At 38.9% G+C, this 72,089-nt stretch overlaps 1 protein-coding gene and 2 pseudogenes across 1 annotated transcript; 1 reads left to right on the forward strand and 2 right to left on the reverse strand.

Annotated features, from left to right (window-relative positions):
* Nucleotides 1-1,074: 1,074 nt before the first annotated feature.
* On the reverse strand, nucleotides 1,075-14,323 carry LOC148162078 (hsc70-interacting protein pseudogene; annotated as a pseudogene).
* Nucleotides 14,324-20,211: 5,888 nt separating this feature from the next.
* On the reverse strand, nucleotides 20,212-21,849 carry LOC148162079 (heat shock transcription factor, Y-linked-like). The gene is made up of 2 exons (XM_088020323.1): nucleotides 21,337-21,849; nucleotides 20,212-20,901 (listed from the first exon to the last, which is right to left on the reverse strand). Exons 1-2 carry the CDS (start codon nucleotides 21,847-21,849, stop codon nucleotides 20,212-20,214), a joined length of 1,203 nt encoding a protein of 400 aa, XP_087876449.1.
* A 44,304-nt stretch (nucleotides 21,850-66,153) lies between these two features.
* LOC148162080 (myosin regulatory light chain 12B pseudogene) lies at nucleotides 66,154-66,985 on the forward strand (annotated as a pseudogene).
* Nucleotides 66,986-72,089: the final 5,104 nt, after the last annotated feature.

Here is a 72,089-nt window from a genome sequence, read left to right on the forward strand (position 1 = left end):
GCTCAAAAAGAGTATGGGGGGGTGGTGCGGGGGGAGGTGAAAACAAGTAGAAAGTGCACCAGGAGATGGATCTTTTCTGACCAGGAAAGGTCACTCTAAACACAGAAATATCAAAAGAAAAGTATTCCCTTATTTCCCCTATGTGGAAATAATGCAAAACATTTATTTTCTAAATCAGAGAAGAACACACCTAAGTAATCCAATTCTACTGCAGCATTATAAAAATCATCCCTTTACCACAGTGTAAGATTTAAATGCATCTGCACAAGCGTGCACCCTATATAAAAGGAATAAGGTTGCTGCTGCCCTGCCAGGCACTTCCAGTCCCTACCTAGGTCCTACTGCAATACTGGTGGCCCTAATGGTTTTATCCAAATAAATTCTGTTTAAAAAAATAAAGCATTTCTGGGGCACCTGGGTGAGTCAGTCAGTTAAGTTCTCCCTTCGGCTCAGGTCATGATCTCAGGGTCCTGGATGGAGCCCCCACCGGTCTCCCTGCTCCGCGGGAAGCCTGCTTCTCCCTCTCCCACTCCCCCTGCTAGTGCTCCTGCTCTCACTCTCTCTGTCAAATAAATAAATAAAATCCTAAAAAAATAAAAAATCAAGGATTTAAAAAGACAAGTCAAAATGTCTCAGAAACTGTATCTCCAGGTCAAAGTTCATCTATTTAAATGTTATATTTGCTTCTTCCCACTAATAAACCTTTATTTCACTCAAACTGAGCAATAAATCTTCCACACTGAAGTATCTTCCTTGCCCAGTTAATCCAAAGGAAAAAAAATGAAATGATTAGTAAAGGACAATGTAGAGACTAATACACCCTTTTAATATGTTTTTAAAAAGTGTTTAAAGTTTGTAATTCCTAGTAGGAAAACAGTATCTGAATGAATACCCTAATGGCAAACCACTGTAGAGTGTTGCAGTTGCAGGTGGGGCAGAGGGGTAGGGATTCTCTTCTCAGCACCCCAGCTTTCTTCATGAGAAGGTCAGAGGTACACTGCTTTGTATCATTGCGACATCCTTTGGGTGATCGTTGCTTTTCCTTCAGCAAGGGCTTTATTTGTCTGAAGGGCATTATGCTTGACCTCCCAATCTGACTGACAATTTATTGATGAGATTCATAACCTTTGGATTGCTCTATTTTGACATACTCGCTGGGGTCTGGGCCACATCCTGGAAGGCCACCATAACTTCTGGATCCTGCAGAGAGAACCTCTGGATCACTAAGAATTTCACTGAGCCCAGGCATTCCTGACATTCCAGGCATTCCCCCCTGCCATTCCAGGCATTCTCCAGGAAAACTACCAGGCATTCCCCCAGGAAAGCCACCTGGGAAAGAGCCATAGGAGCTCCTGATTGTCATCTGGCTTCTTCCTCCCTCTGGGCTCTCTCATGTTCTTCCCGAGCCTTCTTAAACCTTTCTATTCTTTCTTTGATCTCTTGTTCTTCACGTTTTCGCTCATACTTTCTCCGATGTTCAGCAATTTTCTGGGCCCTCGGTTGAACTTCTTTCAGCACTGCACTAGCATCTTCGTCGTAATCCAGTTCACAAGCAAGGGCAAGGTCATGTGCTGCTTCTTCCCAATGGCCCAGAAGTCTGTGTGCTTTCCCTCGTCACTTATAAGGCTGAGCTGAATCAGGATTTATTTCAATAGCCCTGTCACAGTCTCGAAGGGCAGCATTTCGCTTCTGTCATTTGATGAAGACACTGGCTCTCCTGGCATACAGAATGGCCAAGCGAGGAGGATTCAGTTTGATGGCATCTGTGAACAAGTCAATGGTTTTCCGTAGTTCACCATCATTTAGGGCATCAATGGCAGCCACTTTTTTATCATTTGCCTGATCCATTAGTTCCTCGGTTCATCTCCCATTTCTTGAGGGGCGTCAGTATCTGGTTCAATCACACCTTCATTGTCGATTTCTAGATCACTTTCCTCACTTGATGGTTCATCTCTCTTTATGTTTTTCCTCCGCCTTCTTACTATTTGTTTTTTCTTCCTTGATATTGTCTTCTGATTCAGTTTTACGAGTTGCAGGTGGTATTTTACCCCCCACGCTCTCCACACTCTCCCGCAGGAAGCGCCATTCCTCGGTGTGCAGAACGCTCGAATCCAGCCTCCACATTTTCAGGAAGGCCCTAAGCTCGCTCACTTTGAGGGGGTCCGTGGTCCGGAGGCGGTGGCAGGCGGCAGGCGTGATTGTGTGGAAGGGGGCGGCTGCCAAGAGGCAGAACAGACTAGAACCTTCCCGGCCGCTGGCTCCTCTTACCCCACTTGTTAAACTTTTAATTTAAAAGTCCAAGCTTATATTCAGAAAACTACACAAAAAATGTTTAAACAATAAGGAAGATTTAAATAAATGGAAAAATATCTCTAGTGGACTTAACTGTGGTTCTCTTCATGTTCATATGATGAAGCTCTAACCCTCAACCTAGCTGTATTTGGACAAGATGCTTTTAAAAAGTAATTAAGGGGGCGTCTGGGTGGCCCAGTCAGCTAAGCATCTGACCCTTGCCTTTGGCGCATGTCATGATCTCAGGGTCTCAAAATTAAGCCCAATGTTGGGCTCCATGCTAGGTGTGGATCCTGCTTAATATTTTCTCTTCCTCTCCTGCTGCCCCTCCCCCCAGCTCACTCCCTTTCTTAAAAAAAAAAAAAAGGAATTAGGTAATTAAATGAGTTCCATAAGTGTGGAGCCATAATCTGATTGGATTTTATCCAATGATAAAAGGAAGATTTTTCTCTCTTTCTCTCTCTCTCTCTCCTGCTCTCCTTCTCTTCTCCACTCCCCATCACTGTCTCTCTCTCTCCCCAAGTATACAATTTTCACTGTTTATATAACATAGTCTGTGATATTTTGTTATGGTAGCCTGAGCATACTAGTATAATATCTCATCGAGAAAGTGAGAAGAAAAATCTGTAATAAAAGAAAATATTTACAAATCATATATCTGAAAAAAGACTTGTATGTAGAATATATAAAGAACTCTTACAAATTAATGATAAGAACAAATTTTTCTTCTTAGGACCCAATTTTTTAAAAGCAGAGACTGAATAGATATTTCTCAAAAAAAGATCTATGTGTTCAATAAGCCCATGAAAACATGCTCAACATCATTAGCCATCAGAATGAAATAGAAATTAAAACTACTTCACATCCACTAAAAACAATCTAATGTTTTTTAAAAAGGAGAAACACAGTATTGGCAAAGATATGGAGGAATTGATTCTCTCACATACTGTTAGGAGTTTAAGATTGGAAGAGTCTGACAGTCCACAAAAGATTAAACATAGCATTACTATGTGACCCCACAATTCTACTCCGACGTACATACCCAAAAGTTGTTGAAAACATATGTCTACACAACTTGTCCATGAATGTTCATAGCCACATTATTTATCATTGCGAAAAAGTGGACATTATTCACTGGATGAATTCATAAAGAAAAGTGGCACTATCCATACAAAACATACACATTGTTTGAAAAGGAGGATCCAAGAAGTCAATGAAGGAAGACCCTGAACTCCTCTCTTCTGGGAGCATACCAGGTCTACATCTACTTATAGAACAATTCCTCCTGAAGAAGAACTTTAGGACTTCTTGAACAGCTTCTGCACAACAACATTTGGACTACTTAGAGATCAGCAAGAGTGATGGAGACACAGACACAATAATGAAGACACATCTGACACAGCAAATTGGAATGCAGACAGAGAGTAACATGAACACATATGTCTGCCCCGGGACACAGACAAAACTCTGGGTTTAAAACAGCAAGTAGGATATAAAAGGAACCAGCCCAAGAATCCCACCAAACTCCGGAACTGTCTCTGGGTGGGAGGGGCTGGAAAGCGCCACAGTTTATGCTGCTCCTTCATCTTGATAGCATCAATAAAAGCAAGGTCCAGATGCTAAAGCCAGCCTGCCACTTCAGAGAATAGCCCATAGAAGCCACATATAATCCACCAAGGTGACCCCAATGCAGTAGACACCAAGACATCCCTGGTCAGTGATCATGACACCTCCACCCATCTCAGGGGACACAGGGGCAAAGCACTCCAGAACACTGTACACTTGCACCACCTTGGCTCCGGATGACTTGCCAGGACATCCCATGCACAGAAATGTCTGGTCTCCAGTCACTCCACCAGGGCTTTCCCCTCACCACAAGCATGCCTTGGCTCTAGCAACTTAGCAGGGTGCCCTTTGTGTGGAGCATCACAAGACACCTTAATCCATCCAACCTCGGCTCCAGACACCCTGGTTGGGTGCTCCCTCTGTGGAGGACTCTGGGACACCCTGACTTGCCCCCACATCAGATTCAGCTGACCTCCCAGGTCACAGGGGGAGACCTGGAACTGCTTATCCCATGCCAGCCACAGCCACCGCCAGCCCACACCAGGAATAGCCATATGAAAGAACATTCTTTCAAGTCTAGGAGAAGTAACTGTTCTGCCTAATTCATATAAATAAACACCAAAAATTAAGCAAAATAGAAAAGTATGCTAAAAAAGAAAAAAACAAAGCAAAACATCAGAAAAAGAACTAAATGAATAAAGATAAGCGATTTATGTGATTATGAATTTAAAATAATGGTTAAAAAGATGCTTACCAGATAGGAGAGGAGAATAGTTGAACTCAGTGTGAATTTCAACAGAGATAGAAAATAACAATTCAGAGTTGAAGAATGCAATAATGGAAGTGAAAATTACACTTGAGAGAAGCTACAGTAGGGTAGAGAATGAATACAGAAGAAAGAAGAGTGAAGTAGAAGGCAGTATAATAAAAAACACCATAGCTGCATAGAAAAAAAGAAAAAATGGGGATAGGTTAAGGGATCTTTTGAACGAATCAAACAAAATTCACACAATAGAGGTCACAGATAGAGAACAGAGAGAGAAAGAGTTAGAAAATATATTTTAACAAGTAAGAGCTGAGAGCTATCCTAACCCAAGGAAGGAAACAAATATCCAAGTTCAAGAAGCACAGAGAGTTCTAAACAAGATGAACATAAGGGGGTCCGCTACACAACAACAGTATTTAAAATGTCAAAGATTAAAGATTAGAGCGAGTTTTAAAAACAGTTGAAACAAGTAACTAGTTACATAGGAAATCGCATTAGGCTATCAGCTAATTTTTCAGCAGAACTATGTAGATCAGAAAGGAGTCACATGATGTATTTAAAGTGATGAAATGAAAAAGTCTACAAATAAGAATACACTGCCTGGCAAGGTTGCAGTTCAGAACTGAAGGAGAGTTAAAGAGTTTCCCAAACAGACAAAAACTAGAGTTCATCACCGCTAGGTGGCCATACAAGAAATGTTAAAGTGACTTCCTAAAGCGGAAAAGAAAGGACCATAATTAAAAGTAAGAAAATTATTAACAAAAACAAATACAATATGATGACATATAACATGAAGGGGAGAATACAAAGGTTCTTTTAGAATGTTTTAGAACTTAAGTGACTATAACTTAATTGAGACTACTATAGGACATGGATGAATAACAAAAAACCCGTAACAGATGCCAAATCCTATAATAGGTACACCCAAATTAAAGAGAAAGAAAGCCCAACCATAATATTACAGAAAATCAACAATCACAAGGAAAGAGAGCAAGAAAAAAAGAAAGGAACAGAGAAGTACTACAAAATCAACTACAAAACAATTAACAAAATGGAAATAAGTCCGTCCTTATCAATAATTACTTTAAATGTAAATAATCTAAATACACCAATAAAAACATGTAAGTTGGCCAAATGGATACAAAAACCATTCCCATCTCTCAACTTCCTACAAAGTGACTCACTTCATACCTAAGGACACATAAAGGCTGAAAAATAAGGGACAGAAAATACATATTTTGCAAATAGAAAAGAAAAAAAGCTGGGGTAGCAAAACTACATCAAACAAAATAAACATTAAAACAAAGAGTATAACAAAAGGCAAAGAAAATCAATACATAATGATAAAGAGATGAGGGGGAAGAAGACATCAGTGAAGTAGGAGGACCCCGGCTCCTCTCATTCCATGAACACAACTAGGTAATTAGCAAATCACCGTAAATACCCCAGGAATCAATCTGGAGACTGTCAGAACAAACTCCACAAGTAAAAGGAGAGAAGAGGCCACATCGAGGAAGGTAGGAAGTATGGAAATGTGCTTTAAGAGAGAAACAGATCATGGGTGTTGTGGGAGGAAGGAGTCCTGGTCACAGAGAAGGGTGAAAAAGAGAGAAACACAAGGGAACACACAGGAGAATACTTCCCTGAAGCCATTGGCTGGGGAAATGATAGGGGCTGAATTTTGGGAGTTCTTGCAACTACAGGGGCTTGCAGACTGAAGCCTTAAAGGTCAGTGGTCTTGGCTGTGATAGAGCACGGAGGGCACTATACTGCTGCAAGAGAAAAGGCAGGCAAGCAACTCGGGGGCACATGGTATGGAAGCACTGATCAGGAGAAAGCCTAGGACACCAAGTAAGGAGATTATTTGCTCTTCTTTTGAGTACATCCCTGAGAGGCAGTGTTCACAGAGATACCTCTACATGAGCAAAGGAACTGTCTGATCCCATTTTCCTCCCCCCATCCCTCAGCATAAACACAGAGCCACGTGCAGGAAGTAGTGCAGCAGCAACACTGGCTACATAATTTGCTTATAACAGGTCCCACTCCTCCCTGACAGGACTGCACTTTTCATTAAAGCTTGCTCAATCCCAGCACAATAGGCCCCTTCCCCAGAAAATGAGCAGAAACCACTTCCTACACCACATCTCCCAACCAGAGTTCTTAAGAGCCTCAGATCTCCTGGAAATGGTGTCAGTTCTCAAATCACAAGCAGACCAGAGCACACCTAGTTAAAACTTACCACACTCTGGCCAAGGATGAAACCCTGCCACAGAATTATTAAAGGGGACACAATACAAATGAGAGCAACAATGACAAAGGCAAGGCATCAGAGAAAATCGGCAGAAACCACCACAAAACAAATAATAAAATGACACTAATACATATCTGTCAATAATTATCTTGAATGTAAATGGATTAAATACTCCAATCAAAAGACACAGGGTGTCAGAATGGACAAACAAACAAGACCCATCTATATGTTACTTACCAGAGACTCATTTTAGACCTAAAGACACTTGCAGATTGAGAGTAGAGAAACTTTTGTCATGTAAATGGACATGAGGAGAAAGCCAAAGTAGCAATAATTGTACTGGAAACTAGAATTCAAGCCAAAGACAGTAAGAAGAAACAAAGAAGGACATTATAAAATAATGAAAAGAAAAATCCAACAAGAAGATCAAATAATTATAAATACTTATTTCTCCACTTCAGAGAAACCAAATATATTAATTATTCACAAACATAAATGAACTCATTGATACTAATACAATAATAATAGGAAACTTTAACATCCCACTCACGGTAATGGGCAGATCATCTAAACAGAAAATCAACAAGGAAATAATGGCCCTGAATGACACGCTGGATCAGATGGACTCGAAAGATATACACAGAACATTTCACCCTAAAGTAGCAGAATACACATTCTTTTTGAGTGCACATAGAACATTCTCCTGAGGAGATTACATACTGGATCACAAATCATGCATATTTTCTGAACACAGTGCTATGAAACTTGAAGGCAACCACAGGAAAAAAACTGGAAAGGCCACAAATACATGGATGTTAAACAACATTCTACTGAAAAATGAATGGGTCAACCAGGAAATCAAAGAAGAAAATAAAAAAAACACACAAATGAAAATGAAGAGACAATAGTCCAAAATGTTTGGGATGCAGTAAAAGTGGTCTTGAAAGGGAATTATATAGCAATAAAGGCCTACTTAAGAAGCATGAAACATCTCAAAGAAAAAGCCTAACTTTATACATAAAGGAGCTAGAAAAAGAACAACAAATGAAGCCTAAAGGTTATAAATGGAAATATTGACATAGAACCTAAAAAAGAAATATAACAGATCAATGAAAGCAGGAGGTGGTTCTTTGAAAATTTTAATAAAATTGATAAACCCCTACCAGACTTATAAAAAAGAAAAGATCCAAATAAATAAAATTTAAAAATGAGAGAGAAGATGTAACAACCAACAATGCAAAATACAAATAAGCATAAGAGAATATTATGAAAAATTCTATGGCAACAAATGGGACAACCCGGAAGAAACTGATGAAATCCCAGAAATATATAACCTACCAAAACTGGAAGAAACAGGACAAAATAGAGAACTTGAGTAGACTGATAACCAGCAAAGAAATTGAATGAGTAATCAAAAAATCTCTGAACAAACAAAAGTCTAGGACCAATTGCCTTCACAGGCAAATTCTACCAAACACTTTAAAAGACTCTATGCCTATTCTTCTCATAATATTCCAAAAAAGGGAAAGAAAGGTTCTAATTCATTCTATGAAGCTAGCATTATCCTGATACCAAAACCAAAGTCTCCACTAACAAAGAGAAGTACAGGCCAATATCTGTGATGAATATGGATGCAAAAATTCTCAATAAAATATTAGCAAACTGAATCCAATAATACATTTAAAAAATCACAAATTTACCACAATCAAGTGGTATTTTTCCTGGGTTGCCAAGGTGGTTTACAAATCAACACCACATCAATCAAAGAAAGGATAAGAACCATATGATCCTTTCAACAGATGCAGAAATTGCCTTTGATCAAGTACAACATCCATTCTTGGTGAAAAGCCTCAAAAAAGTAGGTTTAGAGAGAACATACATCAACATAAGAAAGATCATATATGAAAACCCAGCTAATGTCATCCTCAATGGGGAAAAACTGAGAGCTTTTCCTCTGTCAGGAACAAGAAAGGATGTCCACTCTCACCACTGTTATTTGATATAGTGTTGGAAGTCCTAGCCACAGCAATTAGGAAACAGAAAAAAGGCATCCAAATTGCCAAGGAAGAATTTAAACTTTCAGTATTTGCAGATATCATGATACACTATATAGAAAATCCAAAACACTCCACCAAAAGACTGCTTGAACTGATGTGTGAACTCAGTAAAGTCACAGGATACAAAATCAATGTGCAAAAATCTATTAGATTTCTATATACCAATAATGAAGCAGCAGAAAGAAAAATTAAGAAAACAACCCCATTTACAGCTGCACCAAAACCGGTAAGATATCTAGCAATAAACCTAACCAAAGAGGTAAAAGACCTGTAATCTTAAAACTATAAAAGATGAATGCAAAAAATGAAGACAACACAAACAAATGGAAAGACATTCCATACTCAGGGAGCAGAAGATATTGTTAAAATTGTTAAAATGTTTATACTACCAAAAGGAATCTGCACATTTAATGCAATCCCTACCAAAATACCAACAACATTTTTCATGGAGCTAGAACAAATAATCCTGAAATTTGTATGGGACCACAAAAGACCTCAAATAGCCAAAGAGACCTTGAAAAAGAAAAGCAAAGCTGGAGGTATCACAATTCCAGACTTCAAGTTGTATTACAAGGCTAATACAAGTGATAAAACAGTATGGTATTAGCATAAAAACAGATACGTAGATCAATAGAACAGAGTAGAACCCCCCGAAATGATCCAACAACAAATGTTCAATTAATCTTTGGCAAAGCAGGAAAGAATATCCCATCTGAAAATGATAGTCTCTTCAACAAAGTGTGTTCAGAAAAGGTGCAAAAGAATGAAACTGGACCACTTTCTCACATCACACAGAGGGACAGACTTGTGGTTCTGAAGCCAACTCTAGTGACACTAATCACAAATGGAAGGTACAGCACAAGCACAGGATCAGATCCCAAACGAGGCATCCCAAGGACAGTGGATGATAATTTCTCATAATATTTAGACCTGAAAACCAGCAAGCCTTACCTGTGGGTACTTTAAAAACCAGAGGACTTAGCTCTGAGAGAGCTGGAGGGTATGAATTCTTCTTTAAATCTTTGGTAGACTAACACAACATAATAATAAAAAAAATTAAAAAAAAAAGAATAACAGATAGTGTTTTGTTAGAAATAGTAGTGTTTAATACATAATAATAAATTGTGATTATGACTAAAAAAAATAAATCTTTGGTAGAATTTACCTGAGAAGCCATCTGATCCTGAACTTTTGTTTGCTGGCAGTTTTTTGAGTACTAATACAATGTCATTGCTGGTAAATGGCCTGTTCAAATTTTCTATTTCTTCCTGATTCAGTTTTGGGATTCTGTATGTTTCTAGGAATTTATCAATTTTTTCTTATATTGTCCAGTTTCCCCCGGCATATATATTTTTATAATATTGTCACAATTCTTCGTATTTTAGTGGTGTTTGTGATTCTTTCTCCTCTTCTGATTCTTATTTTTAATTATCTGAGTCTCACACCAGTCTCTGTCTCTGTCTGTCTCTCTGTTTTTCTCTCTCTCTTTAATGACTCTGGCTAAAGTTTGATCAGTTTTGTTCATCTTTTCAAAGAATCAGCTCTAGTTTTATTTATCTGTTGTGCTTTTCTTTAGTCTCAATTTCATTTATTTGTTTTCTAATCTTTATTATTTCCTTCTTCCTGCTGTTTTGGGGCTTTGACTAGTTTCTTTAGGTGTAAGATTAGATTCTGTATTTGAGATTTTTCTTGCTTCTTTAGGCAGGCCTGTCTTGCTATATACTTCCCTTTTAGAAAAGATTTTGCAGCATCCCAAATATTTTGGATGGTTCTGTTTTCTTTTTTATTTGTCTCTATGTATTTTTTAATTTCCTCTTTGATTTCCTGATTGACCCATTTATTCTTTAGTAGCATGTTGCTTAACCTCCACACATTTGTGGTCTTTCTGGATCTTTCCTTATGGCTGATTTCTAGTTTCATAGCATTGTGGTCAGAAAAGATGCATGATATGATTTCAGGCATTTTAAATTTGTTGAGTCTTGTTTTGTGGTCCAACATGTGATCTATTCGGGAGAATGTTCCATGTGTACTAGAAAAGAACATGTATTCTGCTGTTTTTGGATGGCATGTTCTGAATGTATCTGTTAGATCAATCTGACCCAATTAAAAGCCATTGTTTCCTTGTTGGTTTTCTGTTTGGATGATCTATCCATTAATGTAAGAGGGGTATTAAATTCCCTTACTGTTAATGTATTACTATTGATTTCTTCCTTTAGGCTTATTAATATTTGCTTTATGTATTTTGTGGTTCCCATGTTGTGTGAATAAATATTTATGATTGTTTTATCTTCTTAATTGGATTGCACCCTTTATGATGATGTAGTGTACTTCTTTGTCTCTAGTTATAGTTTTTGTCTTAAAGTCTATTTTGTCCAATATAAGTGTTGCTAAACCAGCTTTTTTTTTTTTTTTTGCTTCCATTTGCATGATGAATGTTTTTCCATCCCTTCACTTTCAATCTGCAGGTGAATTTAGGTGTGAAGTGAATCTCTTGCAGGCAGCATATAGATGGGTCTTGCTTTTTTATCCATTCACTAATTCCATTTCTTTTGATTAGAGTATTTGCTTTATTTACATTCAAACTAATTATTGATATGTATGTACTTACTGATATTTTACAACTTGTTTTATAACTGTTTTTATTGTTCTTCTCTGTTCCTTTCTTCTCTTGCTTTCTTTTCTTGTGATTTAATGGTTTTATTTAGTGACATGCTTAGAAACCTTTCCTTCCTTCCTTCCTTTTTTTCTTCTTCTCCTTCTAGTTTTTCTTTCTTTCTTTTTTCTTTCTTTCTTTCTTTTTTCTCTCTTTTTCTTCTTTCTTTCTTTTCTCTCTTTCTTTCTTCTTTCTTCTTTCTTTCTTCCTTCCTTCCTTCCTTTCTTTCTTCTTCTTTCTTTCTTTCTTCTTCTTTCTTTCTTTCTTTCTTTTTCTTTCTTTCTTTCTTTCTTTCTTTCTTTCTTTCTTTCTTTCTTTCTTTCTTTCTTTCTTTCTTTCTTTCTTTCTTTCTTTCTTTCTTTCTTCTTTCTTTTCTTTCTTTTTTCTTTCTTTCTTCCTTCCTTCCTTCCTTCCTTCCTTCCTTCCTTCCTTCCTTCCTTCCTTCTCTTTCTTTCTTTCTTTCTTTCTTTCTTTCTTTCTTTCTTTCTTTCTTTCTTTCTTTCTTTCTTTTTCTTTCTTTCCTTTCTTTTTCTTTTTTGTATCTATTTTTTTTATATCTATTACAGGAATTCAGTTTATGGTTACCAAAGGCCATATATAATATTCAATGCATATAGCAGTCTAAATTAGGTTAATGGATACTTATGTTTGAACACATTCCTAAAGCACTAAATTTTTATATCCTCCTTCCCCACAGTTTATGTATATAGTGCCATATTTTATACCTTTTTGCTTTGTGAGTTTCTTCACTGATTTTTATAGATATAATTGATTTTACTGCTTTTGTGCTTTAACCTTCATACTGGTTTATAAATGATTAATCTACTATTTTTATTTATTTTTTTGGATGAAAAGTTCAATTTTATATTTTATTATTATTTTTTTAAGTTTGTGTTTAAATTCCAGTTAGTTAACATTAGTTTTTGATGTAGTGTTCCATGATTTGTTGTTTGCATATAACACCCAGTGCTCCACTCAGTACGTGCCCTCCTTATTACCCATCACCAGGCTAACGCATCCCCTCCCCTCTAGAGCCGTCAGTTTGTTTCTCAGAGTCCATAGTCTCTCATGGTTTGTCTCCTCCTCTGATTTCCCCGCTTCATTCTTCCCTTCCTGCTACCTTCTTCTTCTTCTTTTTTAACATATAATGTATTATTTGTTTCAGAAGTACAGGTCTATGATTGAACAGTCTTACACAATTCACAGCACTCACCATAGCACATATCTTGCCCAATGTCTACCACCCAGCCACCCCACCTCTCCCACCCCCCACCACTCCAGCAACCCTGTTTCCTGAGATTAAGAATTCCGCATATCAGTGAGGTCATATGGTACATGTCTTTCTCTGATTGACAGCACTATCAACAATAGCCAAATTATCAAAAGGGCCCAAATGTCATTGACTGATGAATGGATAAGGATGTGGCATGTATATACAATTGAATATTACTTACCATCAAAAAGAATGAAATCTTGCCATTTGTGAAGACCTGGATTGAACGGGAGTATTATTTTTTTTAAAGATTTTATTCATTTATTTGACAGAGAGAGACAAAGCGAGAGAGGGAACACAAGCAGGGGGAGTGGGAGAAGGAGAGGCAGGGTTCTCGCCGAGCAGGGAACCCGATGTGGGGCTCGATCCCAGGACCCTGGGATCATGACCTGAGCCAGAGGCAGATGCTTACAAATCAAAACTACAAGGAGCCATCCAGGCGCCCCTGAACTAGAGTGTATTATGCTAAGGAAAATAAGGCAGTCAGAGAAAGTCAAATACCATGTGACTTCATTCAGTTGTGGAATTTAAGGTACAAAACAAATGAGCAAAGGGGAAAGATGAGAGAGAGGCAAACCAGGAAGTAGACTTAAGTCTAGAGAACACACTGATGGGCACCAGAGAGGAGCTGGGTGGGGCATGGATGAAACAGGTGATGGGGATTAAAGAGAACACATGCTTTGATGAGCACTGGATATTGTATGGAAGTGTTGAATCACTATATCGTACATCTGAAACCAATATTACTCTGTATGTTAACTAACTGGAATTTAAATAAAAACATTTTTAAGATTATAGAAGCTGTCAGTTTTTAATCAAGTACCGGTCCTTTGGGGGTGATTATTGCAGGTGTAACTGGTTTCTGGGCTGGATGGTAGATATAATGGGCTGAGTTCTAAACAGTAGGCTGGATCTAGGCTGTTTACTGCACATTGTTGGTCTGGGCTCTATTTTTCATTTGATTTTTACATATAAAAAGAACAAAGTAAGCAACAAATATCCTATGAAGCTCAGGAAGGCAAAGATTTAGGTGACTGGAGCACCGGATTAAAAATAACGGAACAGCACACATCAGCAGAATCGCTGGCCATGGAGAGCAGGCAGCCAGGTGGGCGAAACCCCGAGAAAGCTCTACAACGTGAACCGCTAATGTCAGGGCAGCAGCGCCCCAGTGTCTCTGCAAAAGAAGCTTCCACCGCCTTTTCTCATTCGCGCACGTCAGTTCCTGTGTCTCCACAAGAAGGCTCCGCCACTGCGGGAAAGGAATTGTTGGCAAGTTGGGTCCTGCGGGATGCAAAGGCTGTAGGAGCCCTGTAGTCCATTGCTGGTGGCTGGCGGACAGAAGACCGTCCCTATACCGTTGCCATGATTCCCGTGTCACTGATTGTGGCGATGATAGATATCTGGACTGGAGTCTACTTAATGGATTTGGTGTTGAAGGTGAGATCATTACCCTGACGCCCATGAAGGCCAGGGCCCAAGGCCCTAAAGCCTTTTTTTTTTTTTTTTTTTTTTAAACCTCTGCCTCGCTTCTTGGTGGGTATGTGTCACAATACTGGCCAGTGATGGCATTGTAAAGTTCGGGTCCTGCAGAAGAGGCAATTGGGGGTGGAAGTGAAGCAACTGAAATTAAAGGATCACGGTGAAATGTATTGTTTCCCCTGATCTTTACCGTCAGAACTCTCTAGAGATGCTGGTACTGGAATGAATGAAATTTAATTGTTAATTTATTGCACTGGTCTCAAACTTTAACGTACATAAGAGCATTTGGGTTTCCACTTAAAATGCACGTTTATGAGAGACCGTGGACCGGAAACAAACAGTTACAGAAAGGAACGGCGTGGAGAGATGGGGTACCTGGTGATGGGCATTGAGGAGGGCAGGTGTGGTGATGAGCACTGGGTGTTATAAGCAACTGATGAATCGTCGAACACTATGTCAGAAACTAATCATGTACTATATGCTGTCTAACAAACATAATACAAAAAATACAAAAGGGAAAAATGCAGATGCCAATATAGTGGGTCTGGGGCATTTTCTAAGATGTGAATTTCTGATAACTTCCCAGTTGCTTGTGATGTTTTAACACTAAGTATCAGGTAGACAACTTTTTTTTTAAATACCTTTATTGACATATAATTAAACAGCATTTAACTATACAACTTTTAAAAATGTACACATATTTAGTATGTGCAATTAGAAAAATTCTTACATTTGTATACATCCATAAACCCATCACTATTTCTGTCATCCCTACACATTTCCTCCTGCCTTTCAGTAATACCTTCTCCGAGACTTTTTCAGCCTTTGTCCCAAGGCAACTTTTGCTTTTCTATCTCTCTAGTACACATTTTCCAAGCTTTAGTATAAATGGGCTCATATATCTTATGTGTGCTTAGGAGGACTGTAGAGGATTCTTTCACTTAAATTATGTGGATTCAATACATCCTTCCATTTTGTTTCTGAGTGGTATCCTATATTGTATAGATATACCAATTTATTGTATCCTTTCATCTGGTCAACTGACCTAAGTTGATATTAAATTAGACTAAATTTTTATATTCAAGATAATATATGTAATCCTTATTATATCTACTAAAAATAACTTTAATATGCACAGAAGAGGAAATGAGAAAACAATCCATGAGATACAAAGGAGGGTAGTAATAGATATATTAATAAAGAAAAAATATACAACATATGGAAAAGAAATAGCAAATGGTAGTAGAAAATTCCTTATCATCAATCACTTTAAATGTACATGATGAGACTATCTAAGTAAAAGACACTATTTGTGATAATGGAAAAACCATCATCCAACTTTATGCTTTCTATAAAAGATTCACTCTAGGGCTTGAACTTGGGATCCTGAGATCAAGACCTGAGTTGAGATCAAGAGTCAGCGCTTGATAGGAGAGGAAAGATGGCAGAGGAGTAGGGGACCCTGTTTCAACTGGTACCCGGAATTGAGCTGGGTATCTACCTGACCACCCTGAGCACCCACGAAACCAGCCTGAGATGTAAGAAGATCTGGATCTCTACAAACAGAATATCGCAGGCGGTTGGTTTTGAGGTACTAAGAGGGGAGCCCTGATTCTGCGGGCAGATATCGGAGGATAAATGGCAGCGGGAAGGTGGCTGGCCGTGGGGATCCTACACCTCCGGTGAGTGACAGCCTCATGTCCTGGGGATGGGGCACAGACTCACAGACCAGTAGCGGCAGGGAAAGGACTTTAGGGCGGCCCCGGGCGGAAACCTGGAGCCGCGGGGTTGCACGTGGGAACCGGGAGCTGTTGGCGGTTTTAGAAGCACAAAGGGCAGAGACATGCTCCGACCTGGAGGCAGGACTGGGGGCGCTGCAGAGGGGCACACAAACCAGGACCCTGCAGTTTATAGCAGCATGGACAGAAACGCAGACGGTGTGGCCTGGAGAGCTCACTGAAGAACAGACTGCGGTCTCTCTGCTCTGAGGCAGAGGGTTGGAAACGGTCTCCTCTGCTCTGACTTGTGGAAGAGATGTGGAAAGCCACCAGAGAACAAAAGCCCCCCAAAACCAGTTCCCACTGAGCCCATCCCCCGCCACAGGGGGGTAGGGCAACTCTGCCCAAACAGGGTTGCCTGAGTAACAGCACACCAGGCCCCTCGACCGGAAGACAGGCTGGGAAAACAAGAGGCCAGCAACCCTAAGGTCTCTAACAAACAGGTGCATCTTGCTTGGGTATTGGTCAATAATTTGGACTCTGTACATTCCCTCAAACGTCCGTCAACAGAATGACTAGGAGGAGGAACCCCTAAAATAGAAAAGACTCAGAGATTATGACTTATGGTGCAGATTTACAAATGGATGCAGATATAACCAAGATGTCGGAGAGGAATTCAGGGTAGTAGTCGGAGAGGAATTCAGGGTAGCAATTGTGAAGACAATGGCTAGAATGGAGAAATCAATCAATGGCAACATAGAGTGTCTAAGGGCAGAAATGAAAACTGAATTGGCAGAACTGAAAAATGCTATCAATGAGATCCAATCCAATCTAGATAATCTAACACCAAGGCAAGTGAGGCAGAAGAACGAATAAGCAACCTGGAAGACAATATACTAGATAAAAGGGGAAAAGAGGAGGCCAGGGAAAAACAACTCAGAATCCATGAAAATAGAATCAGAGAAATAAGTGACACCATGAAGCGTTCCAATGTCAGAATAATTGGAATTCCGGAAGGAGTGGAGAGAGAGAGAGGACTAGAAGATGTATTTGAGCAAATTGCAGCTGAGAATTTCCCTAATCTGGGGAATGAAACAAACATTCGCGTCCTAGAGGCAGAGAGGACCCCTAGAGGAGAACATAGGCAATAACCTCTTTGACATCACCCACAGCAACTTCTTTCAAGGTACATCTCCAAAAGCTAGTGAAACAAAAGCAAAAATGAACTTTTGGGAGTTCATCAAGATAAAAAGCTTCTGCATAGCAAAGGAAACAGTCAACAAAACAAAGAGGCAACCCACAGAATGGGAGAAGATATTTGCAAAAGACACTCCAGGTGAAGGGCTGGTATCCAAGATCTATAAAGAACTTCTCAAACTCAACACCCAAAAAACAAATAATCAAGTCAAAGAGTGGGCAGAAGATATGAAAAGACACTTCTCTGAAGAAGACATACAAATGGCTAACAGACACATGAAAAAGTGTTCATCATCATTAGCCATCAGGGAAATTCAAATCAAAACCATGTTGAGATACCACCTTACACCAGTTAGAATGGCAAAAATGGACGAGGAAAGAAAGAACAAATGTTGGAGAAGTTGTGGAGAAAGGGGAACCCTCTTACACTGTTGGTGGGAATGCAAGTTGGTACAGCCACTTTGGAAAACGGTGTGGAGGTTCCTCAAAAATTCAAAAAGAGAGCTACCCTATGACCCAGCAATTGCGCTCCTGGGTATTTACCCCAAAGACACAGATGTAGTGAAAAGAAGGGCCACATGCACCCCAATGTTCATAGCAGCAATGTTCGCAATAGCCAAACTGTGGAAGGAGCCGAGATGCCCTTCAACAGACGAATGGATAAAGAAGATGTGGTCCGTATATACAATGGAATATTACTCAGCCATCAGAAAGGATTTTGCTAAGTGAAATAAGTCAAGCAGAGAAAGTCAATTATCATATGGTTTCACTTATTTGTGGAACATAAGGAACAGCATGGAGGACATTAGGAGAAGGAAGGGAAAAATGAAGGGGGCAGAAATCGGAGGAAGAGACGAACCACGAGAGACTGTGGACTCTGAGAAACAAACAGGGTTTTAGAGGGGAGGGGGGATTGGTTAGCACGGTGACGGGCATTAAGGAGGGCACATACTGCATGGAGCACTGGGTGTTATACGAAAACAATGGATCGTGAATCACCACGTCAAAAACTAGTGATGTGTTGTATGGTGACTAACATAACATAAGAAAATTAAAAAACAAATACTGAGAAAAAAAAATTTGTGTATAACATTTAACCATGTTGTTAAACTATATCCTCTATAATTACACATCTGAGAACTAAATAATGGTGATTAACGGCATATGGGCATAGATGACCATGGTATTCTCATGAAACTCCAGGAAGAAACCGGGATTCCTTATACAGAGTAATGATTGCAAACTCTTCCGGTGTAGACACAGTTTGAAAATATGTGTTGATGAAGTAGGATGACAAGAATGGATTGTTCAGGTCTGGATTTCATCTCAATTCCAGCTATCTCAGAGGCCAAGGGAATGAATTTTGTCATTGTACTGCACACTAGTTGGGATACTGCCGTAGACACAGAGCTGGTAAGTATGCAGCAAATTCTCTCAGGGAATGACTTGTGAAAGCAGAAGATGGAGAAGATACTGTGACAGGCAGAGAAATAATCCTATATTTCAATGAAACAGGACACAAAAAAGCCTTTATAGTGGCATTAACCAGAACAGCCAAGTTTGCATAATGGCCAAAAAACTGGAAACTAAAAATTAGTGCATGCACTGATAACTAGTGATGCTAGTTTCCTTAAGTCAAACTCATTATCTGGAGTGTACATAACTGTGAACTACTCTTGAAGAAAATTTCCAGTGAAGAGTAAGACCAATTATGATAATAGTAAAAGACATGGGTTCAGTCACAAAAAGTAGATTTTGACTGGCTTAAACCAACGTCCATGTATTGTTCATTCAATACATACATAGAAAAATACTGTCAAATATGACAGTAATGGTGCTCAATCTGTGCTGATGTCCAAGACAAAGTAAAGGGGTTCACCCTAAGAGTTGTATGATGGGAATTGGCATGGCTAAAAAGAGTGTGAATGTAATAGAAACTTATGAACGTGCTCAGGTAAACAGTTGTCTCTAAAGTCTTATTAACTATGCTGAATTTCAAGGCTCAGAATTTAAAAGGCATCAAAAACAGCATAAGGACTTAAGCCTGAAATAGGCTGTGGATGGAATCAGAAAGCAACATAAATGTATCCATTGAAAAATATAAAAGGTGGGCTAATGAGGGGAGGAAATGAAGGCACAAAATGGAATGTTTTGAGATCACTAGGGCAAAACAGGCCTTTGATAATACCACCTGTAAAATTACACAACATTCTGAGACATGCAGCCCATGACTGCAGCATGTGATCACATAATGGTTGCTGAACTGGTGAGAGTGTTATACTTTCCACTATGAATGTATTTTTTAATGAAGACAACCTTTGCCAACTAAAATCCAAGGACTCTTCTAAATAACTGGGAGAATATAATGTAATTGAGAAAATACTGAAGTGAATACTATGTATTTGTCTTTTCTGGATTTCATTGACATGTATCTCTTCCACATCAATTTTTTAAAGATTTTATTTATTGCAGAGCACATACAAGTGGGCGGAGCGGCAAAGGGAGGAGGAGTCTGCTTCAGGACACAAGTCTGCAATGGACGCAAGGCTCGATCCCAGGACCCTGGGATCATAACCTGAGCCGAAAGCAGACGTTTAACAGCTGAACCACCCAGGCGCCCCCTTCCACTTCATTGTAATTTATGCCCTCATTTTATTCATCCTGGACTATTTCAGAAATTACTTAACTCCAAATGCTTCTTTTCCTTGGCTCCCGTTCTTTTTTAAATATATATAATTTATTTAGGATGTATGTCACCTGTCCTTGCCAAATGACAAAAAAATACAATAAATAAAATAAAGATTTTTACTCTGAACTATTTCAAAAAATAAACGTAATGAAACCATACAGATGAACGTGTAATTTTATTGTTCAAGTAAGAGAATTGCCAATATGCGGTCAATTGCCAACAAATGATAATCTTTGTTATCTTGCATAATGATAGTCCTTTGACAGATCAGTTGTAATTAGGATGATGTGCATACGATGGAGAGGGTTGACGAGTTGTCCTTGAAAGTGAGGCAGCAGAAGTATCACCTATCATTGGCATTGTGCACCATGGGTTGCCGGCCGGTTGCAGGTTAGAAAAACGAGCCTCACTGGCTGACAAATCCGCATATCTAGTTGGAAAAGTGGAAGGCTCCACCCTCATACCAAAATAACTGCTCTGTAAGGGAGATATGATACGGTACTGAGATGTAGAAGTTGTAGTTGTAACGAAGTTCACAATGTGGCCATTTGCTTGAGTGTAGCTGCTATGTGAGTACATGTGGAAAGTGGTCAACTGGTTTAAAGTAGCATGTGGCTCCATTCCAATTTGTCCCGGTGGTCTAACCGACATTGCTGATGCAGGAGAAAAATCACTTCTCATAGGGGCCGTTGTAGTAGCAATTCTCTGGCTGGGAGAAAGCTTCCTTATTCGAGGCACATTTACGTTGGTGGAGTTTGAACATACCCTTTCTCCGCTAGTTTCAGCAACAAAACCAGAATTAGGTCTCTCCACATTATCCACTGCTCTGCAGGGTTTCTTGTTGAAACCTTGAACTAATGAAACTGTAGAAGCATTTTTAATCCCGACTCTTCTTTTCATTCTTACTAAAAGATGGGGGCAGCCTCGTTTAAAATATGGATTATGATAGTACTGTAACTGAAACCAAAGGAGAACGTTACTAAGTGACATTTCCAACTAAGATAGAAGATAACCTATAAAATCTGACTGTAGTTTCATCACAAAAAGTCATCAAATAACATATTTAGTATGTTAGTATTTTTAAGAATTTACTTACTGGAAACAAACGTTTAATTACGGTTCATGAAAATGTGTTATATATTTACAGATAACAGTGAATAGCACTTTAAGTGGCTTCAGGACCTTATTTAAATTGAAGTTCATTGGTAACGATCAAAGATACTACCAAGATTTCTTATAACCCTGAATGTTTCATGCCTAAGCTGGCCTCAATTTTTAAAAAATGTTAAAAATTTAAAAATCTGACTTTAGCCTATACACACGAACATATTTACTGCTATACAAGGTGAAATCTTATATATTCTTTATATAAGTAATAACATTTTTGCATACCTTGCTTAAAACAGAAACTTCTTTTTCCTCTGCTAGAAAGTCAGCCAGAGAAGCAGATCTTTGAAAACTCTGTCGCATTTTACTAAATCCATAAAGATTAAGCTGGCGAACTAAACTCCTCATACTTCCAGTTTCAAATATCCTGAAGGGAACCTTTCCCTCCAACACTTCTTTCTTGAAGAGTTCCTCATCAATCACTATAGAAGTTCCCTTCTCATCCCACCAAATTGACTTGAATTGATCACTTTCAACTATTTTCCAGAGTTTCCTGGGAAAGGTCAGAGAAAGAAAATCATTATCTTCATCTGGTTCAGAGACACAGAATGTGTAACGTGGTCTTTTTATCAAGGATCCTCCTGACAAGGCCTGCAAAGCATTTTCTTCAATCATAGACCTCAGGTCCACATCTCCAGTGAATGTGTGATCACACAAAGGAGCGCTAATGGAGGCTGCGGAACCAGTCGATCCATCTTTAGGAGAATCATCTTGAATTTCTGAAGAAACATGTGCCATCTCAAATAAGTTTTCCTCCAGCTACGTTTCTCATCTGCATGGTTTTGAACACTGCAGCTTCAAATGCCGCTTTGGCTGGCCTACGCAGATAGACTACCCAGACCGTCACAATGCTCCACCACCTGAGTAGTTGTGACATCACAAGATGCCTGTTTCCTAGCAATTAAAGCCAGACTGTTTACTTGTGAAATTCATTTCAGTTAAAATAAAGTACTTAAAATAAAAGTTATGTAGACAGCGACCAAAAAACTAAAATGTACAAAATCTCATTTTCACAAAATTTTTTAAAGAAATAAATACATAATTATATTTAGCCCCTGATATAAAATTATTTCCTTCTTCTAAACACACTCTTACTAGGTTGGTGCCAATAACATAAAACCTGGTAAGTGAAACCTGCAAAAAAATGAGTAAAACAAAAGATTTAAAAAGCCCTGACGATTTGGAACTTAAATCTGTGTAACCTGTACATAAAGAAAGTCATTGAGACCACAAGTTAGTGGTTGCCCTGGGCCAGGTGAGAGGGGAAGGGAAAGTTCTGTTTAAAGGATTTTTTCTTAAGGTGTTGAAAATATTTAAGAATTAGGTAATATGATACAACATTACAAAGATACAATTGCCCTTGAATTTTATATTTTGAAATGGTTATTTTTACATAATGTGTATTTTGCCTCAATTTTTTTTGCCTCAATTTTTTTTTAATTTTTTTATTGTTATGTTAATCACCATATATTACATCATTAGTTTTTGGTGCAGTGTTCCATGAGTCATTCTTTGTTCATAACACCCAGTGCTCCATGCAGAACGTGCCCTCCTCAATACCCATCACCAGGCTAACCCATCCCCCTACCCCCCTCCCCTCTAGAACCCTCAGTTTGTTTTTCAGAGTCCATCATCTCTCATGGTTCGTCTCCCCCTCTGACATACTCCCCTTTTCTTCCTCTCCTGTTATCTTCTTCTTTTTCTTTTTTCTTAAAATATGTTGCGTTATTTGTTTCAGAAGTACAGAACTGTGATTCAACAGTCTTGCACAATTCACAGCGCTCACCGTAGCACATACCCTCCCCAATGTCCATCACCCAGCCACCCCATCCCTCCCACCCCCAACCACTCCAGTAACACTCAGTTTGTTTCCTGAGATTAAGAATTCCTCATATCAGTGAGGTCATGTGATACATGTCTTTCTCTGATTGACTTATTTCACTCAGCATAACACCCTCCAGTTCCATCCACGTCGTTGCAAATGGCAAGATCTCATTCCTTTTGATGGCTGCATAATATTCCATTGTGTATATATACCACATCTTCTTTATCCATTCATCTGTTGATGGGCATCTTGGCTCTTTCCACAGTTTGGCTATGGTGGACATTGCCGCTATAAACGTTGGGGTACACGTACCCTTTCGGGTCCCTACATTTGTGTCTTTGTGGTAAATACCCACTAGTGCAATTGCTGGATCAAACGGTAGCTCTAATTTCAACTGTTTGAGGAACCTCCATACTGTTTTCCAGAGGGGTTGCACCAGCTTGCATTCCCACCAACAGTGTAGGAGGGTTCCCCTTTCTCCACATCCCCGCCAACATCTGTCGTTCCCTGACTTGTTAATTTGAGCCATTCTAACGGGTGTGAGGTGGTATCTCATTGAGGTTTTGATTTGGATTTCCCTGATGCCGAGCGATGTTGAGCACTTTTTCATGTGCCTGTTGGCCATTTGGATGTCTTCTTTGGAGAAATGTCTGTTCATGTCTTCTGCCCATTTCTTGATTGGATTATTTGTTCTTTGGGTGTTGAGTTTGATAAGTTCTTTATAGATTTTGGATACTAGCCCTTTATCTGATATGTCATTTGCAAATATTTTCTCCCATTCTGTCGGTTGTCTTTTGGTTTTGTGGACTGTTTCTTTGGCTGTGCAAAAGCTTTTTATCTTGATGAAATCCCAATAGTTCATTTTTGCCCTGGCTTCCCGTGCTTTTGGCGATGTTTCTAGGAAGAAGTTGCTGCGGCTAAGGTCGAAAAGGTTGCTACCTGTGTTCTCCTTTAGGATTTGGATGGACTCCTGTCTCACGTTTAGGTCTTTCAACCATTTGGAGTCTATTTTTGTGTGTGGTGTAAGGAAATGGTCCAGTTTCATTCTTCGGCGTGTGGCTGTCCAATTTTCCCAACACCATTTGTTGAAGAGACTGTCTTTTTGCCATTGGACATTCTTTCCTGCTTTGTCAAAGATAAGTTGACCATAGAGTTGAGGGTCCATTTCTGGGCTCTCGATTCTGTTCCATTGATCTATGTGTCTGTTTTTGTGCCAGTACCATACTGTCTTGATGATGACAGCTTTGTAATAGAGCTGGAAGTCCGGAATTGTGATGCCACCAGCTTTGCTTTTCCTTTTCAGTATTCCTCTGGCTATTCTGGGTCTCTTCTGGTTCCATACAAATTTTAGGATTATTTGTTCCATTTCTTTGAAAAAAGTGGATGGCATTTTGATGGGGATTGCATTGAATGTGTAGATTGCTCTAGGTAGCATTGACATCTTCACAATGTTGATTCTCCCAATCCATGAGCATGGAACGTTTTTCCATTTCTTTGTGTCTTCTTCAATTTCTTTCATGAGTATTTTATAGTTTTCTGAGTACAGATTCTTTGCCTCTTTGGTTAGATTTATTCCTAGGTATCTAATGGTTTTGGGTGCAATTGTAAATGGGATCGACTCCTTGATTTGTCTCTCTTCTGTCTTGTTGTTGGTGTATAGGAATGCCACTGATTTCTGTGCATTGATTTTATATCCTGCTACTTTACTGAATTCCTGTATGAGTTCTAGCAGTTTTGGGGTGGAGTCTTTTGGGTTTTCCACATACAGTATCATATCATCTGCAAAGAGTGAGAGTTTGACTTCCTCTTTGCCGATTTGGATGCCTTGGATTTCTTTTTGTTGTCTGATTGCTGTGGCTAGGACTTCTAATACTATGTTGAATAGCAGTGGTGATAGTGGACATCCCTGCCGCGTTCCTGACCTTAGGGGAAAAGCTCTCAGCCTTTCCCCATTGAGAATGATATTCGCTGTAGGTTTTTCATAGATGGCTTTTATGATATTGAGGTATGTACCCTCTATCCCTATACTCTGAAGAGTTTTGATCAAGAAAGGATGTTGTACTTTGTCAAATGCTTTTTCTGCATCTATTGAGAGGATCATATGATTCTTGCTCTTTCTTTTGTTAATGTATTGTATCACATTGATTGATTTGCGGATGTTGAACCAGCCTTGCAGCTCAGGAATAAATCCCACTTGGTCCTGGTGAATAATCCTTTTAATGTACTGTTGGATCCTATTGGCTAGTATTTTGGTGAGAATTTTTGCATCCATGTTCATCAAGGATATTGGTCTGTAATTCTCTTTTTTGATGGGGTCTTTGTCTGGTTTTGGGATCACGGTAATGCTGGCCTCATAAAATGAGTTTGGAAGTTTCCCTTCCATTTCTAGTTTTTGGAACAGTTTCAGGAGAATAGGTATTAATTCTTCTTGAAATGTCTGATAGAATTCCCCTGGGAAGCCATCTGGCCCTGGGCTTTTGTTTCTTGGGAGATTTTTGATGACTGTTTCAATTTCCTTAGTGGTTATAGGTCTGTTCAGGTTTTCTATTTCTTCCTGGTTCAATTTTGGTAGTTGATACATCTCTAGGAATGCACCCATTTCTTCCAGGTTATCTAATTTGTTGGCATAGAGTTGCTCATAATACGTTCTTATAATTGTTTGTATTTCTTTGGTGTTGGTTGTGATCTCTCCTCTTTCATTCATGATTTTGTGGATTTGGGTCATTTCTCTTTTCTTTTTGATCAGTCTGGCCAGGGGTTTATCAATCTTGTTAATTCTTTCAAAGAACCAGCTCCTAGTTTCGTTGATCTGTTCTACTGTTCTTTTGGTTTCTAGTTCATTGATTTCTGCTCTGATCTTTATGATTTCTCTTCTCCTGCTGGGTTTAGGCTTTATTTGCTGTTCTTTCTCCAGCTCCTTTAGGTGTAGGGTTAGGTTGTGTATTTGAGACCTTTCTTGTTTCTTGAGAAAGGCTTGTATTGCTATATACTTTCCTCTCAGGACTGCCTTTGCTGTATCCCAAAGATTTTGAACAGTTGTGTTTTCATTTTCATTGGTTTCCAGGAATTTTTTTAATTCTTCTTTGATTTCTTGGTTGACCCATTCATTCTTTAGTAGGATGCTCTTTAGCCTCCATGTATTTGAGTTCTTTCCGACTTTCCTCTTGTGGTTGAGTTCTAGTTTCAAAGCATTGTGGTCTGAAAATATGCAGGGAATGATCCCAATCTTTTGGTACCGATTGAGACCTGATTTGTGACCTAGGATGTGATCAATTCTGGAGAATGTTCCATGGGCACTAGAGAAGAATGTGTATTCCTTTGTTTTGGGATGGAATGTTCTGAATATGTCTGTGAAGTCCATTTGGTCCAGTGTGTCATTTAAAGTCTTTATTTCCTTGTTGATCTTTTGCTTAGATGATCTGTCCGTTTCAGTCAGGGGGGTGTTAAAGTCCCCCACTATTATTGTATTGTTGTCAATGTGTTTCTTTGCTTGTGTTATTAATTGCCTTATATAATTAGCTGCTCCCATGTTCAGGGCATAGATATTTACAATTGTTAGATCTTCTTGTTGGATAGACCCTTTAAGTAGGATATAGTGTCCTTCCTCATCTCTTATTACAGTCTTTGTTTTAAAATCTAGTTTGTCTGATATAAGGATTGCCACCCCAGCTTTCTTTTGGTGTCCATTAGCATGGTAAATGGTTTTCCACCCCCTCACTTTCAATCTGGGGGTGTCTTTGGGTCTAAAATGAGTCTCTTGCAGACAGCATATTGATGGGTCTTGTTTTTTAATCCAATCTGATAGCCTGTGTCTTTTGATTGGGGCATTTAGCCCATTTACATTCAGGGTAACTATTGAAAGGTATGAATTTAGTGTCATTGTATTACCTGTAAGGTGACTGTTAACTGTCTGTTGTCTGTGTTCGTTTCTGCTCTTTGCTGCTTTTAGGTTCTCTCTTTGCTTAGAGGACCCCTCTCAATATTTCTTGGAGGGCTGGTTTCGTGTTTGCAAATTCCTTTAGTTTTTGTTTGTTCTGGAAGCTTTTTATCTCTCCTTCTATTTTCAATGATAGCCTAGCTGGATATAGTATTCTTGGCTGCATATTTTTCTCGTTTAGTGCTCTGAAGATATCTTGCCAGTCCTTTCTGGCCTGCCAGGTCTCTGCGGATAGGTCTGTTGCCAATCTAATGTTTCTACCATTGTAGGTTACATATGCCTCCTGGATTTTAATGCCTGTTTCCTTCCTCACATTAGGGAAGTTTTCTGCTATAATTTGCTCCAATATACCTTCTGCCCCTCTCTCTCTCTCTTCTTCTTCTGGGATCCCAATTATTCTAATGTTGTTTCGTCTTATCATATCACTTATCTCTCGAATTCTGCCCTCGTGATCCTGTAGTTGTTTCTCTCTCTTTTTCTCAGCCTCTTTATTTTCCATCATTTGGTCTTCTATATCGCTGATTCTCTCTTCTGCCTCATTTATCCTAGCATTTAGTGCCCCCATTTTTGATTGCACCTCATCAATAGCCTTTTTGATTTCGATTTGGTTAGATTTTAGTTCTTTTATTTCTCCAGAAAGGGTTTCTCTAATAACTTCCACGCTTTTTTCAAGCCCAGCTAGTATCTTTAAAGTCATGATTCTGAACTCTAGGTCCGACATCGTACTAATGTCCGTGTTGAGTAGGTCCCTGGCTGACGGTACTACCTCTTGTTCTTTTTGCTGAGGTGATTTCTTTCGTCTTGTCATTTTGTCCAGAGGAGAATAGATGAATGAGAGAACAAAATGTTAACAGGTTTACAACGTCCCCAGCAAATATACTGTATACAAATCAGAAAAGACCTGACACCAGGGGAAAAGAAAGGGAAAGAAAGAAAAAAGAAAGAGAAAAAGAAAAAAAAAAGAAAAAAAAAGATAGAAACAAAAACAAAACAATACAAAAAAGGCAGAATATGATCAAATATGATCAGGCTAGTGCATAGATCAGTGCCACACACTAGATTTTGGGCGTATTTTGGTCTGTTAGAAAAAAGTGCCTCCTAAAATTTTAAAGGAAGAAAGACATATATGTACAAAATAAGGGTTGATACAATGAAGGGATGGAAGATGACTGTAAAGATGAAAATTATAAAAGATTTTATAAAAGGACTTGGTAAGATAAGTGTTTGAAAAAAGAAAGAAGATTTAAGAAAAAAAAAGAAAAAAAAAGGAAAAAGGGAGAGAATGTGATCAGGCAGGAGACTAGAACAAAGCCATACACTAGTGATTTAGGGTATATTTTGATCTGTTAGAAGAAACTGTACCTCAAAATTTTAAAGAGAGAACAACTTATATATATATGCCAAAAATAAGGGTAACTACTATGAAGGGATAAAATATGACTCTAAAAATGAAAAATAAAAAATGTTTTTTTTTTAAAAAAAGGGATTTATAAGATGTTGGTTGAAAAAGGGAAAAAGAAAAATAAAAAAAAAACAGTCAACAAAAATTAACTTTGATGAAATAATGAATCATGGTAAAAAAAAAAAAAAAAAAAAAAGCCATGAATCTATGTGCAGTATTCCCCTAGCGCTGGAGTTCTCCTATTCTCCTTGATCGATCAACTTGGTCTTGGCTTGCTGGCTGTTTGTGCTGATCTTCTGGGGGAGGGGCCTGTTGCTGTGGTTTCCAAATGTCTTTGCCGGAGGCAGAATTGCCCCGCCCTTGTCGGTCCGGGCTAAGGAAGCTGCTCGGGTTTGCTCTCAGGAGCTTTTGTTCCCTGCAAGCTCTCGGTACAGCTTTGGAGGCCCAGGGCAGAAATGGTGGCCTCCCAATCTCCACTTGGAGGAGCTGAGAACTCGGGGCCCCGCTCCTCAGTGTGCCCCCAGAGAAAAGCAGTCACTTCCATGTCCCCGGTCTCTGGCCGCACTCTGTGCTCACCCGGCCTGTGATCGAGCGCTGCTATCTCTGGCACCCGACCCCGCGCGGAGTCTCCAAACCCAGCAGATCCCTGCAGTGCGTTCCCGCACCGCTCCTCCCCGGGAAGGAAGGGGAGTCTCCCCGGATCTGCTGCTTGTTGGGTCCCTGCTGGGGGAGCCGTGCCCCGACTGGGCCGCAGATCACAGTTTATGGCAACCCCGAGCTGAGAGCCCGCGATTCTGCTCCGTATCTGCAGCCGGCTTCCCTGCTCTGATACCTGGGAGCTCTGCTGCACTCAGGCACCCCGGTCTCTCTGTGACCCCAAGGGTCCTGAGACCACACTGTCCCGGGAGGATTCCACCCCCCGCTTAGCCACTGCAGCGACTTCCCTCCGCGGAGCCAACTTCTAAAAGGTCCGATTTTGTGCTCCGCGGCTCTAGCACTTGCCAGAAGCGGCCTGCGGAGGCCCCTCCCCCGCCGTCTATCCTCCCGAATATCACCTCGGATTCACTTCTCCGCAAGCCCTACCTTCCAGAAAGTGGTCGCTTCTCTGTTCAGAGAGTTGTTGCTACTCTCCTGTTCGATCTCCTGTTGAGTTCGTAGGTGTTCAGAATGGTTTGATCCCTATTCAGCTGAATTCCTGAGACCAGACGAAATCTAGGTCTCCTACTCCTCCGCCATCTTGCCAAAAATTGCCTCAATTTTTTAACAGTAGCCTGAATCTGTTGTTATTACTGACTAAAATAAAATGTAATTAAGTTTCTGAATATAAAGTTAACTTATCTGTTTCTCTTATGTAAGTATTCTGTGTTAAATAGTATCAAATACATTTCATAGTCATATTAGTGGAATAAATATGATTTTGTTTGGTATGTCTGTAAATACCTGTTAGATAGGAAGTAAAAGATTTTAAGAGATGTCAGGAGATCTACCATGAATGAGATCCTAAAGAGTCGGAGATAAAAAAAATAACAGGACAGTGTTATAAATAAAATCTATTTCTATGTGTCTCTTGGGAAAATTGCTTTTATTGCAACAGCCAATGTATTTATACAAAAAGATTATGTGGGATAATCTTTGTGCCCAACAAACAGAATGTACATTTGTAAGGCAATCTCAATTCTGAGTAAAAAGTTCCTTTTCTGTCTAGCAATAACCACACTCCACCTACAGTAAGAATTTCTGTAGGTTCATGGTATGATATTGTGACTCCTTTGTCTTTTTAATACGTGTAGAAGAAATTAATTATTTTTACAATTGCCGTATTTTATCATACCTCAGAAAGAGATACCAACATTAGGCGGATGTCTTAGTTTAATGTACTTTTTAAATCCAGAATTTTATGTATTAACAGTAAGTAATAAACATTTTCACATCAGTAAATATTTCATGAAGATAAAAGGATACTCCCTCCAGGGTGGCTTTGTTGGTTAAGCATCTAACTCTTGGTTTTAGCTCAGGTCACGACCTCAGGATCATGAAATCAAGTCTCAACTCACGCTCCGCACCCAGCTGTGAGTCTGCTTCAGATCCTGTCCCTACCCGCCTTCCCCGCTCCACCACTTGTGCAAACTCTCTCTCTCAAATAGATAAATAAAATAAATCTTAAAAAAAAAAAAAAAAAGATACTCCCTCCAGATGCAGGTTCATGGATTTTGACAATTATTTCATTCAAACTTTTTTTTTTTTGCAAAATTGTAAAGATGTGTATTTATATTCTGGGGCATTTCCTTAATTTTCCACATGCAATTTTTGGGGGGGCCTAGTGATTATCTATGGCTACAAACAATGGTGTGTATATGTAGAGAAAACAGTGAGTTAATGGGAGGAACAGAAAGCAGAAATCACATTAGATGTAGAAAAGTTTCATCAAGTAGGGAGAAAGAAGAGTTTGGGGATTTTAGGGAAAGATGGCCTAATTCAAATTTCATCTGACTTTAAATTTTAAACCTTACCTCCATGAAGATAAAAGACATGAGCTATTTTATCTGGAAAACATGAATAGAATAGGTTGTATCTTCTTAGCTATATAGAAGAATAAGATTTCTGTCTTTGCGATCTTTTTATCACTTAAGATGTGATGCACCTTACATTCTCTCTGGTTGGTGCACACTCTATCACAAAACTGTTTTCTTTCTCTTCTGTCTTTGTGAAGAGGTTTTATAGACTGGGTGCAGATTTTGTTTTTAATTATATTCCTCCAGTCTGTGTTATATTTAACCTGGAGGCTACATGAAAAGGAACAGGCAGATGAGAGAAGGTTAAGGTTGCAAAATGAACTAGGAGACAGGAACGGTCATGTTAGGTGAGTAAAGCCCCTCATTTCAGTAGGAGTCCTAAGAGATTTCAGGTTGAAAATAAAATGCCTTATGGCTGGAACGTGCTCCAAAACTATAGGACCGCAAATAAGGAGCAGCTCCAACATCTCTTTTTCAGCTGCTCCTACCTATCCCTTTCTCTGCCTAAACCCAGATATTTTGCAATACTTGTATCTGTCATAAATCTGGTGACTTTAGGTTTTTGTTTTTTTTTTTCCTGGAGGCTTGAAGGTAGAGACTCTGTCAACTGATTCTATGTGAGAAAAGAGAACATGCTGATGAGCACTCTCAGGTTGGACAATGGTTAATGGATTATAAATTTTGTAGTTAATAATTAGTAGAAGGATGAACTGTTTAATTTTTTAAGCTAAACCTCAACCGTATGGGGACATAACATAATAAAGAAATTAAAAATAAATAAAATAAATAAATCTCAACCAAGTGGCAGAAAGGCAGTGTATTTTGAGTTAGTCGGATGTTTTGCAGCACAGGCTATGTGAAATTTAAAAAGTGCACCCAGGTACACCTGAATTCCCTCACTCTGTGACTGTTCTCTTTAACTTTACACTTTAAATTTGTACACTGCCAATGACCTACTTTTAAACTCTGAGGCTTTACCGTATGTAGATGTTTTCACAGGTATTTTCTAAAAATAAACTTTACAAGTCAGCTTACATGTTCTGAGGAGAGAGGAGTGGGCTGGGCTGGGCTGGGAGAAAGGTATAATCTTTAATATCTATACATTTGACTTATGGATTGCTGGGGGAGATAATGGATTTCATTTCTTACAATATTGATTTCCTTCTTCCCTTAAGCTCAGTTGTCTCTGGTTATTTAGTCATGTCTTGCTTTAGGCTTCTCGTCTCCTTTCGTAATATCTTAGATCTCCCTCTTTTCACCTACTCTTCTGTATTTCATTCTCTCCTTCCCTTTTTTTCTTATTCACGCAGTCACTCTGGATTTAAAAATCATTTAAAATAACATCTTTCTTTTGCTAACATTGTATCTTTAGCTTACATTATTTCAAAAGAACATGTTTATGACATCTTTGGGTGAGTGGTGAAATCATCTGCAAATGACTATTTCATATTTCCATATTTACACGTACTTCACAGGTAGATATGAATGTTCCATTCTCTTCTCTCCTCTGTAGTTGTAAGTGCTACAGGATACTTTCTATCTCGTCCTTTTAAGAAACACACTGTCTCTCTTTTGAGAAATTACGTATTTCGTATGTTATCCTTTTGATCCATTCATTATGAAAATATCTTCCTTTCATATTTCTTATAGATCACGTCTGCTAATAAGAAATGTAGTCCGTTTTGGAGGCGCCTGGGTGGCTCATTCGTTGAGCATCTGCCTTCAGCTCAGGTCATGGTCCCAGGGTCCTGGGATCCAGGCCCGCATCGGGCTCCCTGCTCCGCGGGAAGCCTGCTTCTCCCTCTCCCGCTCCCCCTGCTTGTGTTCCCTCTCTCGCTGTGTCTCTCTCTGTGAAATAAATCTTTTTTTAAATGAAGGGGAAAGGACGCCTGGGTGGCGCATTCGTTAAGCGTCTGCCTTCAGCTCAGGTCATGGTCCCAGGGTCCCAGGGTCCCGGGACCGAGCCCAAATCGTGCTCTCTCCTCGGCGGGAAGTCTGCTCCTCCCTCTTCCCCTCCCCCTGCTTGTGTTCCCTCTCTCCCTGTGTCTCTCTCTGTCAAATAACCAAAATCTTGAAAAAAAGAAAGGAAGGAAGGAAGAAAGAAAGAGAAAGAAATAGGAGAAATTTAGTCCATTTTTTATTTGGGTATATCTATCTGACCACTCCCAGAGGTCACTCACAATTACTAAATTTCTCCTCAGAATTTCATCCACTGGTTTTAGCCGCATTTCTAACCTAGAAAGTCTGATTTCAGAACTCGCTTTGGAACATCAGCTGATCATTTATCATTAGGAAGTGATCTATGTTATCCCCAGGTTTTGCTCTGAAATCTACTTTGATATTAATCTGACCACCAAGCTCTTTTATGACAGTACTTTTACGACTTTTTCCCATCCCTTTACCTGTGTTTTATTAATTCATCTTTACTTACTATTTTTTTTCTTATTTATTTTTATTTTTTAAAGATTTCCATTCATTTATTTGAGAGAGGCAGAGAGCACAAGGTGGGGGAGACAGAGGCAGAGGGAGAAGCAGGCTCCTCGCGGAGCAGGGAGCCTGATGTGGGGCTCGATTCCAGTACCCTGAGATCGTGACCTGAGCGGAAGGCAGACGCTTAACCCACTGAGCCACCCAGGTGCCTCCTTTGTTTTCTTATTTAGTGTGCATTTCTTGCAGGCAGCACTTAGAGTTTTTTAAAATCCAGCCCAACAAGCTGTGCCTCCTTATTAGGGCATATAAGTCATTTACAGTTAATATACTGATTAAAGTTTTCTACGTACCCTATCAAATATGTTTTATTCTACTTAATCTCTTTTGCTGGCTTTTTAGCTATAACTGTCTTATTGTTAGTTGTTGTTTTGAGTTAATAATACACATCCTCAACTTATTCTAATCTACCTTCAAGGAATATTATATCTCTTCATGTACAGTAAAAGCATCTGAAAATTGTATATTTCCCTTCTTCTCTTACAAGCCTCTTTGGCAATGTAATGCATTTTACTTTTCCTTATATACCCATAGTACATTGTCATTATTTTTGTGTCAATAGTCAACACTCAGATTTAGACTGAAGGAAAACAATTTTACAAATTTATTCAGGTACTTAGCATTTTCAGCCTTTGTCCTTTTGTGCAGCTCCACTACGTATCTGTACCACCTTATTAGTCAATTAATAAAGTAGTTTGTAGGTAGAGCAAAAATACCAAAATTTTATTAAAATTTTAATGTTTTAACTTTTAAATCTCTTTTGATTTTTCAGCAATAAAAAATGAAAACAAATAGTAGAGTCACTGTCTTAAAACTAAACTCATCTTTTTTTTCCCTAAGATTTTATTTATTTATTTATTTGAGAGAGAGAGAAGGAGCAGAGGGAGAAGCAGACTCCATGCTGAGTGTGGAGCCCGGTGTGGGATTCCGTCCCAGGACCCTGAGATCGTGACCTAAGCTGAAACCAAGTCAGGTGCTCAACTGACTGAGCCACCCAGGCATCCCGAAACTCTCTTATCTTATTAAAATATTTAACTACACACAAGCTGGTGCATATTTTATTTGACATACAAAATAAACATCTTAAAGTTTAAGAAGTTACAACTTTTAATGCTTTTTTTTATAGAAAAATGAGCCCTAGGTTTTCTACATATGTGCTACCTGAGTCAGAACTCAGTCTCTCAGTGATTATTCTTATTAGGGGAACTTTTGAATTCTAAATTCTGAGGGAGAACGTGTCAGTGAAATTCCCTCCCGCTGTCTCTTGCATCATTCACCTCTATTACAGAGAAAAATGGGATAAAAGTATGTGCTGTGTTTACTTCTCACCTACTAAATCTTAACTATTACTCATAACCAAGTATCGAAAAAATTCTTGATTCTTTGTATCACTTTATTGTCAATATATCTGGCGAGCAAATACATTTCGTTTATTAATTTGCTCCTATTTTACTTTACTAAATAAATTACGAAATTAGTCAATACCAATAATATAACTTTTAGGCTCAGATTGTTTGAGATACTTTACATATTACAGTACTCTTCAAATAATGTTAGCATTGTTTTAAATATTCTTTATGTTGATAGTTTTTTTTAAGGATTTTTTAAACTGGGTGTTATATACAACTAATGAATCGTTGAACACTACAACAAAAACGATGTACTGTATGTTGGCTAGCTGAACATAATAAAAATAATAACATAAATAAAATAAAAGATTTTTTAATTTTAAGTAATCTCTACACCTAGGGTGGTGCTCAAGGTTACAACCCCAAGATCAAGATCGCATGCTCTTCCAACTATGTCAGCCAGGTGCACCATTATTGATAATTTTCTTAAATTTAGCTGGGCTTTTGTAACGGGAACTTTCTAGAATGGAAGGGCGCAAAGTTGTTTAACATCTCCTCCCATCCCCCAGATTAAGCCAGTGATACTATAGAGAATATATTAGTTGCTAGTGTTGGTGTATGGTGATTTGGGGTTGAAAGAGTAATCTTTAAGTGACCACTAAAACATGTTGATAGCACTTTGTTATGTTCGTCTTGAACTCTAAAAGTTTATATAATACTTACATTTTTTTCAAATCTACTTTTTATTGATTTGTTTTGGTATAATTATTTTACTTTATTTTTTATTTGATTTATTTATTTATTCAATCATTCATTCATTCATTTATTTATTTTGATGTAGTGATCCATGGTTCACTGTTTACATATAACACCCAGTGCTCCATTCAATACATGCCCTCCTTAATACCAGGCTAACCGATCCCCCCAAACCCCTCCCCTCTAAAACCCTCAGTTTGTTTCTCAGTGTCCACAGTCTCTCATGGTTCGTCTCGCCCTCCAACTCGCCCCCCTCCATTTTTCCCTTCTTCTTCTTCTTTTTTTTTTCTTTAACATATAATGTATTATTTCTTTCAGAGGTACAGGTCTGTGATTCATCAGTCTTTAGCAATTCACAGCGCTCACCATAGCACATACCCTCCCCCATGTCCATCACCCAACCACCCCATCCCTCCCACCCCCCACCACTCCAGCAACCCTCAGTTTGTTTCCTAAGATTAAGAGTTCCTCATATCAGGGGGGACTGAGTGGCTCAGTCATTAAGCATCTGCCTTCAGCTCAGGTCATGGGATCGAGCCCCGCATGGGGCTCCCTGCTCGGCGGGAAGCCTGCTTCTCCCTCTCCCACTCCCCCTGCTTGTGTTTCCTCTCTTGCTGTGTCTCTCTCTGTCAAATAAATAAATAAAATCTTAAAAAAAAAAAAGAATTCCTCATATCAGTGAGATCATATGATGCTTGTCTTTCTCTGACTGACTTACATCACTTTGCATAATACCCTCTAGTTCCATCCACGTCGTTGCAAATGGCAAGATTTTGGGTTTTTTGATGGCTGCATAATATTCCATTGTGTATATATACCACATCTTCTTGATCCATTCATCTGTTGTTGGACATCTTGGCTCTTTCCATACTTTGGCTATTGTGGACATTGCTGCTATAAACATTGGGGTGCACGTACCCCTTCGGATCCCTACATTTGTATCTCCGGGGTAAATCCCCAGTAGTGGAATTCCTGGGTCATAGGATAGCTCTATTTTCAACTTTTGGAGGAACCTCCATACTGTTTTCCAGAGTGGCTGCACCAGCTTGCATTCCCACCCACAGTGCAGGAGGGTTCCCCTTTCTCCGCACCCTCACCAACATCTGTCGTTTCCTGACTTATTAATTTTAGCCGTTCTGACTGGTGTGAGGTGGAATCTCATTGTGGTTTTGATTTGTATTTCCCTGATGCCGAGTGATATTGAGCACTTTTTCATGTGCATATCAATGGGTCTTGTTATTTTATCCAGTCTGTTATCCTGTGTCTTTTGATTGGGGCATTTAGCCCATTTACAGTCAGGGTAACTATCAAAAGATATAAATTTAGTGCCACTATACTGCCTGTAAGGTGATTGTTACTATATATTTTCTCTATTTCTTTCTGGTCTATATTACTTTTAGGCTCTCTCTTTGCTTAGAGGACCCTTTCAATATTTGTTGGAGGCCTGGTTTGGTGTTTGCAAATTCTTTCAGTTTTTGTTTGTCCTGGAAGCTTTTTATCTCTCCTCCTATTTTCAATGACAGCCTAGCTGGATTTAGTATTCTTGGCTGCATATTTTTCTTGTTTAGTGCTCTGACGATATCATGCCAGTCCTTCCTGGCCTTCCAGGTCTCTGTGGACAGGTCTGCTGCCAATGTAACGTTTCTACTGTTGTAGGTTACCAATCTCTTGTCCCGAGCTGCTTTCAGGATTTTCTCTTTGCCTCTGAGACTTGTAGGTTTTACTATTAGATGTCAGGGGGTTGACCTTTTTTTATTGATTTTGAGGGGGGTTCTCTGTGCCTCCTGGATTTTGATGCCTGTTTCCTTCCCCACATTAGGGACGTTCTCTGCTATAATTTGCTCCAGTATACCTTCTGCCCCTCTCTCTCTTTCTTCTTCTTCTGGGATCCCAATGATTCTAATGTTGTTTCATCTTATGGTATCGCTTATCTCTCAAATTCTGCCCTCGTGATCCAGTAGTTGTTTATCTCTCTTTTTCTCAGCTTTTTTATTTTCCATCATTTGGTCTTCTATATCGCTGATTCTCTCTCTGCCTCATTTATCCTAGCAGTTAGTGCCCCCATTTTTTATTGCACCTCATTAATAGCCTTTTTGATTTCGACTTGGTTAGATTTTAGTTCTTTTTTTTCTCAGAAAGGGATTCTCTAGTATCTTCCATGCTTTTTTCAAGCCCAGCTAGTATCTTTATAATCGTCATTCTGAACTCTAGTTCTGACATCTTACTAACGTCCATATTGATTAGGTCCCTGGCAGTCGGTCCTGCCTCTTGTTCTTTTTTTGGAGGTGAGTTTTTTCTGTCCTGTCATTTTGTCCAGAGGAGAACAGATGAATGAGAGAACAAAATGCTAACAGGGTAACAACGGCCCCAGAAAAATATACACTAAATAATCAGAAGAGACCCTAAACTCGGGGGGGGGGGGTTGGGGTGGGAGGGGGTGGGAAGAAAGGGAAAAAAAGAATATGATCAAATATGATGAGGCTGGTGAATAGATCAGTGTCATACCCTAGATTTTGGGTATATTTTGGTCTGTTAGAAGAAACTGCCTCCCAAAATTTTAAAGGAAGAAAAACTTATATATGTACAAAAATAAGGGTAAATATGATGAAGGGATGGAATATGAGTGTAAAGATGAAAATTATAAAATATTTTATAAAAGGAATTGATAAGATAAGAAGTTGGTTGAAAAAAAGAAGAGAAATTTAAAAAGAACAAAAAAAGGGGTGGGGGAGAGAATGTGATCAGGCAGGAGACTAGAACAAAGCCATACACTAGAGAAATAGGGTATATTTTGGCCTGTTAGAAGAACTGTATCCCAAAACTTTAAAGAGATAACAACTATATATATATATATATACACACACACACACAAAATAAGGTTAACTACAATGAAGGGATAGAATAGGACTCTAAGTACGAAAATGAAGATTTTTATAAAAGGGATTGATAAGATGTTGGTTGTAAAAGGGAAAAAGAAAAACTCCAAAAAAATAGAAAAGGAAAAAAATAAAGAAAATTTAAAAAGTTAACTTTGAATGACTAAAGAAGCAGGGAAAAAGCCATGAATTCTATGTGCTGTATTCCCCTAGTGCCGTTCTCATTGATCAGTAAACTTGATCTTGGCTGGCTGTTCCTGCTGATCTTCTGGGGGAGGGGCCTGTTGCCCTGAATCTCAAATGTCTTTGCCAGAAGCGGAATTGCCCAGCCCTCGCCCTGGCCGAGCCAAATAATCCGCTCGGGTTTGCTCTTCATAGCTTTGGTTCGGTGAAAGCTTCCTGTACAGCTTTGGAAGACGAGAAAGAAAATGGTGGCCTCCCAATCTCTGCCCCAGAGGAGCCAAGAACTCAGGGCCCCGCGGGACTCCTCAGTGCGCCCCCACAGAAAAGCAGTCAGTCACTCCCGTCTCCCCGGTCTCCGGCCTCACTCTGTGCTCACCCGGCTTGTGACCAAGTGTTTCTATCTCTGGCACAGGACCCTGTTTGGAGTCTCCAAACCCAGCCGATTCCCGCAGTGAGCTCCCACTCTGCTCCTCCCAGGGGAGGAAGGGGAGTCTCCCCGGATCTGCCGCTTGTTGGGTCCCTGCTGGAAGAGCAGGGGCCCGACTGTGCTGCAGATCACGGTTTATGGCAACCCCGAGCTGAGAGCCCACTCCTCCGCTCCGTCTCTGCAGCCTGCTTCCCCGCTCCGATACCTGGGAGCTCTGACGCCCTCAGGCACCCCCGGTCTTCCTGTGACCCCGAGGGTGCTGAGACCACACTGTCCCGCGAGGGTTCCACCACCGCCCCCGCCCCCCCCCCCCCCCCCCCGCTTAGCCACTGGAGTGACGTCCTTCAGGTGAGCCGACTTCTAAAAGTTCCGATTTTTTGCTCCGCGGCTCTATCACTTGCCAGAAGAAGGCAGACGGAGGCCCCCCTCCCCCGCCGCCTATCCTCCCAAATATCGCCTCGGATTCACTTCTCCGCACATCCTACCTTCCAGAAAGTGGTCGCTTTTCTGTTCAGAGAGTTGCTGCTTTTCTTTTCTTCGATCTCCTGTTGAGTTCGTAGGTGTTCAGAATGGTTTGATCCCTATCCAGCTGAATTCCTCGGACCAGAAGAAATTTAGGTCTCCTGCTCCTCCGCCATCTTGCTCCGCCCCACCCAATTATTTTATGTTTTAAACACTTACATTTTAAATGGAAGAAGTTTCCATCACAAGATAGGTATATTCATTAGGGGGTATAACTTGCAATCCAATTACGAAGCAACTGTTGTACTTCTAGTAATTTGTTCAGTTTTTGTAATCCGTATCTGCGAATGACATTTCAGATGTGATATGAAATGTATTTAAAAAAAAATCAATGTATTATTTACCTACCTCCATACTGTCTTTTCATGATTATTAAATTATTTCCTAGATATTATACAGTTAAATGATTTGTTCTAAAATAATCATAGTGATGGAATGAAATAATGTTCTCTAAATATTATTTACTGAACAGTGGTGGCCAGGAAGTAAGTACTGGATGTACCAGTATGTACTGATGGTGGGCCAGGAAGATACACACCCTTGTTCCCCACAGAGACAGTGAGTTAAGAACAGTGTATGGACCCACAATACCTTTACAGAAACTCTAGAGACCAGATGAGAAGCTACAACACCCAGGCCAATGTAAAATCCAAGAAAAGATTCCAGCTGAGGGTGTAGAACATAGCTTTATTTTGTGTGCTGGGCTGTGTTCATACCTCTAGGTGGCATAATAGGGTACAATCATCAGGGAACATTTCACTCCAGGGCTCTTCCTTCAGAAAGGAACCGACAGAGTGGGCCAAGTGCTCCAACATACTGGTTTGTCTGGGGGCTGCTTAGGGATTGATTTCCATCTTACCTGACTGGAGCATTGATAGACTACTGGCCTGGTGATGGCCGTAGTTGGGAAGACACTGAAAATAGAGGCAGGCACCGCCCCATTTCAAAACTCATGTAGTTCTGCAGGCCGACGTCAAGAGGAGCAAAAGAGATCGGAAAAGTTTTAAGAAATCCTGTGACCTCTAGGTGGAGTAATTGGTGAAAGTGTTCCCTACAGGAAAGCCAGAAGTAGCAGGTTTTTCAGCTGCCCAATTCTCAGCAAAAAATTACAATGTATATAAAAAATAGGGAAACATGGTAATCAGTTTAACAAAATGAAACTCCAGAAATCAACTTTGAAAAATCTCAGATCGCAAATTACCTCATAAAGAATTTAAAACAACTGTTTTAAAAAATACTCAGCGCCTGGAGCACCTGGGTGGCTCAGTCGTTAAGCGTCTGCCTTTGGCTCAGGTCAGGATCCCAGGGTGCTGGGATCGAGCCCCGCATCGGGCTCCCCGCTTGGCGAGAACCCTGCTTCTCCCTCTCCCACTCCCCCTGCTTGTGTTCCCTCTGTCGCTCGCTCTCTCTCTGTGTCCGATAAATAAATAAAATCTTAAAAAAAAAAAATACTCAGTGACCTAAAAGAGAGTATAGACAAGTAAATGAAATCAGGAAAACGGCACATGACTGAAGTGAGATATGTACAAGAGAATCCAAAAAATTCTGGACCTAAAGAATATAATAACTGAACCAAAAAATTCACTGGAGTGTTCAATAGCAGATACAATCAGATAGATTATCTTTTCATGATTGGTCATTTAAAATAATTGAATGAGGAACGCAAATACGAGAATGAAGTAAAAGAGAGCCCAGGGCGGAGGGGAATTAGGAAGTGGATCAATATATCCATTATATATCTAATTATATGTGTGTGTTTATGTATGTATATAGGTATATATATAATTATCTTTCTAATCTAATTATATCTGATTATGTAACTATTTATAGATGTATGTAATTATGTTTATTTATGACTAGATTCACACGTATAAATATACAATTATACATTTAATATTTATATGTTAAATTATATATTAAATATAAATATTAGATATATAATGGATATATTGTGCTGGTGCATTGTGGAAGAAAAGGGAAAAAGCAGAGAAAACTTATTTGAAGAAATAATAGGCAAACATCCCAAATATGAGGAAAGAGATGGCCATAGGAATTCAGGAAGTTTATAAACTCTATGTAGGAAAAACCAATGAGATGCAAAACAGTATAATCAAACTGTTGGAAGTCAAGAAATAATTTTGAAGGCAGCAAGAAAAAAGTGATCCATCTCACACAACTAAGATTCCGTAAGATTATTAATGGATTTCTCAGCAGAAACCTTCTCAGGCAGAAGGGAGTAGCATGACCTATTCAATGCACTTAAAGAAAACTGCCAGGATCCTATGTAGGGAAAATCTAATTCAAAAAAGAAGGAGAAATTAAACCTTTCCCAGATTAAAAAAACAAATCTGGTGGAGTCATTACCATTGGAGCTGCTTTGTAATATTAAAGGAAGTCCTCAAGGTAAAAGGAAAGGATGGTTAGCCAAACATCCAAAGACAATGAAAATATTAGGTTCTCCAGGAAAGGTTAGACTTGGATAATGTAAGCTGGATTATTGTAATGTGCATAGAATGATAAAAAAAATATTCAAAAGTGACAAGTTAACTTGAATCATGCGACATCAGTGACACAAAGAGGGAAGTGGTGGAACAGGAAAGAAGTAGTAGTTTCTGCGTGTGATGCATGTAGTTGCGGTGATTACCAAAAAGAAAATATCTATATAAATAGAAATAAAAAGGAATAAGGGAATCAAAGCATATCACTCTACAAAATCAATGAAACACAAAGGAAGGCAATGAGAGAAAAAGAGGGACAAAAAAGCTACAAAACGCTTAAAAAATAAATAACAAAATTATGATGGTAGTCCTTTCCTATCAGTAATTACTTTAAACGGAAACTCTGAAATCAAAACACTCCTACAACTAAACAACAAAAAAATCAAGTTACCTGTTAAAGAATAGGTAAAGGACTTGAATAGATATTTCTTCAAAGATGATACACAAAATGTCCAATAAAAATATGAAAAGATGCTGGCAGCACTCATAATCACTAAATGCAAATGAAAATCACAGCAAAATATCTCACAAACATTACGATGACTCCTGTTAAAGAAAACAAAAGAGACAGTGATAAGTGTTAAGGAAGTGGAGAAACTGGAACACTTGTATACTCTTGGTGGGATTATAAGACTGCTATGGAAAGCCACATGAGGATTTCTTTTTTTTTTTTAATTTTTTTTAATTTTTATTTATTTATTTCAGAGAGAGAGAGAGAATGAGAGATAGAAAGCACGAGAGGGAAGAGGGTCAGAGGGAGAAGCAGACTCCCCGCCAAGCAGGGAGCCCGATGCGGGACTCGATCCCGGGACTCCAGGATCATGACCTGAGCCAAAGGCAGTCGCCCAACCAACTGAGCCACCCAGGCGCCCGCCACGTGGGGATTTCTTAAAATTTAAAATATAACTACTTTATGATTGACATATTTACGCAGTGAATTGGATGTGTTGTTTCTTCAAATTCCCAATATGCTTTCCTTACTTTTAAAATCTACAGTTTTAAAGACATACTTTTTAATTCAAAGAACAGAGTGAAAGAATTATTCTCAAATAATAAGTGTTACTTTGGTGGAAGTGGTAGTTTCTAATCTAATGAAATAGATCTAATCTAATCTAATTAGATTGAATCGAATCGAACCGAATGATCATTAATCTATGAGCTAATCTAATGATCATATTTGACCAGGCAATGGAATTAAGATGTTTTTTAATATAATGACGTAAAGTTGTTCATATAGCACCTTCTCAGAGGCAAATTAGGATAAACCACCTTATAAGGAAATTACTGAAGAAAGAGTATTCCACTTGGAATTAGCGTTAAGACCAAAAGTTGTGAAAACTGAGTGAACACTTAAAGTTAATTTTGGGAGTGAGATAAAGATTATTTCAAAATAATGATGAATTATTGGGGTGTATGACCTAAAAAAAACTGCAGTAAAAAATACTTTCATCTTTGAAACTACACAAAACAGAATCTGTTGGTACATAATCCTAAAGTCATAGGTAGAAAAAGAAATTTGGCATCAGAGTTGGTACTTTGATATTATATTTTATAAGAAAAACTGTATAGTGACTTTGGTAAATATAAGCAATTCTCAAGTGTGAAGTATAGTATGTTTGAAATGTTTTTTGTTTTTTTGGAATTTTTTTAAAAATGGGAGGGGGTGGTCCTAAAAAAAAAGGATAGTTAACCTGTCTTGTGGGACATAAATAAGATGAAGTTGGAAAGGAGGAAAATTTTCCAGTTCAGTCTAATGAGTATATCTACATTCCACATATATTTTGTTATACCTACCTATCCGTATATTTATATTTATTTTCTATGGAAATAGATCATTTTCCATAGGGATAATACTAATGCAATACAATTAAAGTAATGGTTTCAAGAGTGTGAAATCTAATGTGATGTCCAAGCAATGTTAAGAATTCATAATATTAAATTATTGTTTTTAAAAAATAACAATACATAAGAATAAAAGGGATACAGTATTAAGAAGTTAAGTGGTTAAGTGACTGCCTTCGGCTCAGGTCATGATCCCAGGGTCCTGGGATGGAACCCCGTGTCAGGCTCCCTGCTCAGCGGGGAGCCTGCTTCTCCCTCTCCCTCTGTTGCTACACCACCTGCTTGTGCTCTCTCTCTGTCAAATAAATAAATAAAATCTTTGGAAAAAAAAAAAAGAGGGGCGCCTGGGTGGCTCAGTCGATAAGCGTCTGCCTTCTGCTCAGGTCATGATCCCAGACTCCTGGGATCGAGCCCCGCATCGGGCTCCCTGCTCAGTGGGAAGCCTGCTTCTCCCTCTCCCACTCCCCCTGCTTGTGTTCCCTCTCTCGCTGTGTCTCTCTCTGTCAAATAAATAAATAAAATCTTAGGGAAAAAAAGTTTTACAAATAAAAAATATAAGAAGCCTAAGGTCAAAAGCATTTTAAAAAGTAATGGGGGGGGAGTAATTGGGTGTAGATAGCAGGTAAGACGAGTATTTTAGCACAACTGATCAGATAAGTAAAACTTATGGAGTGCTGTAAACATAGTTGAAAAAATTAAGAGATGATTGGATGCTCAAATGTTGTCACTGAGTTTTCAGTAGTCGCTTTACATTAAAATAAATCTGTTTGATGAGTCTTAAATGTTCCAGAAGGGAGATTTACTAGTTAAAAGAATTAATCCTCCTACTACATTGTAATGCAACAAAGAATTTTTCCTACGGTGGAAATACTTTTTTTTTTTTACAAACTGTGAGAGAGTCTAAATCCTTCCTAGTAAGTTATTCAGTTCACTGTGAAAGAGCAGATTTATTTATATTTTAGGTTTGTAAAAATAGAGAAGTATCTTCCAGCACCTAACTGGCATGTTGTTCTCTTGCCTCTTCTGAAAGCTTTTGGATTAAGGTAAACTTTTAAGTTATGTCAAGGCAAAGGAGAAAATAAAAGAGATATATATATATTTGTTCTATCCTCTGAATAACACACTGGATAAAATTTGCATTTTGCATGGTGTTACTGATTTTTTGAAAATGGATTGATCAACATTGAAACTAAAAGCAATATGGAAATGGCTTAAGTTCTTCAGCAAAATTGGTAAATATTTCATACAACATGAAATATAAGATTTAAAATATTACGAAAATATTAATAGAGAACGTAATAAATATGATATCAGGAAATCAGGTGAAACAGTAAAATAGTTTGGATGAGAGATGTCAGTGACTAAAGTCAAAGGCAGAGACAGTGAAACTGGGAAGATTCTAATATAAATATTCTGAGCCATCATCCCCATCATCTGGATTAGTGTAGCAGCCTTCTCAGCGTGTCACTTTCATGCTTCATTTCCTTAATGATTTATTCTCCACCCACTATCCAGAGGAATTCTGTTAAACTCTAATTCAAATTCTGCAATTTTGTCAGAATCCTTCAATTTCGCCCTATGTCATTCAGGTCAGTATTTTAAAATGGTGAATGAAGTGAGCTGAAAATCCTTCAGTGGTATAGGTTGAATTGCATTTCCTTTAAAATAGACGTTGAAATCCTATCCATCACTTCAAAATGTAACCTTATTTGGAAATGGTATGGTTACAAGAGATATATTGTTAAGATGAGGTTATTAGGATGGGCCCTCCGATAATATGACTAGTGTCCTCATGGAAAGGAGAAATTGGGACACATAGACACACAAAAGGTAAATGATGTGAGGTCATGCAAGGAGAATGCCTTGTGATTACAGAAACACGCTGGGGTGATGCAGTTGCATGCTAAAGACTGAGGATTGCTGGCCACCACCAGAAGTTAGAATAGTTAGTGATGGATTCTTTCCTAAAGAGCTTATAGAAGAAGCATGGCTCTGTCAACACCTCAGCCTTCTAGCCTCTAAAACTGAGAAATTAAATTTCTGTTTTTTTAACCACCCAGTTTATGATACTTTGTTATGTCACCCTTGGCAATTTTTTATACTCACTGTCCTCCCTTATTTCATCTTCTACTATTCTTACTGCTACATTTTTTACTATTTATGTAGTAGGAGTATTCCCACTTTTATGTGTTTTGGTGCTGTTGAACTGACTGCCTTCATGTTCTTCAGGAAAGAAACCTGTATGTACCTTTCTTCTAGTTTTGCTTAAGAATGACTTAGAATTTAGATCTCTACCAAAAAAATAGTGCCCTCAGAATGGGTTTTCTTAAGCCTCTGTATATAAATTGCGATTTTCCCCAAGTCTCTTACCTGACTTTTTTCTTTTCTTTTATTATGTTATGTCAGTCACTATACAATATATCATTAGTTTTTGATGTAATGTTCCATGATTCACTGTTTTCGTATAACGCCCAGTGCTCCATGCAGTACGTGCCCTCCTTAATACCCATCAGCAGGCTAACCCATCTCCCAAATCCCCTCCCCTCTAGAACCCTCAGTTTGTTTCTCAGAGTCCATAGTCTCTCATGGTTCGTCTCCCCCTCCGATTTACCCCCTTCATTTTTCCCTTCCTTCTCCTAATGTTCTCCATGCTGTTCCTTATGTTCCACAAATAAGTGAATCCATATGATAATTGACTTTGTCTGCTTATTTCACTTAGCATCATCTCCTCCAGTCCCATCCATGTTGATGTAAACGTTGGGTATTCATCCTTTCTGATGGTTGAGTAATAAGTCACACACTTCACTCTGCTCCTCCAATCGAGGTCTTAACAATCACTAATTTTTCCTTTGTTTTTTTAATTTTGTCATTTGAGAATCTTTCTAAATGGAATGAAATTCCGTGTTACCTTTTGAGATTGACTTTTTATAAATCTATATAATTCTCCGGCAATTCATCCAATTATAACCAATTATATGAAAAAACTATTAAGACATTTTTATTCTTGAGTAGTTATTTCATGCTATGGGTGTATCACACTTTGCTTCACCGTTCACAATTGAAAAACACACAGGATGATTTCAGTTTTTAGTTTCTAAGCAGTTTTATGGGTTTTGTGTGAAAGAAACTTTTCACAAAAGTTTTTATGCCCAACAGTGTACTTGCAGCGTTTTATTATAATTGCATCGTTTCATAGGAAGCTGCCAAACTGTTATAGATAATGAGTGCACTGTTTTGCATGCCAACTACCAGTGTATGTGTGATTCAGTCGCTCTGCATTCTCAGCAGCATTTGGTATTATCACTACTTTTTCTTTTAGATGTTTTAATATGCATGTGCTGATATGTAAATAATTTTGAACATATTTTCATGTGTGTTTTTCCCAGGTGAATATCCTCTTAGATGAAATGTCTGTTTAGTCTGTTGTACATTTTCTAATGGATTGTGTTTTTATTGTTGAGTTTTAAGAGTTCTTTGTACTTTCTAGGGGAAGGGAGGAAAAACTTCTCCTCTGTATTCAGTAACTGGAACCTGTTAATTAAGCTGACAAAAGGCAGATTAATAGGAAAAGAAGTTTATTTTGTATGCACCCAAGGGACATCACAAACAGTAGAGAAAACCCCAGCCAGAACTTTTGTCCCAGGGACTTGTATCCATCCCACTTTAACACAGGTTGGTAAAGAAAAGATTTAACAAAGGAAGAGAAAGGGTTTTGAGCTTGTGAGGGAGTATAATTTATGCGAAGTTGACTAAGAAATGTCTGATAAGTAAGAGTTGTTTAGTACAGTTTGTTATTTCTACTCAAATAATCTCAGCTGATAATAGTTGTTTCCAGAATTGTTCCCCTTTTCCTCCTAAGGGAGAGGAGGGCGTTTTTACAAATGGAAATTTGCTTTACAAAAGGGAAAAATAAGCCTTGCTTTTAAGCAGAAAGTGGGGAGGACAGTTTCTTCTATGGTTGCTCCTTCTTAACTGCCTTCAACTCAAAATAATCTGTATGCCAAATGGCATTTTTTTAAATGGCATATTCTGATCCCTTTCGTTACATGGAAGTTGTCTGTCAGATGCATTTTCTCCTGGTCTGTAGCTTGTCTTTTCACAGTGTCTTGTAGAGAGGAAAGATTTTTTTTTTTTTTGACTAGATACAGTTTGTCAGGTTTTCCTTTATTATAATAAAGGTTTAGGTTTTTGGTACCAACTGAACTCTTCTCCCAACCTGAGTCAAGAACTATTTCCTATCATTTTTTTCTAAATGAGTTTTATTATGAGTGTCATGGTTTTACATTACTCTAAGTTGACAATGCAATCTAAGTTAATGTTTGTATTTGCAACATTGATGTCAAGGATCTTATTTTTTTGCTTAAACTTACGGATCTCTACTTGGTCTAGCACCATTTGCTGAAAGACTATTTTTCCTTCACTGAATTGCTTTTGCACCCTTGTGAAAAATTAGTTGGGCTATTTATGTTTTCCTGTTTCTGGGTTTTGTCTTCAATTATAGTACTCTGTCTCTATGCCAAAATCATGTTGTTTTGATTACTAAACTTATTATACTTTGCTGTATAGTAAGTCTTGAAACCTAGTAGACTGATTCCTCCCTTTATATATCTTTTTCAAATTTGCTTAGCTATCCAGTATCTTGTGCCTTTCCATTGTTGACACAAAACAGAGAAATATTTTAGAATCTCTCAAAGTAGGAGAGTTTTATTTGAGGCCAAGTTAGGATAGATGCCTGGGGAAACACATTCTTCACAAGGAAGAAAGCCCTCCAGAGAATGAACAATTTTTACTTTCTGTAGGCATTGCTATTATAGGCCAAGTTGAACTGGATTCATGGCTTCATTTTTATTTAGGGCATAATCATATATTTTGCCTGCATTTATAGATATACTTTTTACATCTTATAAAAGCTTAAAAGATTATAGATCAGCATACAGGCAAGAATCATAAGGTTTTATTGTTAAGGAATGCAGAGACTAGAGAGCACTAACAGATATCTCAAAGAAAAGATGATTTTCCTTGAAGCTACTCATTCACAGAGCAGGAAAACAATGCACGTGTGATGGGCCATAAACTGTTTTAACAGTTTGTATACAGTCATGTTGACTTGGGGAGAAATCTAAAAATGGCTTCCCTTATATATTAGGCCTCTAGATGATGTTTCATCATTTCCCTCTTTTGATTAATAATGTTTTGACAAAAAGCACTGATGATCATTATTTTTCCCTAGATGCCTGGGTGATTGCTTATCTGCCCTGAGTACATTACGTCCCACGGTGCTATGCCTGATTTAGGTCACCTGGGAGTCAATGTTGGGGAGTCAACAGTACGACCTTTAATAAGAAACATCACAACCTGGGTATTAAAGAGGGCACATTCTGCATGGAGCATTGGGTGTTATGAACAAACAATGGATCGTGGAGCACTACATCAAAAACTAATGATGTCATATATGGTGATTAACATAACAATAAAAAAATTAAAAAAGAAACGTCACAACCGGCATATATTTTTTTAAGGAGATTGAATTGCTGGGCAAACATTGTATGTCTGCTTTATGGTTAGTTTTGCCTTTACATTTTTTGGTAACATTTCTAGCATAAATGCAGAAACAGTCATAAGAATCCAGTTAATAACATTTCAATTAACCAATGGAGAATAAGTGCAGAATTAGAAAGACAAGAGCAGAATCCAAAAAGAAATCCAGGAGCACCTGCGTGGCTGAGTCATTAAGGGTCTGCCTTCCGCTCAGGTCGTGATCCCAGGGTCCTGGGATCGAGCCCCACATCGGGCTCCCTGCTCAGCGGGAAGCCTGCTTCTCCCTCTCCCACTCCACCTGCTTGTGTTTCCTTTCTCACTGTCTCTCTCTCTCTCTCTGTCAAATAAAATCTTAAAAAAAAAAAACAAACAAAAGAAATCCATTACAAGCATTTTGATAATCTTAAATTAATTTGAGTACCTTTATCTTCTTTATCTATAGTTATTTGTGCTTTGTGATATGTTTGGGCTGATTGGTGTAAAATGGTAATTAAATTTTCTGTCATATGAAACAATTTCTCTGGCTAATTAGTTTCCAAAGATATTACATCTTCTGGTGGTTGGAATTCTATCTTCCAAAATATTTGGTGATCGATATTAATATTAGCATAATTTTTGTTAGAGTCAGGCAATTGCAGCTGAGGTATAACGTGGCATTACACCGTGTAACAGTAGCGCTCTGATGAAAAGTACTCTGGTTACAAAGTAAATCAAACAGTATTACAGAGGTGTTTTGTAAACTTTCCCAACAGAACCTTCCTTTTTGTATACAACATGTTACTTTGTGCAGGCATAGCTATTATACTCCAAGTTAGAGTGGATTCAGGGCTCCATTGTTATTTAGGGCATAACCGTATATTTTGCCTGGATTTACAGACGTAAGTAGATATTGGAATCAAATAAGAATCATTGCCTCATAAGGCCCATCTTCCTCCAGTGGGAAGAACTCGGATGGTATTTAGAATAGCTTCTGTTCCCCGGGGCACCTGGGTGGCTCAGTCGTTAAGCATCTGTCTTCGGCTTGGGTCATGCTCCCACGGTCCTGGGATCGGGCCCCGCATCTCGCTCCCTGCTCCACCGGAAGCCTGCTCCCCTCTCACACTCCCCTGCTTCTCTTCCCTCTCTTGCTGTGTCTCTCTCTGTCAAATAAATAAATAAAATCTTAAGAATAGTTTCTGTTCCCATTATGACATTGAAATGAATCTAATTATCCATAAGTTTGGGTACCAAGGCAGTAATTGAACAGTTACATAAATTACAGGAGTCCTTAACGATTTTCTACAAATTAGGAGAGCTGTGCTTTTGGTGTGTCTGCAAGTAATAAAGAAGGCCATTGACCCATAGTTACCTCAGAATTTTCTGGGTTGTATGGTAAAGCTGGATTTACAAGGTAGCTGAATCCCCCAAGGCACTCCTCAAGTAGCATCTTTGATAGATATCTATTCTTTTTTGCATCCACAAAAGCCTGGTGTGTGAGTACATAGATGTTTTCCCATGTTAGACAAACTGCCACTAAGTTTCCCCCATTGTCCCCTGGGGCCTTTCTTAGCACATTATCATATAAGTTTATTTTGAGATACAATGGTCAGTCTGTCCAGTGTTATATACAATGCAGGTTAAGTTTGAGTTAGGTAGCACTTCTTGAAAGGTTTTTCCTAATACAAGTATACTTTATAAGTATATATAAGCACCAGGAGCTAAGGAAAGCAGTCTACCTCGAAGTCATTTGCTTCTCATCCTGGTTTACAGTTCAAATGTCTCTATCGAGCTTTGGTTTGAGTGTCGGACTGAGGAGTAGGCACAGAGATTGTCTACGCATGTAGCTATTGTGGTGTGTTCTTTACATAAAGTCATTCATATTTAGTTTACAGGGCTTCACAGAAAAGGGCAGTTTTAGTTATCAAATGATTCCAAGTCAGAAAGCTGGGACTAAAATCAGAATATCACTTGGGACAGTTGTAGCAAGGCACTGGAGAACACAGAAGATATCGGGATCTAGTTGAATTTATAACGAATAGTCTTAAATTCTAACTTCTACAAAGATCTGTTATTGAAATCTTTTTTCCCATTCCAAATTTTTATTTAAATTCTAGTTATTTAACATATAGTGTAATATTGGTTTCAGAAGTAGAATTTAGTGGTTCATCACTTACAGACAACACCCAGTGCTCATCACAGGTGCCCATTTTAATCCCCATCACCCATCTAGCCATTCCCCACCCACTCCCCTCCATCAATCCTCTGTGTTCTCCATCATTAAGAGTGTCTTATGGTTAGCTTCCCTCTCTCTCTCTTTTTTTTTCTTTTCATACGTTCATCTGTTTTGTTTCTTAAATTCCACATGTGAGTGAAATCGTATGCTATTTGTCTTTCTCTGACTGATTTATTTCACTCAGCATACAAAACTCTAGCCCCATCCACATTGTTGCAAATAGGAAGGCTTCATTCTTTTTGATAGCTGAGTAATATTCCATTGCATATACATACCACATCTTCTTTATCCATTCAACAGTCAATGGACATTTGGACTCTTGGACTCTCTCTACCGACCCATAGTTACCTATTGAGCTATTATTGAGAATGCTTCTATAAACATCAGGGTGTATGTACCCCTTCAAATCTGTATTTTTGCATCATAAGTGGTCAACTAATCTTTGGCTAGTGTAATTGGCTGGATTGTAGTTCTATTTTTAACCTCTTGAGGAACCTCCACACTGTTTTGCAGAGTGGCTGCACCAGTTTGCATTCCCCCTTTTCCTGCATCTTCACCAACATCTGTTGTTTCCTGTGTTGTTAATTTTAGCCATTCTGGCAGATGTGAAGTGGTGTCTTATCATGACTTTGATTTGTATTTCCCTCTTGATGGGTGATGTTGAAAATCTTTTCATGTGTCTGTTGGCCATCTAAATGTCTTCTTTGGAAAATACTACTCTTTCATATCTTCTGCCCATTTCTTAACCGGATTATTTGTTTTTTGGGTGTTGAGGTTGATAAGTTCTGTATAGATTTTGGATCCTAACCCTTTTCCAGATACATCATTTGCAAACATCTTCTCTCATTCTGTAGGCTGCCTTTTAGTTTTGTTGACTGTTGCCTGCTGTGCAGAAGAGTTTTCTCTTGCTGAAGTCCCAGTAGTTCATGTTTGCTTTTGTTTCCCTTGCCTCAGGCAACATGTCTGGTAAGAAGCTGCCGCAGCCCAGGTCAAAGAGGGTACTACTTCGTGTTCTCCTCCAGGATTTTGATGGATTCCTGTCTCACGTTCAAGTCTTTCATCCGTTTTGAGTCTGTTTCTGTGTGTGGTGTAAGAAAATGGTCCGGTTTCATTCTTCTGCATGTGGCTGTCCAATTTTCCCAGCACCATTTGTTGAAGAGACTGTCTTTTTTCCATTGCATATTCTTCCCTGCTTTGTCAAAGATGAGTTGACCATAGAGTTGAGGGTACATTCCTGGACTCTCTATTCTGTTCCATCGATCTATGTGTTTGTTTTTGTGCCAGTACCATACTGTCTTGATGATCACAAGCTCTTTGTAATGGAGCTTGAAGTCCATAATCATGATGCCTCTAGTTTTGTTTTTCTTTTTCAGAATTACTTTGGCAATTCAGGGTCTTTTGTAGTTCTTTTTTCTTTTTTTAAGATTTTATTTATTTATTTGACAGAGAGAGGGAGCATGAGCTGGGGGAAGAAGCAAGGGGAGAGGGAGAAGCAGACTCCCCGCTGATGACCTGAGCCGAAGGCAGATGCTTAACTGACTGAGCCACCCACGTGCCCATTGGGTCTTTTGTAGTTCTATGCAAATTTTAGGATTGTTTGTTCTGGCTCTGTGAAAGATGCCGTTGGTATTTGGGGGATTTCATTAAATGTATAGATCGCTTTAGGTAGTATTTTAATAATGTTTACTCTTCCAGTGCATAAGCATGGAACGTTTTTCCACTTCTTTGTGTCCTCTTCAATTTCTTTCATTGGTGTTCCACCTTTTACCTCTTTGGTTAGGTGTATTCCTAGGTATCTTTTGGTTTTCGGTGCAATTGTAAATGGGACTGATTCCTTGATTTTTTTCAGCTCCTTCATTATTGGTGTATAGAAATGCAACAGATTTCTGCACATTGATTTTATAGCCTATGACTTTGCTGAATTTGTCATTATGGTCTCTTCCTTTGCCCTCAAAGAGTCCCTTTGATTATTTCTTGCAGGGCTGGTTTAGGGGTCACCAACACCTTTCATTTTTGTTTGTCTGAGAAACTCTTTATCTCTCCTTCTATTCAGATTGACAGGCTTGCTGTATGGAGTATTCTTGGCTGCATATTTTTTCCCATTCAGCACGTTAAATATATCCTGTCACTCTCTTCTGGCCTGTCAAGCTTCTGTGGACAGATCTGTGAACCTGATCTGTCTTCCTGTGTAGGTTAGGGTCTGTTTTCCCTTGCTGCTTTCAGGATTCTTGTATGTGTATTTTGTGATTTTGACTATGCTATGTCTTAGTGGTGGCCAGCTTTTGTTGAATTTAATGGGAGTTCTCTGTGCTTCTTGGATTTTGATGTCTGTTTCCTTCCCCATATTAGGGAAATTTTCAGCTGCAATTTGCTCAAATAAACCTTTTCTCCCTTTTTCTTTTCTTCTTCTGGGACTCCTATGATATAGAATATTATTACTCTTTAAGGAGTCGCTGATTTACCTAGGTCTACCTTTGTGATCCAATACCTTTCTTTCCTCTTTTTGTCAGCTTCATTATTGTCCATAATTTCATCTTCTCTATCACTGATTCATTCCTCTGCTTTGTCCATCCTCATTGTCATTGTATCCATTCTGTTTTGCATCTTGGTTACAGCATTATTTATTTTAGCTGGCTAGTTTTTAGTTCTTGTATCTCTGCAATAAGGGATTCTAGTGTCTATAATGCTTTTCAACTCCAGCCAGTATAATTTTGGTTTAGACACCTTACTTGTATCTGTATTGATTATATCTCTGGCCATGAGTTCTTGTTGTTTCTTTTTGGGTGAATTCATTGTCTTCTTATTTTGCCCAGATCACTTTTGTTGTATGTGATTTTTAGGAAAGCCTGTTGTATTCCTGCCCCTGAGAGTAATGTCTATACTAGGAAGAAGTTCTCCCCACCCCCACCCCCACCCCCCCCAAAAGGAAGCTAGAAAACTAGATCCTAGGTATGTTTTGACCTGCTTGTTAAAAGATGTTAGATCAAAAGAAAACAAAAAAAGGAAGCTAGATCTTATTTCCCCTAAAGTTGAAGTCTTGCAGCACTCTATGATCAGTAGACTTTGTGTGTGCGAGGGGTTTGCGCTGGTCTTCGCGGGATGGGACCGGCTGTGTTGATTCTCAGGCAGACTTGTCCTAGTGGAGATGCACCTGCTGGGCACAATGGGCTGGGCTTGGTGTGAGTGGCTCCGGACTCCATTGGATGACCTTGGGTTGCACCCTGAAGTATGTTAGTGCTAATGGGCAGGGGTGGACTTCACCCCACTCTCTTATCCCCAGAATGGGGATTTTGTGCTGCCACTCTTCAGGAAGCCCTCACAGAAGAGCAAACAATGACTCCTCTTGTGTCCCTAGCTTCTGTCAGATCCCTGCCCTCACCCTATCCAAGCTGTCTGCCTGCCAGGCAGCACAGTACTCCTTTGTTTTTTCTCAGGTGAAGCTGGGCTTCAAAACTCCAAATTTTAGGAACTGACATGGCACAGGCCCTCACTGATCCCCTGGGGGAGGGTCTCACTGTGCTGTGGCCAGGGTCCTTTTGTCCCAGAGAAGCAGTCCCAAGACGGCACAACAGTTCAGAGTTTATGGTAAAGCAGAGCAAAAAGCCAGTGCCAAGTTTGGCTGCCATGAGCTGATGTCTCTCTTCCTATGCTAATGAGCAGGGCAGCATGTTGGCACAGCCAGTTCTTTTGTCCCCGGAGAGGCCTTGCCACCTGTCCCAAATGTCCTCCAAGAAGGGGAGCTGTTTCTCTCCATGATGCAGGGGATCCTGCTCCCAGGCCTCTGCCCTCCTTCCCCACTGGAGCACCGCTAAGCCCACCAGGCACAACCCCAGGGGTGACACAGACTTCTAAAGCTTCCGATTTGTGCTCCGCTGCTTCTCATGACTTGCAGTAATCAGCCCCTCTCCTTTTCCCAGTCAACAGTTTTGGGGAAGAGTTTTTCTAGGGCAGTCCCCTGTGTGCTTTCCCACTCTCCCTCCCTCCCTTCTCTGTGATCAGGCCTTCCTCCCCTCCACAGCACCCACAGTTCTTCTCTCCCTCAAATCAACACTCTGCAGCTCCTACCTTCAACGACGTGGCCACTTTTCTACCTGTAGATGTGCAGTTTGTTCTCTCAGTCCTCGATTTCTTGGGTGTTCAGAATGATTTAATGTTTATCTAGCTGTGTTTGAGGGAGGGGGAAAGATTAGTGTCCACCTGCTCCTCCACCATCTTAACTCCTCTGGAATCTTTTCTTTCTGTAATCACTTTCATTTTTACCAAAGACAACCAAATGAAGACTATTTGTTTCTAAAACAAGTCTGGTTTAAACAAATTTGTTCTAATTATTTATATGAGCATAGCAAGAATAGTAATTGACCGTATGAATTATTTTAAATCTGACTTGCTGGAATATTTTATAAGGAATTTCATATTGAGGTTTTAATAGCCTCTTAAGACCAAAGCCATGCCAAATATTTCTTGTTAGACTTGCCTGCAATACCTTAGATTCAGGTGAATTTCCTCATCTTGAAGCCCCCAAGATATTTCAAGTTTCCTGCACCTACCAGGAAGTGACATTCTTTACTCACATGGTAAGGCAGCTGGGAACTCTGCAAAGAAGGTACCGGGCCAGTTTTTCCAAGGAGCTCTATTGGCTCCATAAAGACAACGTTGGTTCCTTAAAGCTGGCTGGTCATATCTGAGTCTATGCATGTCTCGTCCAAATATAACATTCCAGTCAAGGCCTTGGTAAAATAACCAATGTTTCCAGTGGTGTCCTGTCACAAGGAGAACTGATTCTCATTAAACTCATGCAAATAATTATAATTGTCCTGAAAGAGAGAATATTCACTGAAGTTTTCTGAATTCTGGAGGGTTCAGAAAAGGACAAAAGATAAATGTTTCAATTTGCTCACAAAGGAATATTTTGTCATTTCTCTAAGTCATAGATATCTTAAAAGAAAAACTTTCCTTAAATCTGGAAAAGCAGAGAATCAGCAATGTTTCAAACAGGAGCCATAAAAACTATAATCATCCTTCTCAATTTATGAAGTCCCGTGTTATTTGTTTTTGTTCTGTTTGAATGCAGCTTTCCCATTAGTTCTTGAAATTCTTACTCTGTTTTGTGGTTTTTAAATATATCAAAAACCTGTTTTTGTCAAAAGTCCCCTTTATGAACCTCCTTAAAGACAAAACTCATTCTGCAAGAGCATCAGAATGATAATGATAATGACAAATGACAAAAGACTAAAAAAAAAAAAATGGCCATGGCTAAAGATCTGATGAGAGTTTGCTATAACACAGTTGACTAGGAAATCCAGTTATTCCTGTGACAGACAACATTTCAATAATTAGGATTACATGTGATGACCTTATATCAGAACATAGTAAAACCTTAGGAATTTTATATAATTTTTGGATTAGCTATAGCATTTACCCATACAATATAACCTAAGAAGGTTTATAAACATTTGTTTGACAGTGCTTCCCATGGTCCTTAACATACCAAATGAACCAGCTTAGTCAAAAAGACTTCATTTCGAATTTGAGTACTTGAGAACTTTTGTGAAAAACTGCAGAAGGTTTTAGACTGCATGCCTAAATAGAATTATAGATCATTATAAACTTAATATTTATGTTTGCCCAAAGTAGAAACAAGAGATTCTACAGAGGTTATATATTTGTTACCAAAACTTAGCTCCTTTAACATTGAGAAGTTTTAGTTCTCTTAAATAATCAAACACCTGATAAAGACAAATACAGGAACTTTGGTTTTCTGGGCAGGTAAAGGGGGAAAAAAAAACCAACTTTGATTACAATTTTTTTATCAAGAGCATACCACAGACCATTTTTTTAAAAAAGCATCTGGAGGAGGCAAGATGGCGGAGGAGTGGGGGACTCTGTTGCAACCAGTCCCCTGAATTTAGCTAGCTGTCTACTGAGCCTCTCTGAACATCCAGGAAATCAGCCTGAGCTGTAAGGTTATATGTTTGGATCTATACAGGGGCAGAGGATCATTAGTCAAGAGGTACAAAGGATGGAATTGGGATTGCATGGACAGATGTTGGAGGATAAACAGAAGGGGGGCGGGGGGGACTGCCAGAAGCTTGCCACTGCAAAGTAATATCCCAGTGCAAAAGCATCCTGCGCCTGGGGACCAGCGCTAGCTTGGAGAGCGGTGGCGGTGGGATGGGAAGGGCCGGGTAACAGAGCTCAAACAGCATCCAGGAGCTTAAGGGGCAAAGGCTGGGACCCAGGTAGGTGCACACATGGACTTGTGCCCGCGCACCCCGGGGCCAGCTGCCTCACTGCCACCACCTGTGCCCGAGAGGACCCGGCGCAGACCTGTGCCCATGGACCCGGGGTGGCTGCCACCGCCGCCACCCCTGCCACTGGCGCCGAACCCCTCGGAGGGTCGATGGGGGTGCACTGCCTGTGGGAGCGTGCGGGTTTTCAGTAGCGCTTACAGAGTGGGAGACTGTGTGTTCTGGAGGATTCAGAGAGGAGCAGACTGTGATTTCCCTGCCCTGGGGCGGAGGTCTGCGTGTGGACATTTTGGTTTGCCCTGATCCTCCAAAAAGGCGGGAAAAGCCGGGAAAAGCCGCCAGAGAACAAAAACCCCCAAAAACGGGTTTCCACGGAGCCCAGCCCCTTGACAGGGGGCAGGGCAACTCCCCCCAAGCAGGGGTGCCTGAAAAACAACTCGGCAGGCCCCTCCCTCAGAACACAAGCTGAGAGAACGAGAGGATGACACCCCGAGAGCCCCCTAAAACTGCAAAACCCCAACACCAGGGGGAAATAGTATTTTTTAAAAATTCTTTCTCTGTTTCTTCTCTGTTTTTTCTTTTTACCTACTCATCATTCCAACTAGATGTTTAATATAACATATTCCATACTAGCTTTTTAACTTGTACTTTTTCATACCTGTACTTTTTTTTTCTTTTTCTATATATATATAGATAGAAGCATCAGTGTAGGCCTTTTGCCCCTATTCAATACTACCTTTATATATATATATACCAGTTTTAATCTCCTTGTAACTCTGGGAAGCAGTATCCTCTAACAAAGAGAACAAAATACACGGAGAAAGAACTGAAACACCCCTCACCCACACTGAGACATTATAGCCCCCTCTTCCCTTCACCCCCCATTTTTTTTGTTTGAACTTTATAAATCTCATTCTTGGGTTTCATTTTGGCTGGGTTTTGTTGTTGTTGTTGTTGTTGTTGTTTTTGATGGTGGCTTAGTCACCTGGGTGGCTCAGTCGTTAAGCATCTGCCTTCGGCTTCGGTCATGATCCCAGGGTTCTCGGATCCAGCCCCTTGACTGACTCCCTGCTCCGTCTCCCTCTGCCTGCCACTCCTCCCGCTTGTGCTCTGTCAAATAAATAAATAAAATCTTTAAAAATAAAAAGAAATAAAATAAATAAAATGCTTATTTAAATTCAATTTCATTAACATATAGTGTATTACTAGTTTCAGAGGTAGAATTTAGTGATTCATCAGATGCGTACAGACCCAGTGCTCATTACGTCAGGTGCCCTCAATGTCCATCACCCAGTTACTCCATTTCCCACCCCCTCCCCTCCAGCAACCCTCAGTTTGTTTCCTAGAGTTAAGAGTCTCTTAGCATTTGTCTTCCTCTCTGATTTCATCTTACTTTATTTTTCCTTCCCTTCCCCTATGTTCATTTCTTTTGTTTCTTAAATTCCACATAGGAGTGAAGCCATATGATAATTGTCTTTCTCTGATTGATTTATTGTTCAGCATAATACCCTCCATCTAGTTCCATCCACGACATGTAAATGGTAAGTGTTCATCCTTTCTGATGGCTGAATAATATTCCATTGTATACATGTACCACATCTTCTTTATCTATTCACCTGTCGATGGACATCTGGGTTCTTTCCACAGTTTGGCTGTTGTGGACATTGCTGTTATAAACACTGGGGTGCAGGTGCCCGTTTGGATCACTACATTTGTATCTTTGCGGTAAATACCTAGTAGTGCAATTGCTGGATCATAGGGTAGCTCTATTTTCAACATTTTGAGGAACCTCCATACTGTTTTCCAGAGTGACTGCACCAGCTTGCATTCCCACCAACAGTATAGGAGGCTTCCGCTTTCTCTGCATCCCAGCCAACATCTGTCATTTCCTGTTCATTTTCATTTTAGCCATTCTGACTGGTGTGAGGTGGTATCTCATTGAGGTTTTGATTTGGATTTCCCTGATGCGAAGTGATGTTGAACATTTTTCATGTGTCTTTGGCCATCTGTGTGTCTTCTTTGGAGAAATGTCTTTCCTATCTTCTGCCCAATTGTTGATTGGATTTTTGGTTTTTGGGTGTTGAGGTTGATAAATTCTGTATAGATTTTGGATACCAGCTCTGATGGCATTTGCAAATATCTTCTCCCATTCTGTACATTAACTTTTAGTTGTTTCGATTGTTTCCCTTACTGTGCAGAAACTTTTTATCTGACAAAGTCCCAGTAGTCCATTTTTTTGCTTTTTTTCCCTTGCCGATGGAGGTGTGTCTAAGAGTCTAAGAAGAAGTTGCTACAGCCAAGGTCACAGAGGTTGCTGCCTGGGTTCTCCTCTAGGATCTTGATGGATTCTAGTCTCGCATTGAGGCCTTTCATCCATTTTGAGTTTATCTTCGTGTATGGTCTAAGAAAATGGTCCAGTTTCATTCTTCTGCATATGGCTGTGCAGTTTTCCCAACACCATTTATTGAAGAGACGGTCTTTTTTCCATTGGATGTTCTTTCCTGCTTCATCAAAGATGAGTTGACCATAGAGTTGAGGGTCCATTTCTGGGCTGTCTACTCTCTTCCATTGATCAATGTGTGTGTTTTTGTGCCAGTACCATACTGTCTTGATGATTACAGCTTTGTAATAGAGCTTGAAGTCAAGGCATTTTGATGCCCCCAACTTTGGTTGTGTTTTTCAACATTCCTTTGGCTATTCAGGGTCTTTTCTAGTTCCATACAAATTTTAGGAGTATTTGTTCCAGCACTGTGAAAAATTTGATGGTATTTTGATAGGGATTGCATTGATTGCTCTGGGTAGCATAAGCATTGTAACAGTATTTATTCTTCCAGGGGTGCCTGGGTGGCTCAGTCGTTAAGCGTCTGCCTTCAGCTCAGGTCATGATCCCAGGGTTCTGGGATCGAGCCCCGCCTCGGGCTCCCTGCTCCACAGGAAGCTTGCTTCTCCCTCTCCCACTCCCCCTGCTTGTGTTCCCTCACTGGCTGTGTCTCTCTGTCAAATAAATAAATAAAATCTTAAAAAATATATATATTTATCCTTCCAGTCCATGAGTACGGAAACTTTTTCCATTTCTTTGTCTTCCTCAGTTTCTTTCATAAGTGTTCTATAGTTTTCAGAATACAGATCTTTTACCTCATTGGTTAGGTTTATTCCTAGGTATCTTACAGTTTTTGGTGTAAATACAAATGGGATCGATTCCATGATTTGTCTTTCTTCTGCCTCATTGTTAGTGTATGGAAATGCAATTGACTTCTGTACATTGATTTTATATCCTGCGACTTTGCTGAGTATCTGTTTTGGCAATATTTTGGTGGAGTCTTTGGGTTTTTCTACCTAGGGAATCGTGTCGTGTGGGAAGAGTGAAAGTTTGACTTCTTTACTGATTTGGATGCCTTTTATTTCTTTTTGTTGTCTGATTGCTGAAGCTAGGACTTCCAGTACTATGTTGAACAACAGAGGTGAGAGTGGACATCCCTGCCGTGTTCCTGACCTTAGAGGAAAAGCTCTCAGTTTTTCCCCCTTGAGGTTATTTGCTGTGGGTCTTTCGTACATGGCCTTTATGAAGTTGAGGTGTGTTCCCTCTGTCCATATTCCCTACACTGCAGAGAGTTTTTATCAAGAAAGGATGCTGTATTTTGTCAAATGCTTTTTCTGCATCTATTGAGAGGATTCTGTAGTTCTTGTCCTTTCTTTATTAATGTGGTGTATCACATTGATTTGTGGTATTGAACCACCCCTGCAGCCCAGGAATAAATCCCACTTGGTGGGTGGTGAATAATCCTTTTAATGTACTGTTGGATCCTATTGGCTAGTATTTTGGTGAGAATTTTGGCATCCATGTTCATCAGGGATATTCGTCTGTAGTTCTACTCAGTGGTGTCTTTGGTTTTGGGGTCAAGGTAATGCTGGCCTCATAGAATGAGTTTGGGAGTTGTCCTTCTGTTTCTATTTTTTGGGGACAATTTTAGAAGAATAGGTATTAGTTCTCTTTAAATGATTGTTAGAATTGCCCTGGGAGGCCATATGGCTCTTTAAAAAAAAAAAAATATGACTGTGAATACGGGTACATATATGTTTTGATTTCCTTACTTTGATTTTCTTTGAGTATATAACCAAATGTGGAATTGCTAGATCTTACGATAATTCTATTGTTAATATTTTTGAGGAGCTGCCATACTGTTTTCCATTGCAACTGTACTATTTTACATTCCCACCAGTTAGTGCACAAGGGTGCCAAGTTTTCCATATCTTCTTGTTATTTTCTGGGTTTTTGTTGTTGTTCGTTTTACTTTGGCAGTGCCCATTCCAGTGGTTATGGACTGGTATTTTATTGTAGTTTTGATTTACATTTTCCTAATGATTAGTGATTTTGACCATCTTTTGATGTACTTATTGGTCATTTCTATTTCTTCTTTGGAGAAATGTCTATTCAAGTCTTTTGCCAATTTTCTAATCGGTTGATTTATTTTTTTCCCTGTCATTGAGCATCAAGAGTTCTCTATATATTCTGGGTATTAATCTCATTTTGTAAATGTGATTTGCAAATATTTTCTCTCATTCCATAATTGCCCCCCTTTTTTTAAAATCATTTTCCTTTTAATGCGGATTTTTATTTAAAATTGTAATTTTGATAATCTCTAGCTTCTTGTGAATATCATTTCCCTTTTTACTCTTGATAGTATCCTATGAAGCATTAAAGTTTCAAACTTAAATATAAAATCCAGTTTGTCTATTTCTTTGTTGTTTTTGTTGCCTGTGCCTTTGGAACCATATTCAAAAATCATTGCTAAAGCCAATGTTGTGAAGCTTTTTCTCTGTGGTTTCTTCTAAGACTTCTGAACTTTTCACTCTTACACATAGGCTTTGAGCCATTTTGAATTAATTTTTGTGTATGTTTTTTGGAAGGGATCCAACTCCATTCTTTTGCATGTACGTATCTAGTTTTTCCCAGCATAATTTTTGAAAAGAATGTCTTTTTTTCCATTGAATGTTCTTAGCACCCTTATCAAAAATCATTTGAGGGGCACATCAGGGTGGCTCAGTCTGTTGGGCATCCCACTTTTGGTTTCAGTTCAGGTCGTGATCTCAGAGTCGTGGAATCAAGCCCTGCCTCAGGTTCTACACTTAGTGAAGAGTCTGCTTTGAGTTTCTCTCTCCCTCTTCTCTTGCCCGTCCCCCGTCCCCCACAAATGAATTTTCGGATGGACTTTTCTATTTTGTATAAAACAGCATTAGGATCTTGAGACAGATTGCATTGAATCTCTGAGTAGCTTTGTGTAGTGTTGACATTATAACTATTAATTCTCCCATTAATGAGCACCAATATATCTTCATTTATGGATGTCTTTTTTCTTTCAGGAATATCCTGTAGTTTTCAATATACAAGGCTTTCAATTCTTTTGTTATATTCTTAGGGTTTTTTTTTTTCAGATACTACTTTAAATGGAATTGTTTTCTTAATTTCTTTTTTGGATTCTTCATTGTTAATGGAGGGTCCACCTTTTTAGTGCGTTGTGAATAGAAAGACAGGGATCCACTGCCATTGTGAACCGTTTTGCCCTGGGACTGGGAAACCCATAGATCGTGGAGGTTGTTTCGGGAAGAGTGAGCCTTAAGATTCTGCAGACTTCTAGGCTACTGATACTGGATTCTGTAGCAAGGTGATCAAATGAAAATGTAAATCAAAACTACAATAAAATACCAGTCCTCTATAACAAGAGGAGTTTGTGCCAAGGCCCTCCACATATAAGCCCACTAAGGATCCCCAGTTGCCAAAGCTGCCAGTATAAGTCATTCTGCTGTCTACAATTATCCTAGCCCTTGTTTCCTGACAGGGTTGGCATGGGGACCATGAGACCTGGAGGTGGGGAGGGTTCTCTGTGGGGTGGTATGTAGGCCCTGCACTGAGGACTGGCTTTGTGACTGGCCATTCTACTACAAAATCTGAGTCTTGTGAGCATCTCCTTCATGTAGGGCGCATGTCTGTTTCCTCCAAGAGCCTCCTGAATGGTATGAAAGTCCTCACAATGTGGGGGAGTGCATACCTATAATTTGAGAGGTCTCCCCATGAACAGAATTTTCTGGATGTGGGGTTTACCAAGCCCTCCTCAGAACTGGAAATGAATCTGGATCATTGGGGTTGCTATGTTTAAGGAAGTGATAGACCCATTGTATCATCTTAATCTGATGGAGAAGGAGTCAGGCTTCATCTAGTGTCTTACATTAGCTTCCAGCCTTTGCTCAAAGGCTTTGGTAGTAACTGGGTGAGCTCCAGTGCCAAGCCATTAAAAATTCATGTAATTAGGGGAAATGATTCTCCCTGTATCTTTATGTCCTGCAACTTTGGGTTTGGATTTTCCCTTTTCATCAGAAGCCCCAATTATGGAATTGGGATGCCCTTTGCTTTAATTCTGATTGACATAGTGGTATGGATCCTGGGGAGGTTTCTTGTGGGTGGAGAATTGAAGTCACCTGTGTATGTCAAGAATTTGACCCTTAGGCTCTGAGGGAGTATTTTAAAAGGTTATACATTTTGAGGTCTGGAAACATAGCCTAGTTGACTCATTTCTGGGGTGGTAAATAATAGCTAAGAAACAGTATTAAATGCTCTGAACCAGTTAGTGCCTTCTTCTCCCTTGTGTGCTGTACAAAGTTTAAAAATATATTTTGAAATCCAGATGAGTAAAGTTTCAAGTTTTCAGTTTCTAAGTCACTGCTATCCCCCAGGGAATTGATTTTATGCATTGTCACTGGAACATCTTTACTGGAGTTCCCCAATGGCTGGACTTAAAGGCAGATACTTCCCTCTCTAGAGTGTCCTTATCAACCTAAGAGTGGGTCTAGTGTCCCCTAGCCCAGTGGTTACAGGATGTTGGGTTTGGCCAGAAAAGATCGAAAAGATTACTCCAGACACCTAAGTAGGAGGAAGGAGAGGGCATGGGGGCCAGGTGCTCTAGTGGTGAAAGGTCCCAAGCCAAACCCTGCCTCTACTTTCATCGCGAATGTTATCAATACAACAAGGGAATAAGAAAAACAAAAAGGAGTGAATTCTAGGCCTAGAGTCAGGAAGGACAAACTAGGGACCAGTACTATGATTTTCAACATATTATTATTTATTTACAATAAATGGCATATGGCTTTACGTATATTCCTCTAGTTTCCATGCCGAATTATCTAAGATCCATCATTCATAAGCCATTACTATTTATTTTCTCAACTATTCCACGGGAGCTTACATTATATTAATGTTGGTAGGAACACACAGTAAATTCTACTACATATCTAATTCTCATTATTTCCACAAAAGATGAACACTTACTTTTTTTCTCCCATGGCTATTTTTGATGGAATTCTAAAGGCATTTCTTTCTCTGAGAGTTGACAGAAATAACAAGAAGTTTTTGATGGGGTGCATAAAAAATCATATTCTTAACATATATCTTTACTACTTAGTATGCAGCGGCAATAAAATGTGGAAAAGTTTCTTTCTGATTTGTTAAATTCTATTTAGCAGCTTAAAAACTCCCAGTGTTTCGGGGAGGGTAGGTACTATGGTGAGCGCTGTGAATTGTGTGAGACTGATGAATCACAGACCTGTATCCCTGAAACAAATAATACATTATATGTTACTAAAAAAAGTTTTTAAAAAAACTCACAATGTTCATTCAGTTTACAAAAATTGAGTATCTCTGCCAAGCAAAATAAGTGATCCTTAAGACATTTATACATTTTTTAAAGTTCATCCATTCTTGTCCAAAAAAAATTATACAGATTTTTAATTGTGGGTTTATAAAAGAGATACTCTGTCCCAGATACTGGTGACTGAGCAATAAATGAGACAGACAAAAGCCTGTGCCCACCATGGGGCTATGGAAAGATAGACAAAACGGATTCAGGTAATGTTAAAGTGACATTTTAAGATAAATACTAAAAGAGAAAGCAACAAGTGGCCCAACTAGAACAAGGATGCCTGTCCTTGTCAGTGGGTTTTAAGCAAAATTAAGTAAAGGTTCTTACATAGGAAAATTTAAGCAGAACTCTGAAGACATACATACAAGAGGATAAGATTGTCCTAGGGTAAAAAATAATTTGAAAAAGAGTAAGAAGCTAAATAACTAATCGTGTGTAAAAAAATAAAGTACCGGGGGTGGGGGGGGGAAAGATGGTATAGAACACCAAGAAGTCAAGTGTCAACAGTCAGCAGGAGGTTAGTATGGTTCATATATTCATTCACATAAGTATTGAATATGAAAGTCAGACCATGAAGAACTCATTCACCAGTTAACAGATGTTCCTAGGAGGAGGGATAAAATAGTTACAAATCACTTTAAGATAAGGCTTAATCAAAGCAGCAGCTAAGGAAAAGTTTGAAAGAGACCTAACCTTTTGGCCGGCCGCCGCCGCTGTCGCGCCACAGCCCAGCCATCGTCGCCGTCGCTCGTCGTCTCGCGCAGGGCAGCCCGGGTTCTGTTGTCTGGCGGCGAATTAAATAGCCACCATGTCGAGCAAAAAGGCAAAGACCAAGACCACCAAGAAGCGCCCCCAGCGCGCAACATCCAATGTATTCGCCATGTTCGACCAGTCGCAGATTCAGGAGTTCAAAGAGGCCTTCAACATGATTGATCAGAACAGAGATGGTTTCATTGACAAGGAGGATTTGCATGATATGCTTGCTTCTCTAGGGAAGAATCCAACTGATGCATACCTTGAGGCCATGATGAATGAGGCTCCAGGGCCCATAAATTTCACCATGTTCCTCACAATGTTTGGCGAGAAGTTAAATGGCACAGATCCAGAAGATGTCATCAGAAACGCTTTTGCTTGCTTTGATGAAGAAGCAACTGGCACCATCCAGGAAGATTACCTGAGAGAGCTGCTGACAACCATGGGAGATCGCTTTACAGACGAGGAAGTGGATGAGCTGTACAGAGAAGCGCCTATCGACAAAAAGGGAAATTTCAATTATATTGAGTTTACGCGCATCCTTAAACATGAAGCAAAAGACAAAGATGACTGAAAGAACTTTAGCTAAAACCTTCCAATTGCTTTGTCTTACTCCGTTTTATTTCCCAGACACTTTCCCCCACCCTCATAGACCTGTTGCATGCAACTTAGTCTCACAGCTTGGCCTCTTTTTTTGATGTATTTATTCTAGACCTTTCTGCCACTTAGCACTTGTATAATCAAACTGCAAATGGGGTTGAGGTTGTAAATTGTGCTGAAAAAGAGATTGCGAATAAAAATCAACAAATGTGAAAGCCCAGGAAAATAAAAAAAAAAAAAGAGAGACCTAACCTTTTAAGTCAAAATGTTTATACATACAAGGAAACTAGTAATATTAATATCAAGGTAACATTTCAAATTCTGAATGAAAATAAAACAAAATTGGAGGCCAAAAAAATTGTACTATTGAAAGGAAGAAAGAACTTATCTGGGCATTTATCCAGAGAACTAAACATTTATTGTTCATAGAACTTCTAATTGATAAGCTTTATTCATGACAGCCCCAAACTAGAAACAATCTAATCATCATTCACAGGGTGAAAGGTTAAACAAAATGTAGTTCATCCCCACCATGAAATAGTACTCAGCAGTAAAAAAAAAGAAAAGAAAAGAAAAGAAAAATTGGCTGTATCTCTAGGGAATTAGATTAAGTAAAAAAAGACAGAATCAAAGGTTACATAGTTTTATCATTGAGACAACATTCTTGAAATGTCAAACTAAAGAAATGTATAATAATTTGTAGTTGCTAGATGTTAAAGAAGGTTTAGGGATGAGAGGGAGGTAGTTGCCGTCATAGAAAGGCAACACGAGGGATCCTTGTGTTGATGGAAGTGTTTCTTAACTGTATCAGTATCAATATACTATCTTTGAAAATATACTAGAGTTTTGCAAGGATTATCAGTGGGTAAACAGGAAAATTATATAATGTGTCTTTTTTTCCCTTACAATCCTATGTGAATCTATAATTATTCCAAATAATAACATTAATAAAAATATCCTATTAAAATGATATATTTTACACCTCTGCACAATGCTAATAATTACTCACATTACTACATGTCTTTAATGTGAATCATACATATTTTATCTTCAGAATCTCCATCCTGGGTGTGGAGCCTAGTTTAAAAAAAAAAAAAAGCAATGCCTTTTTTCTGTATTATATTCAGAGAATGATTAAACTTAAGAGAAATTTTATTCTATTATGGAAGAGATTATTTTCACAGTAGACAATAGCAAATATTTGTGAATAATTGTGAAAAAACAATGAAATAGAACACTACAAATTATATGGACTTATATGAAAATTGACCAGTCTTGTTCTTGCTAAATCCAATACTGGAAAAGTATCATTTCTTCCCAGTAATTTGACAAATGTTTCTAATTTAGCTGAAAATCTAATAATAATAGAGTTTAAAAATTTATCAAAATAAAAAGTAACAGTAGTTCACTTAGTGATAGTTTATACCACAAGCTTTTGGCATTCAGTTTATTCTCTTGAAGACTTTCTTTTATTGTTAAACATAGAAAGTCATTTATTAGGCTGTATATAAAATTTTTTGTTGCTTATTATAACATTTTAGAGGTAACAAATGTTTTGTTGGAGCTTATTTTAACCACATGAAATGTTGCAGGAGGTACAAGCCTCATTCTCAGTTACTGGGCCTAATTAGAAATAAGATCATAAATGAATGTAAAAATTTAATTCAATTTATGGTAAGTTAAAATATGTATAAAGTTCTTGAAAGAGAAAAGTCATGATTTTAGGTGAATTTGCCATTGTACTTAAGAGTAACAGAACACCACAATGAATATTTAGCTTTTTCCTTAGCCTTTTTAAGTTTTATTTTTTAAATTTATTATTTTTATATATATTTTTAAGATTTTATTTATTTATTTGACAGGGAGAGAGAGAGCACGAGAAAGGGGGACAAGCAAGGGGAGCAGGGAGCCCAATGTGGGACTCGATCCTAGAATCCCAGGATCATGATCTGTGCTAAAGGCAGATGCTTAACTGACTGAGCCACCCAGGCGTCCTTTTAGTCTTTTTTTAACGTGTACTTTCTATGTCAATAGCAACTGGGTAAGATCTCAAAAAAAATGTAACAGGACATGTCGGTATTACTGTGTAGGACATTTTACTATCACAGGGCTCATCTACAGAAGAAACTTATGTAAGAGTTTGCAGTTTGTTTACTACATTGCTTTTTTTAAGAATTAAAAACTATTCAACCAGTCAGAATGGCTAAAATTAACAAGTCAGGAAATGACAGACATTGGCGGGGATGTGGAGAAAGGGGAACCCTCCTACACTGTTGGTGGGAATGCAAGCTGGTGCAACCACTCTGGAAAACAGTATGGAGGTTCCTCAAACAGTTGAAAATAGAGCTACCATACGATCCAGCAATTGCACTACTGGGTATTTACCACAAAGATACAAATGTAGGGATCCGAAGGGGTACGTGCACCCCGATGTTTATAGCAGCAATGTCCACCATAGCCAAACTGTGGAAAGAGCCAAGATGTCCATCGACAGATGAATGGATAAAGAAGATGTGGTGTATATACACAATGGAATATTATGCAGCCATCAAAAGGAATGAGCTCTTGCCATTTGCAACGACGTGGATGGAAATGGAGGGTGCTGTGCTGAGTGAAATAAGTCAATCAGAGAAAGACATGTATCATATGACCTCACTGATAGGAGGAATTCTTAATCTCAGGAAACAAACTGGGGGTTGCTGGAGTGGTGGGGGGTGGGAGGGATGGGGTGGCTGGGTGATAGACATTGGGGAGGGTATGTGCTATGGTGAGCACTGTGAATTGTGCAAGACTGATGAATCACGGATCTGTACTTCTGAAACAAATAATGCAATATATGTTAAGAAAAAAAAAAAGAAGAAGATAGCAGGAGGGGAAAAATGAAGGGGAGTAAGTCGGAGGGGGAGACAGACCATGAGAGACGATGGACTCTGAAAAACAAACTGAGGGTTCTAGAGGGGAGGGGGTGGGGGGATGGGTTAGCCTGGTGATGGGTATTAAAGAGGGCACATTCTGCGTGGAGCACTGGGTGTTATGCACAAACAATGAATCATGGAACACTACATCACAAACTAATGATGTAATGTATGGTGATTAACATAACAATAAAAAATTATTAAAAAATATTCAGAATAAATTAAAAATAATAAACAACTAGATGATGGACTGTCCCTAATATCTCCATATTACAGATTATTGTCAAAACACAAGTGCTCACGACCCCAAAGGTAATATTATTAAACATTTTTATCATAATGATTAATCATTCGTTTTCTGTTATTTGAGACAATACTACATATATCAGCCAAAATACAATTTTTGATCCTTTAAATTTTTCTTTCTAACATTTTACAAAGATTTTGTTGTTGTTGTTGAAGTCTAATCGGTGTGAAATTTATATTAGTTTCAGAAGGTACAATATGCTGATTCAACAATTCTACACATTACTCAAGGTTTACCATGACAAATTTAGTCACTGTCTCCATACATTACTACAATATTATTGGCAATATTCTCTATGCCGTATGTTTATTCCCCATATCTTATTTATTTTATAGCTTGAAGTTTATACCTCTTATAAACTTTGTCTGTTTCACCTATACCCCCTTTCCCCTCTGGTAACCCCCAGTTTGTTCTCTGTAATTAAGAGTCTATTTGGTTTTTTTTGTTCCGTTATTAGTTCATTTGTTTTGTTTATTAGATTCCATATATAAGTGAAATCATATGGTATTTGCCTTTCTCTGTCTGATTTATTTCCCATAGCATAATATGCTCTAGGTGCATCCATATTGTTGCAAATGGCAAGATTTCATTCTTTTTTATCACTCAGTAATATTCCATCACACATATAGACCACATTTTCTTAAAACATTTGTCTTTTGAGGAACACTTAGGTTGCTTCCGTATCTTGGCTATTGTAAATGAGGCAGCAACAAACATAGGGATGCATATATCTTTTTGAATTAGTGGTTTTTTTCTTCATATAAATACCCAGCAGTTGGATCATTGGATCATATGGTATTGTATTTTTAATTGTCTTGAGGAACCTCCGTACCGTTCTCCAGAATGGTTGCACCGGTTTGCATTCCCACCAATAGTGCACAAGGGCTCCTCTTTCTCCACATCCTCACCAACACTTGTTGTTTCCTGTTTGTTTGTTTGTTTGTTTTGATACTAGCCATAATGGCTGGTGTGAAGTTGTATCTCATAGTGGTTTGATATGCATTTTCCTGATGATATTTAATTAATGATGAGCGTCTTTTTGTGTACATTGGCCATCTGTATCTTTTCCTTAGAAAACTGTCTAGTCAGGTCATTTGCCCATTTTTTTATTTGGGTTGTGTGTGGGTTTTATTTTTCTGGTGTTGCGTTGTGTAAGTTCTTTTTATACTTTTGATATTAACTCTATTAGATATGTCTGCAAATATCTCCTCTCATTCATTAGGATGCCTTTTTGTTTATCCTTCCTTTAGCTGTACAATTTATCTTTTGCTTTTGTTTCCCTTGCCTCACAGAACGTATTCATAAATACTTGCTAAGGCTAATGTCCAAGAAGTACTACTTATTTCTTCTATAGAAGTTTTATGGTTTCAGGTTTTACATTTTGGTCTCTAATCAATTTTTTAAAATTGTGTGTAGTGTAGGAAAGTGGTCCAGTTTTATTCTTTTGCATGTAGCTGTCCACTTTCCCACACACCATTGGAAAGATTGTCTTTTCTCCATTGTATATCCTTGCCTCCTTTGTCATAAATTAATTGACTATGTAAGCGTAGGTTTATTTCTGCATTTTATGTCCTGTTGCATTGATCTGTGTCTGTTTTTGTGTCAGTTCCACACTATTTTGATGACTATAGCCTTTTAGTAGTATACTTGAAATCTGTGAAGAGGTTTGTTCTTTCTCAAGGTTGCTGTCACTCTATTGAAGGTTCCTTACAAATTTTAGGATTATTTTAGTTCTTTGAAAAATTCTATTGAGATTTTGATAGGGATTTCTTTGAATTTATAATTGCTTTGGGTAATATGGACATTGTAACAATATTAAATTTTCTATTCCATGAGTACGGAATATCTTTACACTTGTGCATTTTTCAGTTTCTTTTTCTCCCCGTATACTTCTTTTTTTTTTAAAGTTTTTATTTAAATTTCAGTTAACATACAGTATTATATTATTTCCAGGTGTACAATATAGTCATTCCACACTTCCATAAAACAACGACTGCATCCCATAACAAGGACACATCTTAATCCCCATCCCTTATTTGACCCACACCCCTACCCAGCTCCCCCTGGTAACAATCAGTTGTTCTTTCTTTTATCAAT

The sequence above is a fragment of the Eumetopias jubatus genome, unplaced genomic scaffold (assembly GCF_037043125.1).
Source record: "Eumetopias jubatus isolate StellerSeaLion01/CBP00866 unplaced genomic scaffold, mEumJub1_p1.0 scaffold_23, whole genome shotgun sequence".
Lineage (NCBI taxonomy): Eukaryota > Metazoa > Chordata > Mammalia > Carnivora > Otariidae > Eumetopias > Eumetopias jubatus.

Bases quoted from the DNA above. Each gene is read 5' to 3' on its own strand.
- LOC148162079 (XM_088020323.1), bottom strand. From the start codon at position 21,849: ATGGCACATGTTTCTTCAGAAATTCAAGATGATTCTCCTAAAGATGGA. The intron at 20,902-21,336 runs GTATGCAAAAAT...CTTTGGTTTCAG, and splicing joins AAGTTTCTGTTTTAAGCAAG to TTACAGTACTATCATAATCC.